This window comes from Hibiscus syriacus, unplaced genomic scaffold (genome assembly GCF_006381635.1).
Source record: "Hibiscus syriacus cultivar Baekdansim isolate YM2019G1 unplaced genomic scaffold, ASM638163v2 tig00110118_pilon, whole genome shotgun sequence".
NCBI classification, from domain to species: domain Eukaryota; kingdom Viridiplantae; phylum Streptophyta; class Magnoliopsida; order Malvales; family Malvaceae; genus Hibiscus; species Hibiscus syriacus.
In genome coordinates this window covers 215,272-287,360 of record NW_024062595.1, presented here as the reverse complement: position 1 = coordinate 287,360, position 72,089 = coordinate 215,272, and the positions used below count along the sequence as shown (strand labels likewise).

Sequence of the window (72,089 nt, the reverse complement as noted above, 5' to 3'; positions counted from 1 at the left end):
CTCCTAACTCCATCATACTTTGATTTTAAGATAAGTTAAGCTTTTCTTAAGCTTAGTTATCATCTAATAATCAAAACTCAACCTTAAAATCAACAATTAATCCATAAACAAAGAAACTCACCTTTGAGCTTGGAGATACGGGAGGAGGAAGAAGAAGAAAGAAAACTCTGGATAATTCTCCTTTTCCACGTGGTTCCTTATCTTATAAAAGGAATATAAAAAAATCTTACTTATCAATTGACCATTTTACCCTTTAATTCATTCCATAATTACTAAATAACCTTCATCATATTTCTAATAAATCATTGAACTATTCAATTATCCTACTTTAATCACCAATTTCTGAAACTTTACAATTTGGTCACTAACCCGGTATTGAGGATGTTACAGTATCACTTTTCGGTATACCCTCTATAACGATCCCCGTTCTTAATTATTCGATACATGCTCGATTAAAGATACTTGGATGAATCAATATTAGTATGGTTACTATGGTTGTAACACACTCCTACGAGTGTTTCTGGGCCCCTTTGGCCAATTACGTCCCTCATGGACTAAGTTCCACCATTACAAATCATCTTTGACTCTTACGGCCTTAACGAGATCAACTCTAACCATCCAAAGTGAGTAGTATCGATACTCTACTTGTAGTATCGATACCCTAGGGTTACGTATCGATACCCCAGGGTCAAAGTATCAATACCACTTATGAGTATCGGTATTAAAAATGACTTCTGTTGTATCGATACTGTTTAATTAATATCGATACTTGAACCTGAAAATGTATTTTTTAAGCTCGAAAAACACCCCAAAAGTACCCCAAATGTCTTAGTTTGGTTCCTAATCATGTACTTTATCTTTAAGAAGTTATTTAGGGTCATAAAGTATAATAAAAACACATTTTTACAATAATTCCGTCATTTAATCATGAAATCAAGCATAAACCCTAAAATGCTTAAATACCCAAATATCAACAAATCTTCATTATTATGAAAGCCTTAACACTACAAAGGATTAAAAATACACTAACTTGATGTTATAATCCCGAAATGAAACTCCTTACTTAGCTACACTCACTTCCCTTGAGATTTAGTTGATTCTCCACCTTTTTCTCTAGCCAACAAAGATGCAAGGATTTTCTTAACATACAAAGGGTTGTAGGAAGTGTTTAGGACAAATTAAAAGCCTAAAGGAGTAGGGAAAGATGTTCTTACCAACCACTTGGAGCTATGAAGGCTTGGAGAAGAAAAGAAGAATAAAAGAAGAAGAAAAAAGAATAAGAAGAAAAGAAAAGAATAAAATATGGGAGAACCCATGTTCAACCCACAAATAAAACCTAAGGTATCGTCCTCTATTTCTTTAATGGTCTAATTATGCTATTAGTCCTTCTTTTTTTGCCTTATATTCAAAAATCCCCTTTTATGACTAATTGGGCCCATTCCAATCAAATTAAACCAATCTTGGTCCAATGACTTTAATTTATGAATTCCACGAGATCCACATACTTATCGGGTAAACCCGAAACTACTAGCCCGTAATTTGGAGTGTTACAAACAAATATTAATAAATGAAATACATAAATGTTAAAAAAATAGATTTATGCATGAACCAAACAATCTAAGTGATTAACAATTTGTTATTATCTCTAATGGTTTCGGGTTTGAACATCGCGTATGCAGGAGCGTATGAGCATTCATAATCAAATAATTAAAAATCGTTGAACATATATTATTTTATATTTACCTCAAATTTATAAAACAAATTACACACTCATGACGTAAAGGGAAAAAAGGTATATAAAATTATATAATTTATAAATTTTTATCAATAATGATTATTAATGAAATTATTCATATATTATTTTCTAAAAAAAATCATATATAAATTTTGTTAAACATAAGTTTAGTTTTTAAAATAAATAATTAGGTGAAGTGCTAAAATGTTTACAGACAAAAGTTGTTGGTTATACTTTTTAATGTTGTAACATCCTCAATACCGGGTTAGTGACTAAATTGTAAAATTTTAGAATTTGATGACTAAAACAGAATAATTGAATAGTATTGTAATTTGGTATATGGTTAAATTGCAAAGAAGAAAGAATAGAAGGATATAATGGTATTTTGCAAGGAAAAGTAATTAAAGAAGGGATTTATATATTAGCTCCACGTGGAAGAGAAGAAAGAAAAACAAGGTTCCAGAGTTCTCTTCTTCTATTCTTTTCTCCTAAACGTGAAGAGGTCAAAACAAAGGTGAGATTTTTCATGAGTTAATTGTTTGCTGAAATTTAAGTTTTGTTTTGATCCTTAGATGCTAATTAAGCTTAAGGAAAGTTTAATTTTCTTTAAAACAACAGATGAAGGGTGTAGGAAGAATTAAAGATTAGGAGTTCTTGAATGGCATTTTGAAATAGAGTTTATATTTGAAATCGGAGGTTGAATTTGACTTGTCATTGACTTAATTAAGACATACGAAGTGTTAAAAATAGATTTAGAACATGTTGGAAATTGAGGGAGATTCTTAAAATCTATGTGGAGGATTGGATTTTTAAGTTTAAGAGGTATTGAATGGGTATTAATTAGTTTAAGTAGGTATATGCAAGTTAAGGATATAAAAATAGGGGAAATATAAAGTGTTGAGAAGATTATGAAGAGATTTTCATGCTAAAATAATATTTATGGGCTATGTGCATCAATGCACATTCAATGTGTATCGATGCATCAAGGGTAAAAACCCAGAAATTATTCAATGTGCATCGATGCACATGAAGTGTATCGATGCACTCCTTTAAAATAAAAACATCGAATGTCATCAGTGTATCGATGCACAAGTGGTGCATCGATGCACCCCCTAAAATACAAACATCGAATGGGATTTATGTACCGATGCATAGTTAGTGCATCGATGTACCCGTTAAGGGATGTATCGATACATGGTGTAGTGTATCGATGCATACCTTAATTAAAAGATAAAAAATAGCTTTCTTTTTAGCCTAAGGAGTGATAGTTTAGAATATTTTAATTAGTATACTGATTAGTACCAATGTATTACCATGTAGATATATAACGTAATTTCGTTCCGGAACAAACAAAGGAATAGGATCAAGTCAAAACAAGCAAGGCCAAGGTGAGTGCATATCCTAGATGAAATGGAATTGAGATAAGACTTGCGATAAGTCTATCTCTTATCATTGAATTTATGATTCTATATTCATGTACATACATACATATATAAATGTTAACGTTATAGTGATTCCATGCATTTTTCATTCATGATTAACATGATATTATACGAATGAATGCCATTATCAGAGAATTCTTCCAGGCATGAAAATGATCATATGAAGTGACTTATGTTTTTACATGGATAGTGATGAAAGAGATATGAAATGAGAAATGTATTTATAATTAAGCCCATGTTATTTAATATGAGAGCTATAGGTATAATTGGCATGCCAAGAGTCGAGGGATTATTAGTGGTTCTTCGGGACATAGTGGTTCTTCAGAACAATCAGTGGTCCTTCGGGACATAGTGGTCCTTCGGGACAAATATTCAGTGCCCCTTGAGGGAATTATACGAGCTGTGGTGACAGCATAGTGCACAACCTCTATGTACTCACATACCTTTATTCTCAATAATGTATATGGGCAATCTAAAGATAAATTAAAGTGAAATTAGCATAAAAACGTATGTTTTATATGTGCATGTTATCATCATATATGTTATAGTGTAATAAATATATGCAAGTCGAAATGTCATGATCAATGGTAAGAATGCATGTTCATAAATTCATTGTTATACATGTGTATACATATATTTATGTTATGCCTCACTAAGTCTGTGACTTAGCGTGTAATGATTTACACGTAGGCACCAAGAATCGAGAAGAACAAAAATAGGAGTGGCAAGAACAGCAGTGCTGCTAGAAGAACATATCAGAAGTAACTGATAAAGTAGGTATTTTGTTGTGTATGGTGTGTTGGCATGTAAGAAAAGTGTTAGTTACAAATGCTTTGATCAGTTTTGTCTTGTTTTGGTTAACTTGTGTAAAGTAACAATGTTATTTTAATGAAAGTTTTAAATTTCCTTGATTTTTCGTCAAGAGTCAAAGTTTGAAAAGTCAATGTGACACCTCAGACTCGTATCCGGGTTGGGTACGGGTTGAGGGTGTTACAAATGTCATGTGCTGAGTCTTAATAATTTTTAATATTGTAAATTATAGAAATACAACAAAATCTGTAAATAGTTGTCATATTTAATATCCATAAAAAGGGATTTCCATTATTGCCAATCGAAAAATTAGGGTTAAGGAAGCCCATACCCATAAAGATAATTAGGGTTAAGGAGGCCCATACCCATACATCAAAGAGTTTAGGTTTGGAGCCTTTCAATCTTATAAATGGGTTTAACGACAGTGTTTAGTTTGGTATCTCTTTACAATATTATTTTGATTACACTATCCAAACAAAAATAGAAAAACAATACCTTTTAAGCATGTTTGTATTAGGAATAAATTAGGGGTAGCGGGAGAGGATAGTCCCTCTTTGAAAATCTCGAATCATTATATATTTTAGATATGTTTTTTTATATTTTTCATTGACAATATGTTCTCATCTCTTAATATTCTTTAGGTTCACATTCCTTTAAAATTTTATAAGTTTAATCATGTGTATATCTTTACATATGTTATGCTCGAATCCAATATCTCTAAAGATAATAATTATACCTTTAATCACTTAGGTCAGTTGATTCATATTTAAATTTCAATTCTTAGATTCTTAAAATGGGTAACATATGAACAATTATTTTGTATATTCCTTACATTTTATTTTTATATATTTTATAACTTTCAATACATAATTAATATTTTATTTGATTTTCTATTTATCGAGAAAGATAATTACAATCAGTGAAGGAAGTAAAATTTTATGTTAATGATATAAATTTATATTAAAAGATAAAGATATAAAATTATAAATTTTAAGAGGTATAAAGATAGTTATTAATAAAATATATAAATAAAATACTTAAATTATATTAAGAATTTGAAATTTTCAAAAAATTCGTTATTAAATGAATTCAAATAGAATATTGGACAACACGTCGTCGTTGTAAACAATAAAACAAAGAACATAGATTTGATTTTGAGACCATCGGAACAAATAAAGCAATAGAAATACATAGAGGCATTTTAGAAGAGTTATGAGTCTTAACAATAAAAACAAAATATATTCTATATTGGTTAAAATTTTAGGCTTAATAGATGAAATGACCTCTAAAGTATATCATAATTTTCATATTAGTACTCAATAAGTTTTTTTATCAAATGTATTTCTTAAAATTTCCATTTTTTGTTATGAAAAAATCTAAACGAAGTAGTAAGAAAGAACATGAAGAAAAAACAATATAAGAATAAGAAGAGAAAACTATAGTATTATAGTCTCTAAACTTCATATTTATAAGTATAGGTAATAGATATCATATAAAACTTTAAACCTAATAGATATTAAAATCCTAATAATAAAATATATCAGAATCCTATCTTATATATAGAGTTAGAGATAAAGATAAAGATAAAGATAAACATGAATATAAATAAATATTCATAATAGTTTTCTCAATTATTCATAAATAAATATTCATAATAGTTTTCTCAATTTTTTTATTTTTTTATTTTTTGAGCTAATGATGTTAACAAATAAATGATAATCACAGTCAGTAATACACTATGGACATCACTAACAACCAGTTAGTTTAGTACGACAAGGCATTAGGTCTCTTAAATAAAAGTCAAGGGTTCGAATCTTGACGTTTGTGAATGAAACAAACTGGGTTGAAAGGGTCGTCATCGTCTCTACAATACCTTATCTAGATTAATTAATTAATAAATTAAAAACAGGTGGTAATACAAAAAAAAGTATTCATGGGCATTGAGCAAATCACAATTTACATTTGTAAATGGGCATTGAGCAAATCACAATTTACATTTGTAAAAGTGTAAATATAAATAAAAAATAAAAAAGATAAATAATCAACTTTAACGTTAACTATCAAAATATAAATAAAATATAATGTTAGATAAAAATATAAAATAAAAACTGATTAGTGCCTGATACCTCTCTTGGAGGTTCTGTGATTGATTATTGATTTTTGACAAATTTACATTTATTTTATTTCCATAGAATAATAACCCTACCATCCCATCACCTTATAGAATTAAAACTAAAACCAAAATAAAAATGAAATCTAACATTAATTAAAGGTTTGAAATGAAAACAAATTCTTAAATTAAATAGATTTAAATGGCTTTTAATAATTTAAAGTTTTTTTTTTGAGTTTAGTTAAGCCTAAGTAAAACTACCTAAATGGCTAAAACTATCATCTCATCTCTCTCGTCTCGTCTAAGGGAAAGTTTTACGATGCGAAATCTTTAATATACAGTTAAAAAATATTATTAATTTTGTTAGTATTTAAATAATAAAATTAATAAAAATTATTATTATTTTTATCTAAAACATCAATATTTTTTTACATTTTTAATAAAATATCAATAATAACAAAATCGATAATAAAAATAACTAAACGTCAAATAATAAAAACATCGATATAAATAATAATATTTTCGATAATTTTTACCGTTTATTATTTCCCCATCTCAAGCCCTTATCATTTTTTTTTGTTTTAAAAACAATGAATTTGAAATGTTTGAGTTTATCCTCTTTGAACTTCAGCTTCAGTTCTTCAATCCCATCAAAGACAACCCATGAAAGCACCTACAGCAACTGTCTAGCTGAGAAGGCAAAAACAAACCATTCATTCTTTCGAGAATTCCTTCGCAGAAAAAAAACCCAGAAATTTGAAGCCATGAAACAATTACATAAGCAATCGAGCGAGAACCACAGACGAGATGAGGAAATGTTAATACCCCAAGCGCCTCCTTACCCAAAACCTTGAAACACCCCAGATCTCTCCCTAGATCCATTAACTATCTCTTCAAGGAACAACGCCTTTTGTTTATCTTCATCGGCATTTTAATCGGCTCCACTTTCTTCATCCTCCAGCCGACTCTCTCTCGTTTAGTCCCATCCGAGACTCATCCTTCCATCCCCAGATCTTTATCTAAAGACGACGTCATTTCCCACACCCAAGACTTCTCCGTTTCTACCAAGCCGGTTTACGGCAAGGTGGGTCGGGTCCCCGTTGGGATCGGCCGGCGGAGGATGAGGATCGTAGACAACGGTGGGGCTGGCTTCGTTGGGAGCCATCTCGTCGATAAGCTTATTGGAAGAGGCGATGAAGTGATTGTTATCGATAATTTCTTCACCGGGAGGAAAGAAAACGTGGTTCATCTTTTCCGGAACCCAAGGTTCGAACTCATCCGACACGACGTCGTTGAACCGATTCTCTTGGAAGAGGATCAGATCTATCATTTAGCTTGCCCTGCTTCTCCGGTTCATTATAAATATAATCCGGTCAAGACCATCATATCCTTTCCTATAATTTAATGTCAATTCCTCTTTTGTATTTGGTATTTTTCTTTACGTTTCTATGTTCATCAAAACTATTTAATTTAATGGGTTTTTGTTTGTTGAATTGTGTTTATTTGAGATCCTTAAGTGAGATTACAAGACAAATGTGATGGGTACTCTTAATATGCTGGGGCTTGCAAAGAGAGTTGGGGCCAGGTTTTTGCTTACTAGTACGAGTGAGGTTTATGGCGATCCCCTTCAGCATCCACAGAAAGAAACCTATTGGGGAAATGTGAATCCAATTGGTAAGGAGGCTATACAATGCAACAACATTTTGTTTTGGCCGATTAATCTTCTTTGTTTTTTCCTCTCGAAATGTTATTGTTCCGTTAATGTGATTAGGGGAGAGGTGTTGTTACGATGAAGGAAAAAGGACTGCCAAAACCTTAACCATAGATTATCATCGAGGTGCCGGTGTTGAGTATGTTTTTTTGTATATTTTCTTGAACAATTTTGGAATGCTTGAATTATATATATAAAATATGGTATTCGGCAGCTGCGCTAGAAACTAACATCTTGTAATATTTATAGCAATATCTGCAGTAATAATCCCGTTGCATTGACTATCCTGTTATGATATAGCATGCTTCCGTTCTCTAGAATGATCTAGTCTTACTTGGAGCATTGTCACCTTTGATACTCGATGAGGGTGAAACAACTTGTGAAGGGTTAATTAGTTTATAGATCCAAAAAAATAGTCGGCAGATAAACTGGCACTTGACGAAAGGTAATATAGTATGACATTGATAATAGTTGAATTTGTAATGAATGAAGCTTTTTTTTGTCCATAAACCTGTGCTAATGGTTGGATCTGAATTTAGAACATTTTTTGGTAGAAGAGTATGTTAAATAAAACATTACGTGGAGTCTTGATTACAAATCTTTCTTGGTAACGTGCTAATGATTCAAAATGTGAATTTGGCTGTTGTAACTTAAAACTGACATCTGAATTTAGCCTAAACCTTAAACATTAATGTAGCGATTATGTGCACTATACAAGTTTTTATGCGACTATTATTAACAATGTATGTGAAAGGAAGATTAGAAAAAGGCCTATGAGAGAGAGAGAGAGACGTACCTGGGATGATCAAATGATGACACTTTCTTTGTGCAGGTGCGAATTGCTCGTATTTTCAATACTTACGGTCCTCGAATGTGCTTGGATGATGGACGTGTCGTTAGCAATTTCGTTGCTCAGGTTGAATGATCATATGAATATTTTTCTGGAATTCATTTGTAGAATTCAGTTGAGATTTGGATCATACAACATTTTCTAACATTTGTAGCTTTATGTTACAGGCCATTCGAAAGCAACCGATGACTGTTTATGGTGATGGGAAACAAACACGTAGCTTTCAATACGTTTCTGATTTGGTATGTCTGCATGTTTATCATCATAACTTCTCTTGATATGCTGCCTTTTTCTTGGTGACTTGTATTAATATTCCAATTGTGAGCACTGGAGAAGTGTGAAGTGGAAATAACTTCGATGATTTTTCTCGCTAGGAATGGAGTGAGGAAGTAAAACTAGCTGTGTATAATTTTATTTATTCAAGTAGTTAGAAGTTAGAACTTAGAAGTGAGACAATTATGAAGTTAAGAAGATCGAGTGCAATACAATTGAAGAGGATTTCATACTCTTCATAATTACAGGTGGATGGACTTGTTGCTTTAATGGAAGGTGAGCACATATGGCCTTTTAATCTGGGCAACCCAGGAGAGTTCAGTATGCTCGAATTGGCCGAGGTTTGTCCTTCTGCATCCAATTTGATTTCTGTCGAATAATCCTAGCATAGTAGCATTCATGTAGGACCTTCTGAAATTCATTATTCTCTTAACCTTTCAGGTCGTCAAAGACACAATTGATCCAAGTGCAACGATAGAATATAAACCGAATACTGCAGATGATCCACATATGAGGAAACCGGATATCAGCAAAGCAAAGGAGCTGCTGAACTGGAAGCCAAAAATCCCCGAGGGAGGGGTTGCCCCTTATGGTGAATGATTTCCGGAATCGCATTTTGAACGAAAATGATATTGATGAACAACGTTTTAAAGAATTACGTTAATTTACATTATAAAATCATTAAATGTATAACAATTTAAAAATAAACATTATTTATAAATTCGTTGTATTATATTTTTAATTATTAAGCATATTATTAAATTTTTTATCGTATGTTAAAGATCAAACTTACAAGAGCCTACTCGTAAAAGTCCAATGAATGTGTTCGGTTTGTTTTAATGGAGGTTAGGTTTTACCTAGGGATTAGAGATGTACATAGCCGGATTTAAATCTGATCCGGATCGGATAAAAATCGATCCGGTTTTTTCACTAAGCTAAAAAATCGGTTTATAAAAAAATCGGTTTGGATCATAATCGGTTTGAAGGGCCGGATGATGTAACCGGTGTAACCGGTTTCGGTTTGAAAAAAATCGGTTTTTTAAAAAAATCGATTTTTAATATGGTAAAAAATCCGGTCATCCAATTTTTTAAACCCCAGACCAGATTTTTAAAACGGTTTTTAATCCGGTAAAAAATCCGGTCGTCCAATTTTTTCTCAAATCGGTTATACTATCCGGTTTTAAAATATCCGATCCGTTTAAAAAAAATCGATTTTTCCCAAATCCGGTTTCGGATATTTTTTGCACAAAATCGGATATTCGGATTTTTTGTGCACCTCTACTAGGGATGTAAACGGGTCACATTTTTTTATTAACTCAACCCAATCCGAAAATATGCACCCTCCACTTGAACTTAACTCGACAAAAAAAATTTATATCTTACATCCGACCTAAAAAAATATATATTCTCTATCCGATTTTGACATTACACAATTTTTTAGTGTATAAATCCAATTTGACCCTGTATAAATTAATGATTCAATTAAAAATAATAATTTTTTAAGAAAATTACATTATTATCTTTAAATTGGACTATGTCGGAGTTTCTTCACCCTCCATTTGAACTTGACCCGAAATTCTTTTAAAAAAATTGGATCGGATCAGAGTCGGATGAAGAATATATATTAATTAGTTTTACCAATAAATATACTTATATAAGCAAAAACGGTTAAGTGTATGGACGACACTAGCTCGATTATTTTGTATATTTTTTAAAATTTCAAAAAAAAAAGTATAATTATGTTTTAAAATATAAATTCGTTTAAAATTTAGTAATTAGTTTGTTTTTATTAATCTTGGTAATTACAAAATAGTATATACTCAAACTCTTGGCATCTATGATGCTCGAACCCAAATCCTCATGAATAACAATAATTTATTTATCACATAGGTCACCTGATTAATTAGTTAAATGATCAAAAACATTTATATTATTTAAAAAATTAAATATATATTATAATAATAAATAATTCATAGTCAGTATCAACATTAATTTCAAATTTATTAAGGATATTAATTAAAAGGTTTAATTATAAAATAAGTGTTCAAATTATAGCGTTTTTTACGAATAGATGTCTAAACTATTTTTTAAATGATCTCGGTGTCTAATGTTACAAACGTTATCACTTTAGGTGCTCAGACCATTAACGACATTTATTTCATATGTTAAGTGGCACATGTCACAGTTTAATAATTTTAAAAACATATTCAAAATTATATTTTAAAAAACACATAAAATTTGAAATAACCCAAAACTTTGAAAAACTCTTCATTTCAACCCCTAAACCCACATCGATCGTCACCCTTTACCGTCAACGAAGCTCCAACCGACCTCACTTCCCCCTGGTGACCAAAATCCATATGAAATCGTGACCAATTGACGGCCGATCAATGATGAATCAATATTTTATACCCGCAGATCCTATGATGAAAATCATAATCTCACGCGATTTCGACGGCCAACCGGCAATAACTACAACGACGTATGACTAAAGGATGACAGAGACTTCATTAGCAACAATGGTTGTGGCTGAAAAGGGTTTAGAGATTTTAAGGCTTTTCGTAATTTAAGAGAAATTAGGGGGTTCTTATAAATAATAATATTTTTGATATTTAAAAAAAATTTGTAAATTGTGACACGTGTCATTTAAAGTAAGAAATTAACGTCGTTGACAGCCCGGACGACTAAAGTGATAAAGTTTGTAAGGTTAGATACCGGGATCATTTAAGATATAATTTTTGCACCTATTCGTAAAAGACACTATAGTTTGGATATTTATTTTATATTTAAGCCTAATTAAAAAATAAAAAATAAACATTTTTTTGAAACAACCCTATTCAAACTTGTAAAGAGAAAGTAAGGATGTTTGATCGAAAAAACATCTTAATTAATTATGTTAAAATTTATATTTGATACTATCAACAATTATTATACAACCATATAAATTTAATAATAAATAAATAAATTTACATAATTTTTGTACACATTTCAGTCGTCAGTTTTAAAACTAAGAATGAATCGTGGCCGTAGAAAACCTAAGAGACAGCGAAGTAGAGGAGGCTAAATTACATAACTGACACCGTTTGCTTTTAATTTTACCTTTTTGATACCGTTTGACCAATATTTCCAGAAGTAGCACCCTTTCTGCTGAGTTGGCAAAGGCGCGTCCCCGGGGACGCGCTTTACCCGTGTTTTCGCTGAGTTGGATGCCACGTGTGAAAGGCGAGTCCCCGGGGACGCGCCTTTGCCAACTCAGCAGACACGTATTTTGTTTTATAATAAATAGTTTATTTTAATTATTATTATAAATTAATAATATATTATGTAAAATGTTTCGATTATAATGTAAGAATTATCAAGTTTCGAAGGCGCGTCCCCGGGGACGCGCTTTACCCGTGTTTTCGCTGAGTTGGATGCCACGTGTGAAAGGCGCGTCCCCGGGGACGCGCCTTTGCCAACTCAGCAGACACGTATTTTGTTTTATAATAAATAGTTTATTTTAATTATTATTATAAATTAATAATATATTATGTAAAATGTTTCGATTATAATGTAAGAATTATCAAGTTTCGATTATTTTTTATTTTGATTATCGATCTATTAATTTTATCAGTTAATTATTTAAATGTTATCAATCTAGTCATCTCATATCAATATTTAACGAAATATTGATGCATAAGTTAATAAATTAGTATAATTACATATTTAATCTTCAAGACTTACATATTTTATAAAATTAGTCTTATTGAAAATTTAATTTAATAAATTTAATCCTCCAATCAGAACATGAAATGTGTCATCGTATACATAAATTTTTTAATAACTTTTAATTTGTTTAATTTAATATTTTTCTCTACTTAGAAGGTGGAATTATTATTATATTTTAAAAAAATTATAACTAATAATATTAATTATTATATTAAATAAATATATTAAATATATTTATGTATTTAAAAGTTAAAAAAAATTATTTAGGTTTACATACATTGAAAAATTATATAAATGCAATAACATTAAATTATTAGAAACAAAAACATTCATTTAAATACAATATTAATTACATAAGAGTTAACGGTTATATGATGATAACAGAGCTGGACATTTTTTTCTATTGTGCCCAATGTTTCTACAATGCCCACATCATTTTTGTTCTGTTGACTTCTCCCGAATATCCATATCACAATGTATTCTAGTAGATTTTGGACGACCTGAGTCCCTCAATAGCAATGGATCTGGTACAATTGTAAGCCAAGTTTGAATCTCATTTGGGTCTTTTTCGTTTCCTATGGGCGGAAACTCAAATTCATATACCTTGAATACTTGTGAAAGTTGGTATACGGGATCAACATAATTTTTGTAGTCCAAATGCGAATGTGAGCAAGCAGCAATGACATGAGAGCATGGATATTTGAGTGCTTGAAAGAAACCACAATCGCACCACCTCTCTTGCAGATTAACTCTGAAAGAGTTAGCTTCAATCCTTTGCAGCGGACGTGGCATTTCGGTTACACGAAACAATTCACGGGTGCGAGAAAAATTTGTAACTAACATCCCATTTGATGCAGCCACTTTTTTCTGTAAATCAACTACTAGTCTTGGGTGGTAAATATGTCCGTTTTGCATCCAAGTAAGAGCTTGTCCACCGAGCTTTGCAAAGAGTTGACCCAAACGAAAATAAGTCATTTTAACCAACGCCGTGATTGGTAAATGACGCGCCCCCTTTAAGGTTGAATTTATTGCTTCAGCCAAGTTTGTTGTCATATGACCATAGCGATACCCCCCGTCATATGCATTTGTCCACATTTCTTTGCTGATGTCCATAATGTACTCGCACCCCTTCTTATTTTTGCCAAACAGCTCTTGTAGCATCGACTCAAACCTTTGAGGTAAGAGTTCGTAACCTAAGCCATTAGGAATATGTAATAGTTAATATGAAGTATAAATAAGTAATAAGAAATTGATAGAAAAATTGGGAAAAAGTAACATACCCATCCGCACGACTAACTGACGTTCATCGTTCTTCTTGTATTTTCCGTAATAGTTTGCAGCAATATGACGGACACAATAACGATGTTGAACATGTGGAGGTCTATACATTGTACCCAAAGAGTCCATTGCTGCTTTTATCCCGGCTCCTCGGTCTGAAATAATGCATAGTCGTTCCCTGGTGACAACATGTAAACGTAAATTTTTAAGGAAAAAAGCCCAAGACTCGGTGTCTTCTCCTTGAACGAGGGCAAACGCAACAGGAAGAATATTGCGGTTTCCATATTGGACCACAGCCAATAATAAAACTTGCTTGTATTTCCCATACAAGAAAGTACCATCAATTTGGACAATTGGTTTACAGTACTTGACTGCATTAATACACTGAGGGTAAGTCCAAAAGACTCGGTAAAATTGGCAGCGATCGCGAACCATTCGATCATTCACGTAATGATGTTGAGTTTCGAACTCAACAATTGTCCCGGGATTAAGTCTTTGCACAACATGAAACCAACTGGGCAGCTCGTTGTAAGAGGAATCCCATTCGCCATGAAGTTTGCAAATGCCGTTCCCGGGGGCGCGCCTTCCATTATTTCGTCAGAGAATATGTTATCATTGCCCTATTATGTCACTCATGTCCCTCGGGGACACTAGATATATCAGTACCTATTATTTCACTATTCACATGAAGGCGCGTTCCCGGGGGCGCGCCTTCCATTATATCGTCAGAGAATATGTTATCATTGCCCTATTATGTCACTCATGTCCCTCGGGGACACTAGATATATCATTACCTATTATTTCTCAGGGGACATGAAGGCGCGTTCCCGGGGGCGCGCCTTCCATTATTTTGTCAGAGAATATGTTATCATTGCCCTATTATGTCACTCATGTCCCTCGGGGACACTAGATATATCAGTACCTATTATTTCACTATTCACATGAAGGCGCGTTCCCGGGGGCGCGCCTTATTTCGTCAGAGAATATGTTATCATTGCCCTATTATGTCACTCATGTCCCTCGGGGACACTAGATATATCAGTAAATCAGGTAAATTATAACCAAAATTTAACTTCTTTTGAAAGTTCGCAAGTTAAGAATAACTTAAATTAAAACGTTATGTGAAGTTTGAATAAATTAGATAAAATGTTATGGATAAATTGAATAAATGTGAAGTGATAAGTTGATTGTGACATTGAAATGTATGGAATGAGCATTGAAATGTGACATTGAATAAATTGCCAATTCACCCCCTCTTGGCTGATTCCGTCGATCGATGAACTCAACATAAGTTGATTTTAATGTATACGTTTTAATATATATGTTAATGATAAAATCATATGTATGGATAAATTTAATTTCAATTTAAGTATTGTGAACTATAATTGGAATATAACTTTTAATTTCGAATACAATTGGAATATTAAGTTGAAATTTAATGTTAAATTTCGAATACTATAATTTATATTTTAAATTTAAATTTGAATAATATTATTTTTATTTTTATTTTAAATTTCGAATAATATAATTTGTATTTTAAAAACATTTATCAAACATTTAATGTTAAATGTGAATAAAAACTAACATTAAAAAATATGTATGTAACAACCATGAAACATTTAAATAACATAACCAAATTACATAAAATTTTGAAATATAATTATTTAAATAACATTAAATATAACTGGATCACCGATGTCGTCTTCTCGAATGAGTTCCACATGGCGGTGGTTGCCTATTTCGTGGAGGATTTCTTCGTGGAACTTGTTCTTCAGTCTCCTCATCTTCACTATCATCATCAGCAGTATTTTCTTCATTTGGTGTAGATGACGCTGAAGGGGCTGAAGGGCCTGTATAAAATAACGACCCTGGAGGAGTGCTAGTAACAATCCCACCACTCCCCGAGAACTGTGGAAACTGTGGAAACATTGGCATCGATGTATGTGATCCAGATGAAGATTGAGGTGTCTGCGGAGAAGCACCACCAGCCAAATAAGATGTATATGAACCATATGCTGGATCATTAAACATAGTCGTATATGCACCTCCATATGGTATAAAACCCTGCGGGCTAGGCATGTAACCTGGCGGGCTAGGCATGTAACCTGGGGGCTAGGAATGTAACCCTGCGGGCTCGGAATGTAACCCTGCGGAGATGGCATATAAACTGGTGGGCTTGGCATATGAAGTGGAGGGTTGGCCATGTACCCCTGCGGCATCGACGAATAAGGATGTTGTGGTGGGACTGATGCAGAACCGGTAGCACCTTCTCTCCGTCCACGCGTCGGGGGACGATGATATTGAGACGGTTGACGTCTTTCTCGGCGCCTAGGAATGTTAACCCCTCGTGCTTCCGCTGAAAGTAGAAACGGCTTCCCATTTTCATTAAACCAGTCCATATAGTTATTCGTAACCATATGACCAGTTTCAGCGTAATATTGTCGAGGGGCCAACAGTGTATATCGGTTCTCCCAAAGCGCAATCCAATCTCTGTGTCTCACCACCCAATTAACATCTTTCTTTCCCCGTCTATCTATGTTATGCACGTCGTCTAAATTCCTAGGAGCTCCAGGAATATATTGCGTACAACCATACTGACGGAGCACGCGATCAACTGGATGCCACTCAATAATAGCATAACATATAAGAGGTATAACCGATATCCATACCTCTAATGACCCACTAAGGTGGGGTGGGATGCAAGCTTTCACTTCATCGCTCGCATAAGGTATCCACTGAAACTGAAATATAAATATACAATTCAAATAAATAAAATATTCTAATTATATCTAACATTTTAAATTAAAATATAATAATTAAACAAATTTAAAAACATACCTCAGACCCAGCTTTCGTATCAATAAGTAAACGAATTTCCTCTAACCCAGTAGGTATACTTTTATGGTCCTTTCTTTCATCGACCACCTATGAAATATAATATAAACTAAATATCACTCTATTTAATTGAAAATATTTAAATCAAAATTTAGTTCGAAATTACCTCAACAATAAGGGGAATACGTATGGTTCATTCACGATCGGGCATAAGAAAGGCATGCGGAACCACGCCCATGATTGTAGAAGCAGAAGACATCCACCGATAGCAGTTTCTTATAATTCGTCGCCCGACACATTTCTCTAAAGAGAAATGCCAAAACTGCAGCACCCCAACTATATCTTCCAGCTTCATCAAAATCGATCAGATGCCGCAACCACATACAATGCACCTGGTTGCGAGATTTGTCGGGCATCAATATTCCTCCAATTATTCGTAGAATATATGCCCGAGCACATGCCTTTGCTTGATCCTCTGAAGCATTTTCATTAAAACCTCAAAATTAGCTTTCAACCAAGATAAAGCTATTCTACCTCCATTAAACTCTGGCGGAGCAGCTCCAAGATAATCAATGCACATTGATTGCCAATCACCATCCGCCATACCACACATCATATTTCCGTCGACGGGAAGCCCCAGATGCATAGAGACATCCTCCAATGTAATTGTTGCCTCTCCACATGGAAGGTGAAAAGTGTGTGTCTCGGGCCTCCACCTCTCAATCAGTGCAGAAATTAGGACAGGTTCGAGTTTGCAACCGCCTATAATTGTTGCAATATACCCGAACCCAGCAGAAGCCAAATATGGCAAAATACGTTCCGGTGTCGGTATACGTGGATTTTTAATAAAAGTTTCTAAAATACGATCAACATCCTAAATAATATATATTATAAAAAATAAAAATTAATATAAATTCATAATAACTTTAAAATAAAATAAATTTAAATATTAACATTAATTATAAAAAATATTACCATATCGCTAAAATGTCTGGAGATATTATCAATATCCAATCGCAACAGCATTTCGTTTTCCATTATAACTGTAGACAAAACAATATAATTAGCAAAAAAAAATTAATAATTCTAAATAAATAATAATTATATAAATATTATTTTAATAAAAAAATAATATTTACATAAATATATAATATAAAAAATAATAACTATTTAAAAAAATACTAACATAAAAATAATTTCTTACCACTAATAACAATTTAAAACTCAAATAGATGGAGAATTTGAGTTATATAAGAGAGGAGAAGATGATTTTGGTGTGAAGAATGAGGGAGGGTTGAGGGGTTTATATAGGGAGGAGGAAGGGTAGTTAGGAAAAACGGATGGGGGCATTTATGACATTTAATGGAAGGCGCGTCCCCGGGGATGTGCTTTCCACACGGTTTGCTGATATGGCAAAGGCGCGTCCCCGGGACGCGCCTTTCACACGTGGCATCCAACTCAGCGAAAACACGGGTAAAGCGCGTCCCCGGGGACGCGCCTTTGCCAACTCAGCAGAAAGGGTGCTACTTCTGGAAATATTGATCAAACGATGTCAGAAAGGTAAAATTAAAAATAAACGGTGTCAGTTATGTAATTTAGCCAGTAAGGATGAGTGTGGGGTCGTGGGGGACGGTTTCTGTAGCTAAAAATGGGATTGCCAAGAGTGGCAAATAGCCTAGGCGCAGTGATTGTGTAGTCGCACTCCATTTCCATCTTTCCAACTCAAATCTCTTTCTTCCACAATCCCAGGGAAATAAATAAAGCACGCTTCCTATACTACACTAACTTTAACGTTATCTTACATGTATTTTCTATGACTTCTTTTATAACTCATGCATCTCAGTAAACATAAAAATTATTAACATGTAACATTCTTTACCAATAGACTATATGTGTCTTCCTATTTTATTGAGTTAGTTGCATTGACATTTCTAGGGTATAATGTTGAAAATAGACTACTGCAAAATGAGACGTTAGTATTAACTGCAAAATATTAAATAAACCTGTAAAAGGGAAGATAATCGTTTCGTGGTAATCTATTACTTTAAAACGAATTTGTCTCGATGTGTGTAATCATTACAATAGACGAATGGCGCTCAAAGTTAGCACGTCTCTCTAAATTTCGTACACCTGAAAGATATAGTAGACTTAGTGATACTACTCTTCTCTCAAAACTCAAAGCACTACAACAAGTTTGTCAATTTATGACAAAATTTCTATATGACGTTATGTATATCGTCACAAAACATATTATGATGTGACGTTTTTTTATTTTCGTCATATTTATTGATTAATGGTATATCTTTTATGACAATTTTAAAAATGGTCATTGATTTTTGTCACTATATGTTTGGCGCCAAAATCTTCCCATCAATTTTTTTGGTGGTAAACATTTTAATGACATTTAGATAAAATAATGACGTTGTAAATCGTCTCCAACGAAAAACATGTATTAGTGACGATTTATTATAATGACGATTCAATTTGAATTAGTGGCGTTACACATTTATCACTAATAAGTTTTATTCGTGACAATTTAATTTGTCATATTTTATAAGACACTAAAATTGACATTTTATTATTGTCACAAAAAATAGTTTTAGCATGATGAAATCAATTATTTGTCACTTGTTTTTATCTTTTTTATATATGACGATTTTAAAAGATGTCATAAAATTATGTCACTTAATATTAAAAAAATAAGATAATCTAACAATCTTATTAAATAATGCAATTTATATAATGTTTTTGTTTTTATTTTATTTTATTGACATTATTCTATATTAGATTATCTCACATTCAAAGTTTTTTTGAGAGTAAAACATAAAATAATAAATCGTAAAAAAGAAATGACCATATGTTTTTTTATATATTATTATACTTCTATGATTTAAGCAACACATCGAACATGTTTATAAAACCCAAGGAGAGTGTTTCCAAAACAAACAATTTGCCTAAGGATGATTTCTCTTAAAGTGCATATGAAATGGAAAGTAAAGCCTCCATTTAAAGGCTCAATATAGGGGTAAAATGGTTAAATATCCAATAGCAGTTACAAAATAATTAATTGTCATAAACATTATTCTAATGACCATAAAATATATTAAATATTTTATAACGAATATAAACAGTAAAATAAAATCTTATAAATAATATTTTACTGGGATGATATTGTTTAAAAAGAAACATATATGAACTGAATCAGACAACGACAAACAATTCATACCCAATGTGAAATTCTTTGTATTACCAACATTCCCCCACTATACAAAAGAATTATTTTGTAAAAACAAGAAATTTGGATTCAAAACATTAGAAGAGCAATAGCCAGATTAATTGCTTAAGCATTAATGAACGTATCTAGAACTATTACATAGTGATGACGAGTAATTCTTCTCATAGATAAGAGAACGAATCTTGAACTTTCTAAGATTAGGGTGAACTCATAACACAAAACTAACCCCTTCATCCATCGAAGTCCTCGATGTGTTTACAAAGTATATATACGAATGTGTATATATATAGCCATCTTCCCTTAGGATTTTAGTAAGTGTCCTAGAAAAATGACCCAACATTTTTCATAGAAGGTAGTTAATCCTTCTCACTTTCGTAGGTTATTTCATTAAGTTTATCTCAACATAAACTACCCAAAATCGGGCTATGAAAAAATTAAAAGCTTTTACAATAGTTCAACCTCACAATAGGGAAGATGATTTCTTTCAAGTTCATTTATAAATGAACCACCCAAACTGTGGGATAAGAAATCATTAAGAATAAGTATTCAACCTCATTAATCGATGAATTCAATATGTCTTCCTCACTAGGAACTCTCAAACTTTTGGGTTTGAATTCATTAAAAGTTTTAATAAAACTCATCCTTTCTAGCGATAAGTTCATCTAGTCCTTTTCAATAGGAATATCCACTCAACACTGGGTTATGAAGTTATTAAAAATGTATATTCAACCAAACAATTGGTAAATTCATCAAGTCTTTCTCGCTAAGACCACTTAAAGCTTGGGTTATGAATTTATTAAGAGCAGTTAAGTTCATCCTGTGGATGTACATTATTCTTCATAGGGATAGGAAAATAGAAATGTACACTATGAGTCTTTCCATGGCTTCATTTGACCGCATTGAACTCATATAACTAATTTGGGTATCCACCATGAATTCTTCAACCAATGGAATTTAGACTCATCCCCTCAACAAATCAAGAACCACTTTCTGATTTTAGCCTTTAGTAAGTGGATCAATTAGGTTCCTCTTTGACTTTAATCATCATTTTAGGACACCCTCACATTTCTAACATTTTAAGATAGAAATAAATCCATAAGTGTCTTGGATAACGTGTAAACAAATTCTTTTGCACATTTACTCATTCATACTTGAGTAATGTTTGTTATTAGTTTTAACCATAAAATTATAATTTAACAAACTCAAATTTTTTTACACATGATTAGATTCTCAAACAATTACGAAATTCTTTATATCTCATTTTATTCCTCTACGACTTTTTCTCATTCAAAAGGAATTTCAATTTTTTTCTAATTCTTCATAAGAAGTGTTTAGGAAATTATGAATATTATAAAAAAAAATTATTAGGGGTTTTCAACTTTTCCTAACAACAGGAAAATTATCTCAAATTTTCACAAAGAGATTTCAACACAACTCCTTAAGATAGATAACTTCTTTTATTTTCTCTGTTTAAGAGTATACTCAATGTCTACAAATAAATCTTTTAGTAGCACTAATGTTTATCACTTTTTCATTCATAATATTCAACATGTTAGTCCTAAAGAGACCGTAATATATTTATTTACTATGACTAAATTTGGTATTCTACTCTGCCAATTTAATATCTACTTTTTTAAATTCTACACTAAATTTAAAGAGAGTTTAACTTGACATAATATTTTATAAAATTGGAATAGTAAGCATAATAATGAAAAGTGCACCAGGTATGTTTCTAAGAAGAGAGGTGGTGCACTAGGCACGCTTTAAATACCAGGTCTTTCATAGAATCAATCCTAGACATACACTTCCATACTATCACATTATTTTTCAATAAATCATTTATGAATTTTCTCTTTCTTAAGGCTTCTTAAAGAATTATGCTTTATACTTTTACTCACAATAATATCCTATTAAGCATACACATTTTGGGTTCACTACTACCTTAGTCTTTATGGTTTTTCACCACCTTAGTCTTTACTAGTGGTTTATCACATTCCATAATATATCCATTAAGTTTTAAAGACTAACTTAAAGATACATATATACTAATTCATGCATCATTCTGAAAGCATAAATTAATAAGCAACAAGTTTAAAGAGTCCAACCTCACAAGTTGAATCAAAATATTAGTCTAAAAAATGATTTACTAGCACTAATAGATAATTAATAGTAAATTCTTATCTTCAATATCTCGTGTCATTGATTCCACATATCTTCTCCAAGTTAATCATCTTCTATTTTGACAAAATTATTTATTCAAAAACAAATAACTTTTACAATAACACTATCAAACACTCAATAATATATGATAATCATAGATTTTCATATAATAAAATTTCTATTCACCAATGAGTGTGGTATTTAGACTAATGACTAACTTTCTAAAATTAATAGTGTCATCAGTAGTCATTAGGCTAATAATAAATAGTGTGTTTGTTACGTAAGAACCAACAATATCTTGCATCTAAGATTTTTTTATTAGTCTATCATACATGCTTCAACACTATGGTCAAATAAACATTTTGTAGATGTTAGTAATTCAAAGCCAAACGTACTAACCTCAATAAACGTTTAAAAACTGCATAACTTCATTTCTAATCCATGCATTATTCTACATTTTTTTTATACACCAAAGTTTAGGTCAGGGGTGGCTCCCCAGTCCAGGGCCAGAGCATTATTCTACATTAATCCCGCATTATCATCATAGTAATAATATTTTTTAATACTTTAAAACTGCATATAAACTCCTTATTTAATAGTGTTTAATGCCTCTAATTAATTCCATTATTTATAACCGCAAATAACCATTCAAAGTTATTTTCAATGAAATTTTATGGAGCATAAATAATATAATAACCTTTGAGTATTAAGAACGAGAACCAATGTTATTATACCACAACAAATGAAAAATGGAACATCAATTACCCTAGTTATACTTCAATTTCTATAAAGATATATAATACCTTTCTCTTTCATCATATTTTAGTGCAATATTCAATATCAACTCATTACACTCAAATATAGAAACGTGGCATACTTCTATTGATAATATGCTAGATTTAGAAGATTTTTAATGTTTTCTCATCAAAGTGCAAACACAAAGAAATAATTTCTTTAACCACATGCTAATTAAAGTAAAACGGTACCAAAAACATTGTAAGAAAGATGACGATACCAACACCATTCCAATTCGACATGTGGTTTCATCGTTCCTTTTATACATATCATCAACAATACTTTAAGAATTCACTTCTAAATCGTTAGAAAATAAACTACTGCAAAATGAGGTGTTAACACTTACTAGAAAATATTAAATAAAACATTCAAAAGGGATGATAACCATGTCGTGACAATCCACTGCTTTAGAAGCGAATTCACTCTGATGTCTGTAATTGCTACAATGGACGAATGCCCCTCCCCCCGAGGATAGCACGACTCTGCAAATTCTGTACACCCAAAAGATGGAGTGGACTTGGTGGTACTACTCTTCTCTTAAAACTCAAAGCGACACTCCGAAAATATTTATAAAATCCAAGGAGAGTGTTTCTAAAACAAACAATTTTCTTAAGGATGATTTCTCTTGAAGTGCATATGAAATGGAAAATAAAACATCCATTTATAGACTCAACATAGGGGTAAAATAGTAAAAGATCCAATAGCAATTACAAAATAATTAATTGTCATAAACATTATTCTAATGATCATAAACTATATTAAATATTTTTTAATAGTTATAAATGGTAAAATAAGTTCTTATAAATAATATTTTACGTGGAGAATCTTGTTTAAAAAGAAATACATATTAACTGAATCAGACAACGGCAAACTGTTCATAGCAAATGTGAAATTCTATGTATTACCCACATATAGTTCAAAGTTATCCTCAAAATGTTTTGATTCAATTATTAAAAAAAATAGTAACATGTGTTGAAAAAATAGACTAATGCAAAACGAGGCGTTAGCACTTACTGGAAAATATTAAATAAAATAATCAATCAGAATGATAACCGTGTCATGGTAATCCACTGCCTTAGAAGCGAATTCGCCCCGATGTGTGTAATCGCTACAATGGACGAACAACCCCCTAAGTTAACACGAATCTCCAAGAATTCGTACACCCGAAAACTGGAGTGAACTTGGTGGTATTCCTCTTCTCTCAACTCAAACAACACTCAAAAGAGAGGAGTGTTTCAAAGCAAATGTTTGCTTGTGATATCTTAAAATGAATGAAATTGCCCACTATTGATAGGCTAAATAGTGAGGGCAAAATCGCCATTTCCAAAGCACATTTTAATTATATTAAACATAGAATTAAATGTCATTTAAAAATAGGTTACAAATTTGAGCATTAACCAACAACATGCATAAACCAAACTATCTCAGTGATTAAATAGATTATTGATATTCCTAATGATCCACATTCAAACACTAGCATATGCAGACAATAGCAAATGTATGTACTGTCTAGGGTGAGCACAAATTCGAGCACCAGCATCTGCAGATACGGGTAGATGTAAATTTTGTCAAGGGTGGACACATGCCCACCCTAAAATCTGAATTTTTTTATCTTGTTCACTTTACTGAAGGTGTCCACCCTGAAATTTTATTTGTGTTCATCTCATACAAATTTTTTTATTATTAATACATATGTGCCCACATAAAAAATATTTTTAGATCTATCATTAACTACAGATGTGTTGAACGTTAATTATTAAATCATTTAAAATTTTTAAAATAAATATTAGCTTATAATTATTTCAATTCAAAAAATCAGTAACATATCTATCCAAATTTTATGTCAATTTATTGGCGTTTTGAATGCAAAATGCATATTTATGCATGCTTTTTTAACAATAAATCAGTAATTAATCATGTTTCCAAAATTAAAATTTGCATATTTAATCATTTTTAACACTATGAGTTATAGATAATTAACTTCAATATTTTAATTTAATTATTTTTTAAATCTTTGACAATTTTAAATTGAGCAAGTTAATCACGCAAAAAATATATATCTTGAATCTGATTGGGGTGATGTTGATAGCACCTGGAAGCGAAGTTGGACCATCAAGCTTCCCCAACGTCTTCGCTTCTTCCTATGGCTTATTCTTAAGGAAAAAGTGATGACCAATTTGGAGCGAAGCAAACGCATGCTCACTGATAATCCTTCTTGCCCGACTTGTAACTGCCATTCCGAAACAATTTTACACGTGCTAAGAGATTGTCCATATGCTCGTATGGTATGGGACTGTTTCATTCCATCCTCGGTTCACAACATTTTTTTAATGGAGATCATCGCCACTGGATACTCACCAATCTCTATGAAGCCAACCTTGCGAATGCCGGTGGGATCTCTTGGTCTTCTTTATTTGCAGCTGCTATTTGGCAAATATGGAAACAGCGAAATGAGCATACCTTTCATGGTACTCCACACTCATCAGGTACGACCCTTCATCGAAGCATTAGTTGGGCAAAGTATTATGATAATTTTGCGGCAGGTATAGCACGAAGGCAGAAGCCGATTATTGAAGACAAGGGCTGGACTGAACCTCCCTCGGGTTGGTATTGTTTAAATACGGATGGTGCAGTGACAACGGTTAATGGAGCCGGGAAAATTGGTGGGGTTATCCGTAATCACGACGGTGGCTGGGAAATTGGCTTCAGAAAAAATATTAGGTCAAGTACTGTGCTCCAAGCTGAGCTTTGGGGCATTTATGAGGGTCTCCTCCTTGCCAAGTCTATTGGATGTGCTAAACTAAATATCCAGTCTGACATTTCTCAGGCTATCGCTCTAGTAACCGAAGTAAATCCAAGACGCAACCAACTCTCCCTTGTTCGCACGATTGCAAAGCTTTGCTCCTCCAACTGGGAAGTTTCCTTTGAATGGATTCCACGTGGTGGCTGATAAGATTGCAAAGCTAGCCCCGGTGGAACATTTTGATTTGATACAATATGCCCTCCCTCCAATGGAAATCGCTGACATCGTCATTCTGGAAGCAAATGCTGCCACTCATGATTCTGGCAGCTGATTTTAGTTTGTTGTCCTAGTGTTTTAGGCTATTTTCAACTAATATATAGGCGAATTTCTCAAAAAAATCACTCTTACCTTTTTTTTTTATTTCTTTTTCAGACACCCTATCAGATATATTTCTCGATCTAACATTCTTTGTAGAAAGACGCGGCCTATGCACCGCGCCTTACGCACCGCGCCTTACGCTGATGTGACACCACGTGCTGTAAGGCGCTGCCCATGTATTGCGCCTTATGCTGACATGGCGTCACACTGGATAAGGCGTGGTGCACAGACCGCTCCTTATGTTACATAGGGTAAGGCGCGGTACATGGTCGCGCCTTACTGTCGTCTGACACACGCATCATATAGGCGCGATGCATGGGTTGTGCTTTGCATAATTATATCTGTATTTCATGGCTTTAAAGATTTTCCTCTCAGCTATAAATAAAACGCTCTCACCCCGTAAACATTCACACAACAATCCTCTCAACCGAAAACATCACACAACAATCCTCTCAACCTGTAAATATCACCCGACAATCCTTTTATCTTTGATTCAGAAGTTCGTTCGATCTTTCGTTGTAAGGTGATTTTTTATAATATTTTTTATAATTATATATGATTATTTGAAAAACAATATTGCACTAATTATTTTCAATTAATTTTTGTGGTTGTAAAATTAGAAAGCGGGAGTATACGTCGAAATATTTTTGCTGATACGGTAATAATATAAAATTATATTATTTAAATTATTTATGTTTTTGTGTAAAAAATTTATTGTGTTATATTTTAATTCATATATTATTTATTTAATTAGGCTTGTTTCAGTTTTTTTTTTTGCAGATATAAGACCGTCTCACTTTCAAACTCTAAGAATGACGCGAATTTCAACCATTGTTTATTATGATGGAGAAATTCGAGAAGATGAAACCGACATTGTTTTCATATCAAATCATTATGTTAAAATATCCTTCAAGAGAAACATAACTCTTGAGGAGCTGATAACGAAGATTTCAAGGAAAGTTCATGCTAGAAGTACTAGAAGAATGTTGTCGCTTCAGTACAGATTTCCAACATCATTGTTTCCGTTAACTTATATAGCGTTTGAACTATCGAACAATGATGGTGTTGAAATGATGGTTGATTCTCCAAATCATTATTCAGACGTCGATACGGAGATGTATGCAAAGTTTGTTGAAGTATGTACTGTTCGGGGTTTATCATTAAACTCCCACTATGGGCTTGCTGATTTTAATGCCCAAATACAATAGTTGACAGCCCAACTACAATAATGTGTAATGATTTTAATGTCGTAATGGGAAATTCACATCATGTTGCCATCCTATCAACTTCAATGGGGAGACATTCATCAGCAACTCCTTACGATCTGTACCGAGGTGGGTTCACGAACAATCTGTATGGCAACATCGCGTCCAGTTCAAGGGGAAGACATTCATCTTCCAATTTCTTTGACCTAAATATGGAGATGCCCTCGACGCAACAATCTGTGCAGTTTCCTTTTGACACGATGGCTTCAAGCTCCAATGGGGAGGCATTCTACTACGAGCTTTTTCGATCTCAATATCAATATGCCTTCTAGTTCAAGGGGAAGACATGCAAGTACTAGGTTCTTTGACCTAAATGTGGAGAGCATGGAGGAACCATCATCTCCACCAGAAGAACCGCTTTGTGAGCCAGGTGCGGATGGTGTTGAGACTGGACTATTCATTCACCCAGAATCACCGCAGTTCAACTCCGATGATGATGATGATGTAGATGAAGTTCCCACAAATGTGGCACTAACTGAACCTTCAGCACACATGTATGAAGCTTACTGTGGTGCAATGTACGGGCCAGAATTTGCGGATATGCCTAATCTTGGTGACTATGGATTTTACTCATCAATAATTAATGGTGAGTTATATTTAGGTATGGAGTTTTCAAGCAAATAAGAAGGGATGATGGATATAAAAAATTACAATATTTGTAATTCTGTTCAGTCTAGAGTCGACCGCTCTACGACATAAAAGTATGTCTGCCACTATGTCCGACTATGGGCCAGTTGCTTTTGCCCATGTTGAAGGAGAAGATACAAATTCTTGGGCTTTTTCCTCTGAAACTTATGTCCATATATTATCACGAGGGGAAAAATCTATGTCATTTCAAATCGCGGAGATGGGATCAAAGCAGCAATGGAGTATTTGGGTCCAATGTGGCAACCATCCTTTGTCCAACATAGGTACTGTATTTGACACATTGCTGCAAACTACCATGGAAGGTTCAAGAAGAATGATGAGCGCCAATTACTTATACGCATGGGTAAGTGAAACTGTTGTAGTTTTTTTCTTTCTATCATTTTCATTTTTTTAAAGAAACAAAGTTAGTAAGTTCTACATTTTATGCTCAGGTTACAGACTGCAACCTCAAACTTTTGAATCCATGCTTCAAGATTTAAGGGCGAAGAACGAGGAATGATACAATTACATCAATCTCATCAATAAAGAAATGTGGACAAATGCATATGATGATGGATATCGATATGGACACATGACGACCAACTTGGCTGAGGCAATTAATTCGACCTTAAAGGGGGCATGCCACTTACCTGTAGCGGCTTTGGTAAAAACTACATATTTTTGTTTAGGGGTACTTTTTGCGATGCTCGGGGGACAATCTCAAACATGGATGCAAGACGGTCATTTCTATCACCCTAGAGTAGTTACAGATCTATAACAAATTGTTACATCAAATGGAATGACTGTAACAAGCTTTTCTAGAACGTATGAATTGTTTCGTGTCATAGAGATGTCGCGACCTCTTCAAGGGATTGAAACTAACTCATTAAGAGTAAATCTACAGGACAAATGGTACGACTGTGGGTTTTTTCAAGCTCTGAAGTATCTATGCTCTCATGTGATAGCAGCTTGCTCGCATACCCGTTAATACTATAACCATTTTATGGATCTCGTATACCTACTATCAGAAGTGTTTAAGGTATACGAATTTGAGTTCCCCCCATAGGTAATGAGAAATACCCTAATGAGGTTCAGAATTGGGTTCCGATTGTACCAGATCCGACTTTATTGAGGGACCATGGTCGGTCAAAATCTACTCGAATTCATTGTGATATGGTTATTCGAGAAACATCTAGACACGACAAAAGATGTGGCCATTGTAGAAATCCAGGACACACTAGAAAAACATGTCCACTTCTTTTTTTATCAAGTAACTATTAATGAGGAACTGATGTAGTTGTTGTTTATCAAATAATAGTTATTGTAATTTAATTCACATTTACTTAAAGTTAGTGTCATTTGATAATCACTGGTTAATTAAAAAAACAATACAATAAAATGGGATTCGACGTTGGCGTTATATGTGAGGCGTTATATGTGATTCAAATAAAAGAGATAATAAGTGTCAAACTTAAGAAAGTTATCGAACACAATTATTAAATTTTATCAAACTAATAATAATTTGGTATTTGAATATAATTTTAAATACAACAAACTTTTAAAAGACAAATGTTGTTGATACATAAATTTACTATTATTAAAAAAATAATTAAAAAACACTAAATGATCATCACAATTCGCTTGAATTAAGTAACAAACAAAATTAAGGAAATAAATTAAGTATTAAATGATAAATAATAAAAAATTACAATAAAGAAAGTCCAGCAAACAAGTAAATACAAATATAATAAAATATAAAAAACTATTGATGTTTGCGGTGCGAATGTGTTCCGCAGGGTGGTGACTGTCTATCTCGAGGAGGATTTCTTCGTATAACTGATTCTGACTCCTCACTTTAATCATTATCATCATCATCACCATCATCGTCGTCGTCGTCGTCATCGTCAGGAGCATATACATTTTGTTGATGGCGAACTGATGACAATGTAGCACCTCCATAGAATAAGGACACTGGAGGTGTATGACTGACTATCCCACCGCTCATAAAAAATTGGGAAAACTCAGAAAACATAGATATCGATGAGTGAGAAAACTGTACAGGAGGTGTCTGTGCGGCGGCCATAGGTGCTGAGGTTGTACCCGCCAAATAACCAACATAATATCCTCCAAAAGGGGTCATATAACTCTGTGATGGTGGCGACGACGACATCTGGTAAGGAAAAGGCGATGGTGGCATCTGATATGGCTGCGGGGTGTACGTCGTTATAAACGTTGGTTGTTGTGAAGGTTTTGGTGGTGTAGCTGACGACGAACAGGGAGCACCTGCTCTCCGTCCATGAGTCGGGAAACGATGGGGTTATGACGGTGCATGTCTCTGTCGACGTTGATGAATGCTCCGTCCTCGTGCATCCTTGAAAAATAGAAACGGTTTCCCATTACTGTTGAACCACTCATAATAACCATCTGCAATCGTCAAATGGTCAACATAAATGTGTTCTTTATGGGGAATGCGCCGATGACGATCCTCCCATATCATGACCCACTCATAATACTTCACCAATCAATCTATATATGTCTTACTGCGTCGATTTGTGTTATACAACTGGTCCATAATTTGAGGTACTTCCGAAATTGGTTGTACAAAACTAAATTGTTAGAGCACGCGATCAATGGGGTGCCACTCGACAATCGCATAATAGATCAGAGGGACCACAACCATCCAAACATCTAACGAGCCCTTTAACTCAGGTGGGATGAACATCCTCATATCATCATTACAATAAGAAGCCCATTCAAACTAAAACAAATATATATAATTCTTATCAAAATAATAATATAATTATATAACTATAATAAAAAAATAGATTTTCAAACATTAAAATACATATCTCTGTGTCAGCCTTCTGATCAATTAGTAACTTGATTATTTCTAATTCATCATGTAGATCTCGATGATTTTTCCTGTCAATAGACCACCTATTCAAGGATTTTTTTTTATTATACACTAGATAAAATGATTAACATACGGAATTAGTTTTATAATTACCTCAATAGTAGCGGGAATACGAACGAATTCTTCACAACAGGACATAAAAAGAGCAAGCGATACCATACCAAAGACTGCAGCAGAAGGAGACATCTGCCGATTGAATCTTTCCTGTAGTCAGTAGCTCTACACATCTCCCTATACAGGAATGTCAAAACTGTTGAGCCTCAACTCAGTGATCCAGCCAGATAAAAATTGCCAAGATGCCGCAACCACATACAGTGAACTTGGTTGCGCGATTTGTCCGGCATCAGGAACCCTCCTATCAGCTGTAATATGCATGCCTGTGCGTACTTTTAAATTTGATCCTCTGAGGCGTCCTCACTCAAATTCTGGAAATTTGCATCTAACCAATTTAACGGAATCTGACCACCATTAAAATTTCACGGGACACCTCCTAGATATTCCTGGCACAAAGAATTCCAATTTTCGTGCGCCATTCCTGAAAGCACATCTCCATCTACCGGAAGGCCCAAATGCATGGAAACATCCTCCAGCGTAATTGTGTACTCTCCGCACGGAAGATGAAATGTGTGTGTCTCCAGTCTCCACTGCTCCACTAATGCAGAAATCAGGTTTGGTCATATCTTACAATGGCCTTCATATCTAGCTATGTAACTAAATCCAACCTCGACTAAATACGACCAAACACAGGTTGGTATCGCTAACTTAAGGTTGCGGATAAGAGGATCTAATATAAGGTCGCTCTCCTAAAAATATTAATAATTACAAAAAATTAATTTATAAACTAATAATAAAAATTAAATAAATAAATTATTACTAATAATTTAAATTAAATTAAAATATAAAAATGTTACCGTATCAGCAAAATGTCTAGATATATAATTTCCATCCAAACGAAGAAAACCGCCTTTCATTTTATAACTGTAAAAAAATTAATTAAATAAAATACTAAATATTTTAAATAATTAAATAAAATACTAACAAAATATTAAATAGAATAAAATATACCTTATAAATAAAACTTAACTAGTTGTGAGAGAATTTAAGAGTCTATGAGAGAATTTGAGAGGATTTGGTGTGGTTAAAATGGTTGAGAATTGATGTATTTATAGGGTGGGATGGGGGTGAAGGGTCGAGTGGGGGCCGAATTAAAAGCGAAGGCGCGACCCATGCATCGCGTCATTCTGATGCATGTCAGGTATTAGGAAGGCACGACCCATGAACCGTGCCTTACCCTACGTGGCATAAGGCGCGGCCCATGAACAGCGCCTTAACTTGCATGGCGCCATGTCAACGTAAGGTGTGGTGCATGAGCCGCGCCTTACCCCACATGGCGCCACATCAGCGTAAAGCGCGGTGCATGGGCCGTGCCTTTCTGTAAAAGGTGTTAGAAAATGGGTGTATGACAGGGAAATTAAAAAGGTAAGGGTGATTTTTTGGGTAATTCGCCAATATATATTGGAAATGAATGTATAAAAATAATTTATGATAATTTTTATTTTTATAGGACATGCATAAGACATATCAAACATTAATTGTATAATGTTTAAAACAAGATAAAAACAAAGAAATTATTTAATATTTTTTCATATTTTTATTTTTTAGAAATAGTAAAATTTTAGATATTTTCTCATGATTTATATATCATCATTTTCAATAAATCCCTACTATTAATCTAAACCCAAAACTTTTAAGAAAATTTAATCTATATATTTTAGTTGAACATTTTAGTATTTTTCGTTTATAATTGTAATATCATATTATGTGAAAATAATAGAATTTGAAGTTAGAATAAAAATTAATTTTACATATGATTTTATAAATATTTAAAACATTTATATAAAACGTCACAAAAAATATTTTAAGAGAAATTAATTTATTCAACTTTAAAATTAAAATAAATAAATAAAAGTATTTATATTAATTAATAATAATTTCAATATTTCAAATCAAAATATTTACTCTTTTTTTTTGAATTGGAGTGGGAGAGAAAACAAACTAGTTCAAGCTAGCCCAGGCTTATCTGTCTGAATTTTGCAAAGGCATCTGAAACACCACTGAAGCTGCGAATCCACAAACCAGGGCCATCTCGGAGGAGGCCTCCAACCGTGGCATGCCCAGTCGTAAACAAAATCATCCACATTAAGGGCGACCCATCTTGGAGGAGGGAGCGACCATTGAATATGAACGGGGGACCGAGGAGCAGTAATGTATGGGCTGGTTAAGAGTCTCATTCTCGAAGAGCTTAGCCCAGGAAAGGCTATGGTGAACCACATTTAAAAGGGAGCAGTGAGAATTGCCAAAGATTCTCTCATTAAGGGCTTTCCAAATGTGCTAACAGAGGGCGAAAAAAATGACATTCCATGCCAAACAAGAAGAGGTGCAAGCAGAAAAGACAACGAGATTTTACATGATCTAATCGGATCTAGCCAGGGTGAAGAAATTAGGAGGAGCCGAACCTGTAGAGATGAGATTTCAAACATCTTAGGTGAAAGAGTATTTACGTAGTATGTGAAGGACTGATTCATTGACGTCGCCACAAAGAGAGTAGGAGGTCATGCTTGAGAGCGTACGGCGATGGCGTTCGGAGTTAGTCATGAGCTTCTCCTTATAATCAAGCCAAATGAAGAAACAAATGCGCTGCCGAACCAAAAGGTGCCAAATAATTTTCTAATGATTGGAGTGTCGATCCCAATTATCTTGCATAAGGCAATCATAAGCATTTGCAGCAATCCGAAATATCATTAGCATCTGGACATCAGATGCTGGCAATATGGGAAACATTACCACGAAAAAGTCAAAAAAGTAAAGACTTATTCTAAGTACTATTTGGAGACATTAAATCCCTGAAGTGAGGATAGAGACAAGGAGCAAGGCGATTGGAGGTAAGACTTCGAAGGGGACCAATAGAAGGAACCCAGACATCATCCCACACAGAGATGAAAGAGCCATCACCAATTGACCATGCTATGTTGGGACGAAGATCATCCTCAATGTTCTAAAGAGAGCGCTAAAGGAATGAGCATAAGGCTCGCTTGATAATATGGGGTAGCATATCAACAATTTTGTACTTTTACCGAAGAAGCTGAACCCATAAAGAGTGTGTCGTGGTTACAAGATGAAAGTCGATCTTCATGAGGAAAGCCTTATTATATTAATGGGTTTATCGAAGCCTGATACCGCCACGGTCATATGGCTGGCAAAGGGGTTCCCAATTAATAAGGGAAACCTTTGGGGTCTAAGGAGAGGAGCCCCAAATGAAGTTTCGAATAAGCTTCTCAATTTCATTGCAAACCTTTTTAGGGAGAATCGCTGTTTGCATGAAGTAAACTGGAATGACTTCCAAAATCTATTTTGCTAGGGTAACACGACCAACAAGGGAAAGAGTATGGGCGGCCCATCCAAAGAGTTTTGCATGCATCTTATCCAAGATGAAATCATAGTCTAAACATCTAACCGTTGGTGAATTATCGAGACCCCAAGATACTTTCCAAGGGCGTCGACTACTTTGAAACTCAGGAAGTTCCCTATTTCATGGGTATTTGGTAAGAAATAAAGCTGAATTTTTTGTTTACTCACCTGATGTCCCGAATAGGCTCCAAAAACTGAGAGGATAGATTCTACTTTAATAGCATTTTCCATATATGCATGAGTGTATAATATGAGGTCATCGGTAAAAAATAGGTAGAATAGAGGGATGCATGCTTTCTGAAGCGAAAGGGGGTCCAGTTACCATCGGCTACCAACTTGGTGAGGGAGTAGCCAATGCATTCTATAGAGAGGACAACACGATAAGACGAGAGTGGGTCGCCCTGAAAGATCCATCGATCAGGAGTAAAAAGCTCAGAATAGCTCCCATTCCATTGAAGTTGAAACGAGGAGCCAATGATGCACTTCATGAAATTGTTGATAAACTTGGGAGGAAGGCCCACAACATAAAGAGTGTCCTGAATGAAGTCTCATCGGATTCAATCGAAGGCTTTTTCTAAGTCTACCTTGATCGCCATCCATCCCAGCCTAGATTTAGTAACCCACATAGTATGAATAACCGACTGGTTTATGATGATGTTATCGGTAATATTCCTGTCCAAGATAAATCTCGTCTGGTTTGGAGAGATAAGCAGGGACATAAGGTGCTGAAGCCTTTTGACGATCACCTTAGTAAGGAGCTTATAGGCAACGAAGCAAAGGCTTATCAGTAATATTACAACTAAATTATTTTTATATATAAAAATTAAAATAATTTTAAATATAAAACATAAACTAAAATATTTCCTTTTATAATAAAAGATAAGAATAAATTGAAGTATAATATAATTTCTTTTAATGAAGTTTAACATATAGATTGAATGAAAATAAATCCTTAATCGAAAAGAAGTTTTGATTTTTTTTGTAATATAATTTAGGAAAAATAAAAAAAATGGCAAAACAGGCAGCTATTTTTCCATAATACTCCCATCGTTCCCTTTTGAGGGCCCCTTCACTCTTTTTTTCTTTTTCTTTTTCTTTTTTGTTGCTCCATCTATCGCCTTCACAATCACAAACATCTGAAGAAACAGCCTCAATGAATACTCTCTAGCTTTCCTCTCACATCCCCTTCCCTTTCTTCTTCTTCTAGCTTCATATTTTTCTATATCTGAAGCCTTGGAAACTTGTTTATATTCCCATTGCACTTTTTCAGCTTTAGTTATGGTGCTGGATCTTAACTTGAGTGTTATTTCCGATGGTGGTGATAATTCAGTACAGATAATGGAGATGGAGGTGGCAGGAGATAATGGTCTTCTTGGGTTCGACGGTTATATTAGTAATAATAATTATACTAATTACAAAATGGATAGTTCTGGGAGCTTCGGTTCCTCCGTCGTCAACGCCGACACCTCAACCACCGGAGGTGACGATGACTCCTCCTCCAACGCGGCTGCCTCCGATACTTTGGCTTTCTCCTTCGGCATCCTCAGAGCGGCCCAACAAGAACCAGAGAATCACAACCTGGAAACCATTTCGCTTTTCCCGGTCGACGTCGAGGGAAATGACGGGAAGTCAACGGAACCGTCGCTGAAGAAATGGTTGGATCTCGGCGGTTCCCGAGAGTCTCCGGTGTACCACATGGACGGGAAAGTAGGCGTGGAGCAGAGGATCCTAGCCCATCAGCAGCAGCAGCAACAACAACAACAGCAAGTTCAGCTAAGGCAACAAGTGAAGAAGAGTCGACGTGGTCCCCGTTCGAGAAGTTCTCAATATCGTGGTGTCACGTTTTATCGTAGAACCGGACGTTGGGAATCTCATATTTGGTTAGTGTTACATACATGTGCAGTATTACAGATTCCTTTTTTCTTAACTTTTTAAACTTGTTTCCTTTTAATATTCTCTCATTTGGTATATTTTTATCCTTCTAAAATGCAGGGATTGTGGGAAACAAGTGTACTTGGGTGAGAAAGTAAACCATTATCTTTTTGTTGAAGCTTAAAAATGGTGGGTTTTAAATTTTAATGTGTAAAAATAATCTCTGTGTTCCTTTTTTTCAACAGGGGGATTTGACACAGAACATGCTGCAGCAAGGTGAGATTTCTTCTCATATCGGTCAAGGAATTTTTGGGATAACTGTTAAAAATTAAAATTATGGGGTTTAAAGTTTTTTTGTTTTGAGGATGTTAACAGAGCATATGATCGAGCTGCAATCAAGTTTCGAGGAACTGATGCGGATATTAATTTTATTGTTGGTGATTATGATGATGACATTAAGCAGGTTGTGAAATTTTGGGTCTGATTTAGTAAATTTAATATATGCATTTGAGAATGACACTATAAGTTAAATCAATTATTCCCTTTGTTTTGTAGATGAGTAACTTTACAAAGGAAGAATTTGTGCATATCCTTCGTAGGCAGAGCACTGGTTTTTCAAGAGGAAGTTCCAAATACAGGGGAGTTACATTGCACAAGTGCGGCCGTTGGGAAGCTAGAATGGGGCAACTTCTTGGCAAGAAGTAAGAATCCTTTTGCAAATTTGTAACTTCAATTTTATTTGGATTTTCCGAGGGCCGCCGACTGGAATTTTTAAATTTTCATATGATTTAGTTATTTTTTATATTTTCTATTGATGATATAATTTTTCCTTCAGACATATGTTACTATAATTTTACTAAATATAAAGTTCACCCGCTAACACAAAATTTTGTGTTTGTCCTTGGTATGATTCTCCAAATATATGTTGAAAGCTTGAAGAAAAAATTGGAGCAAATCCATCTTGGATGTATACCTATATCCAACACTAACTCTCAGAATCCGTTAATAGACATTCTAAAAGTGGTATTAGTATATTGGGTGATATGTTTTAAGTAGTGACATCAAACTAAGAAGTTGAAGCATCAATGAATTGATTCATGTTAACTATTTTATTGGGTTATTATACATTCCTTTCTTTCAGGTACATATATCTGGGGCTATTCGATAGTGAGATAGAAGCTGCAAGGTCCTTACCTTATGAATTCAATTTTCCCTCATAATTCTAATGATCAATTGATTTCTCAACCAACACTACTTATCCATGTTATTTGAAAATCAGGGCTTATGACAAGGCTGCTATAAAATGTAATGGAAGAGAAGCGGTCACCAACTTTGAGCCAAGCACATATGAGGGGGAGCTAATCCTGGAATCCGAAAATGGTGGTATTCTTTCTGTTTCTAGAATTGTCATCCCTCATCTCCTGATCTCCATATATTTATAAGCTATTATGTTTTGCTTTGGTTTACCAGGAATTGTTGATCCTCTTGTTACAGGCCAGGATCAAGTTCTTGATCTGAACTTGGGCATTGCGCCCCCCTGTACATTTGATCAGCAAAATGATAACGAAAATCGTAGCAACTTCGCTTACCAGCATGGCTATGATGGCCTGCCTGTTGCGAGTGGTGCAAGGGTAATGTTGATTACATTCTTATAAGTTTATTTCAGTTCACTGATTCAAGGATTCCATTGCTTAAGCACCTTATATTCACCTTTTTCAGTTTGAGAACTCTGCTCCGGTAACAATGAGTGTTCAATCTAGTCTTGGCCAAGCAATGGCATTCAAACACGTTCCAAACCGGAGTGTTGCAAATCCGACTTTCTTTCCAGTTTATAGGGTAAGTTCAACATCACTTTGGTTGTCCCCTAACTCCTCTGGCAATGAAAACATAATAGAAGTGAAAGTGACAAGTTTGAAGGAAAACTATTTCTTACCGCAAAATCCGAAACAACAGTGTCTGCAATAAATCAGTTATTATATGATGATTTACAATTTAATTTTGTTTGTTTATTTACAGGAAAGAGCAATAGAGAAGAGGATAGAAGTAGATTCCCACCATGGCAAATCCAAGGCCCTTATGGAGGGACATACGAAATGCCACTCTTCCCTAGTGCAGCATCATCAGGATTCTCATCTTCCATAATTACTTCCCCGTCAGCTGCTACTGGCCAACTTCAAATACCCGACACAATGTTCACCCACCGCCATTATCCTATGGTGATCACAAATCTGAACCCGAACATCTCCCATTTCTGCTGCAGAACTGAAAGGTAGAATATTGACATTGCCGCCCTTACCTCATCTACCAAAGAAAGAGAGTTCAGTAGGCAGATCGATGAAAATAGAATCCAGGGTGCAGCCGAGATGCGGGTATGTAAGAGGCTAGGCTACTTGATTGATCAATGTTTAATATTTCTTGTTAAGCTCATCAAACTAATAGCTAATGCGTGATGATGTTGTGGTTGAAATGAGCAAATGTTGGTCAATCAAATTGAGACATAATTGGGAAGTGGGTGTTTTATCGTTTTCTAATCTTTGTTTTATCTATCTGTAACCAGCACATATGTTTAGCTTTGCGAGAGTTGAACGCAAGGACGAACGAGAATTTTCTGTTAGGAGGTCGCTAACTTAGGACATTATATTATAAAATATAATGTAACAAAAAAATACAAACATAATTTCTTTGGAGATAAAGGGTACATACTTCCATGAGTCAAGCCGGTAAATCCCGGGGGGTGGGGGAAAGGAGAAAACTCTGACTGAAACTATTCACTGGTACTTCATTTTAAGTGAAAAAGTAAAGTAAAAGAAAGAGAAAAATGTGCAGTACTTGGCTTTAAGGACACCTGCAAATTCAAGGGTAAAAGGAAAGAAAAGTCTGAATTACAAGCACAGAGAGCATCCATGAAAAGCATGGTGTATCTTTCATTGTAAAAAACAGTGTGTTAAGAGGGTTTGATTATTCCACAAAGTGCCATTCAAAGTCGTAAAAAAACGTAGTATTGTTGTAAGTAATTGTATTCGCCACCTGCTTCTCAAACTTCAAGGCTATGTCTCCCATTCATTAATCCATGCATGAATGCTGCTTCCCAGCGACAGAGTCCCCTGACAACTATTTCATCGTCTTTTTTTTTGTTCATGGTTGTATGTCAGTATTTTTAGGGTTTACTTACGTGTATTGTCCAGTTTCAACGATTCCAAGCTATGGCATCTCTCTATTACCCATTGGTTTCTCTTAAGATATCAAGCTTGTCTGAGCATTTCCACCCTGGTTCTTAGACGCAACCACTGTATTTCTTTATGTTATTATTTTTCAAATTTTTGATGAAATTAAGGTCTCATTATTATATTATCATTTTTTTGTTTCTTTATATAAAAAATCTTGAGTTTATATTTATTGTATTTTCTCCGAAATTTTTCTCTGTTACGTCTTGACAACATTCTTTTGTCTATCAAAGTTTTTGAAAGAATTCATTCATTAATCATAATTTTCAAATACCCATATCCTTAAATCAATTATAATTTTTGACATCCTCGGGTACTTATATAATGTATCATAATCAAATTTATTATTAGCAAAACTAAGAGTGTTTATATAAATTAGGGGTGTTCAAAATTTGGTTTTAACCGAATTAATCGATCGAACCGAATCAGTTCGGTTAATTCGGTCGACCACCAAATTAGTTCGGTCGAGAAACGGTTAAATTTTTTTTTTAAATTTCAGTTAACGGTTAATTCGGTTTGAAATCGGTTAATTAATCGAATTAACCATTAAATATAATTATATTAAGTGATTTAATAGGCCCAATCCATTTAAAACTCATTTAAAACCCAAATCAATATTAATTAATTAAAATAATCTCAAAACTAAATAGAAAATGTTTGAATCAAATTAATTAGATATTATTTATAATTAGATACTATTTAAATTAATTTTAAATTGTTTTTTAAATTAAAAAATATTAAATTCTAAAAATCTAAAAAAAAATCGATTAATTCGAAAATTAACCGAATTAACCGAAATTTATTCGGTTCGGTTAATACTTAAAAAAAGTTTGATTCCATTAACGGTTAAAAAAAATTCGATTAATTTGGTTAAAAATATTTCTGTTCGATCGGCCACCGTTTTAACCGAATGAACAACCCTAATATAAATCCCTCATAAACTAAGAGGAGAATCTCTCTCTGAGCAAGAAACTTCTTACAACTCTCATGATATCATTTTTCTTAAAATTATTAATTGAACTCTCCGTTTAAATTAGAAATAATAATATGTCTCTTGCGATTATAACTCAAACCTTACCATTAACAATACTATAGCTTTTGATATTCTTTATCGACACTAATGAGTAATCAATAATATGAACAAAGAAAAATACTCATTCATATCCTTTTTTGTTACATGACAGTTGCTTTATAGTAGTAGTACGTCATTCTAGAAAGGTCTCTTAACAATCTAAATATGTTCCCTAATTATAAGGGATGACGTCACTTACGTAGCTGACTTACCATGCAGTTGGCCTTACATTCTAGAACATTCTTATGTAGCTTGACCATATCTACAACATTCTTCCATCTTTTCTGTACTTTTACCATCGTCAACATGAATTTTCTCTTGGAAAGAAACAAAGGTAGATTTTGATAAGGGTTTGACAAAACCATCAGCGATTTGATGAAAGGCAGGAACATAATTCACATTAAGCTCGTTATTTGTCACATTTTGCGCACGAATCGCATGTCAAGTTCAACAAGTTTTGACTTGGCATAGAAAATAAGGTTTGCGTTCATGGTTATAGCGCTTTTGTTGTCACTCCATACAACTGGGGTTTCCACCTGCTTTTCTTCCATATCTTGTAACAAAGTTTGTAACCACACGACCTTAGAGACGGTGTCTGCAATGCTTCTGAGTACGACTTCAGTGGTGGATCGAGCCACTATTTTTTGCTTCCCTGAACTCCATGATACAAGGTTGACACCGAGAAAAACACACTGTCCTGAAATGGACATCAGAGCTGCTTGCCCAATCGACATCAGCAAAAGCAACTAGTTGGGATGCCGAGCTATCTGCATTGAAAACAAGACCGTAGTGAATAGTGCCCACGAGATAATGTAGAATTATTTCAACAGCCACCCAATGTCCTTCACAAGGGTTGTTCATATATTGGGCAATCCTATGAACACTGAATGTTACATCTGGTCAAGTGTGGCTAAGGTATAATAGCATCCCCACAATACTGCAAAATAACTGCCGATCAACGAGAGGTTTGTCTGAATCTTTTGTGAGTTTGGAAGATAAAACCTTAGGAGTGTGAACTAGGTTTTCTTGACTCACCTTGGTTCCTTCAAGCAGACCGTGAACAAACTTTTATTGCTTAAGAACAAGTTTGTTGTCACCTCTCGTAACCTCGAGATCGAGAAAGAAACTCAAGGGCCTGAGATCATTCAAAGAGAATTGTTGACCTAATTGTTGAACAACTGTCTCAATTGCTTCTGATGAGTCTCTTGTGATGACAATGTCATCAACATAGACTACCATGAATACATGAGTGTCATCCTTGCTTCGTAGAGAGGCATCTACTATAGTTTTTTGAAAACCGACACTGATCAAGAACTGTCTCAACTTAGCGTTCCACATTCTCGTAGCTTGCTTAAGACCGTAGATGACCTTTTTCAATTTACAAACTAACACAGTACTATTAGAATCCCGTTGCTCAAAACCTGGGGGGTTGAGTCATGAAGACTTTCTCGTCAAGCTCTCCGTTTAAGAAGGCGTTATTGACATCTACTTGGCGCATTGGCCAACCATGAGAAACGACCGAAATAACAACATTGACATTGGCCATTTTACACTAAAAAAATGTGTACTTGTTGATGGAATTTCTGATAGAATTTGTGACAGAATTTGATTTTATTAATGAAATTTATGAGGGAAGAGAGTGGTCAGTAAAATGCAGGTCAAAATCAATATCTCTGAAGGAATAAAGTAACCCATCAGAAGTTTATTGACGGAAATCCGTCAGTATATTACTGGTGGAAAATTTAAAATCCCTCGGAATGTTATATATAAATAAAATACTATATTTATGTTTCCGACGAACATATCTTTTCCGTCGGGATATTTAAAAATATAAAAAGAAAATATGAATTTTTAGTTTCCAATGGATTACATGTTTTCCGTCGAAAATTTAAATCTTAATTTTTTTAGAAATGAGGGAAAATTTATAGGGATTATACCCGATTTTTTTCATTTCCACCAAAATATTATGAATCCAAATTTTTATTCCCTCCAAAATTTATGAATCCAAATTTTATTTAATTAGTTAATGTACCAAAAATTAATAATAATACAATTAAAATAATTACATTAATTTTAAAAAAATAGATAATAATAATAATAATAATAATAATAATAATAATAAGTCCTTATTAAGAAAATAATAATATATGATGAAAAATTAAATTCACCATATTAACTAACATTAAATAGGGATTTACAACATATATTTCACAATTTAATATTTATAATAAATATAAATATATGATTGTAAACTATACATAAAAAATACAATATTCAATAAAAAAAAGTAAAATTCAGAGTTTGCATAATAAAGAATTGTTATCATTTAAAAATTTTCAAGCAACCTACAAAATATAATCACTACAACAAATTTGTCAATTTATGACAATTTCTATATGACGTTACGTATATTGTCACAAAACATACTATAGCGTGACCTTTTTTTAATTTTGTCATATTTATTGATTAAGGGTATATCTTTTATGACAATTTTAAAAATGGTCATTGATTTTTGTCACTATATGTTTGGCGCCAAAATCTTTCCACCAAAGTTTTGGTGGGAAACCTTTTAATGACATATAGATAAAATAATGACATTGTAAAATCGTCTCCAATGAAAAACAGGTATTAGGGACAATTTATTATAGTGACGATTCAATCTGAATTAGTGGCGTTGCACATTCGTCACTAATAAGTTTTATTCGTGACGATTTAATTTGTCATATTTTATAAGACACTAAAAGCGACATTTTATTATTGTCACAAAAAATAGTTTTTGGACGACGAAATCAATATTGATAATAATGATAGTAAAAGAGGATGAAATTAAGAGAATAACTTTTGGGGAGAAAAATGAGTTAATAAGAAGAGATGAAATGTGAGAAAAATGAGTGTAGAAATGTTTAAATAGGAAAAAATTAGGTAAAAAAGAGAATAAATTTAAAATTTTATGGTGTAATGGAGGGAAATTGAAGGAAGTGGAAGCGGGTGAAAAAAAACTCCAAAAAATTGTGACGAACATGTAGACTCGTCACAAATTTGTGACGGAATAGATGGATATATCAAAAATTTATGACGGGTCCACAAATTTCGTCACAAATTTAAAATAATTTTTTTCTAAAAAAATATTTTTTTTTGTGACGGAACATACATCACAAATTTGTGACGGAATAGGTGGATCTGTCAAAAATTTGTGACGGGTCCACAAATTTAAAATAATATTTGCTAAAAATGATTTTTTGTGACGTAACATGTGGACCCATCACAAATTTGTGACATAATAGGTGGATCTATCAGAAATTTATGACAGGTCCACAAATTCCGTCACGAATTTAAAATAAATTTCTCTAAAAATTATTTGTTTTAAATTATCATATAAAAAAAATCATCAAACCCCTTACCAAGTGCACCAAAAAAAAATTATTATAGATTTTATTTATATGCAAAAAATATTATTAAACTATACTACATTTAAAAATATTTTCTTTACTTTTTGACATATTTTGTACCTTTTTAATTAAAAGGATAATACTAATAAACTGATAGCATTATGTTTTAAAAATAAATTCAAACTTACCTCAGCTCACAAATTTCGTAGAAAATTTCAGAGATTTGAAAAAAAAACTCCAAAAAAAATTTAAAATATTATTTTTCTTATAAATGTAAAAAAATGATAACTATGTTATCAATATCATTAAAAATAAGTTTATTAATTAATTAAAAAAAACTTACATTAACTATATAAAAAGAAGAAGCAATTTGCACTATATATATTATCATTAAGTATATGCAAAGTAATAACCTTTGTAGAGGAAATTTCTTTATAAGAAGATGATTGAGTATATTATATATAAGTCATGAAAATAGATAGCTAAATCATTAAGACAAACAACATTTTACATTCTAAAATTACAATAAAAAAAAGATAAATGCATATAAATAAATAAATAAGCAAAGGATAAATGCATATAAATGGTAATTGTTTACGGGTGGTGATAATATTTTTTATTTTTTTATTTCCGACAGAATGATTATTCCATCACAAATTAAATTACGGAATCATTGTTCCGTCATAAATTAAATTGATATTTTTTTATTGAAATGAACAAACTTTCTGACGGAAAAATAATTTTGTCAAAAACTACAATCATGTCACAACTTTGGGTCGGAATAATTTATTTTCATCGGTAAATTGTGACAGATTTTAAATTCGTCGAATTTTTTGGTCGGTAATTTGAAATATTTTTGTAGTGTTAACCACGACTAAATGTGTCCCCAAAATCACAATCAGATGTTATGAAAAACCTTTGACAACCAACCTTGCTTTGAAAATACATTTGCAACCTGTCGTAACCGGTTTTCGCCCGGGTACGAATTTTTACTTGGCGGGAAAAGTAAAATGAATAAATAAATGATTTTGATTTAAAAAAATATTTTGGGAGTCGCCATTGGCATTTTTGGGTTAGGTAGGTCAAATACCTAAAAACAATCTTTTAAAATAGTTTTTAAGAAAACATAATTTAAAAGATAAACTGATCTGCGCATAACCAAAAAATTTTAATAAAAAGGAATTCGTGGTCGATTACGTTTAGGGAAGGATTAGCACCCCTATAACGCCCAAAATTGGTACTCATTAATTATAAATTGTCTCTATTATTGGAAATTTAAAAATTCAAAAAATATATTTAATTAATAATCATGTTATTTCAAATTTATTAATATAATTTTAAGAAAATATATTAATATATATATATATATATATATATATATTTATTTATTTTTATAAATAAGATATTTATTTACTTAGAAATATAAGAAAATGACTTCTATGTGCTTTAAGACAACTCATTTCTTAATATTAAAAAATAAATAAATATTAATAAAACATTTCTCTAAAAATAATTAAAATAAATTAATATATAATTTATAAAAACAGGATATTTATTTATTTAAGAATATAAGAAAATGACTTCTAGGTGCTTTAAGACAACCCATTTCTTAATATTAAAAAATAAATAAATATTAAAATATGATTATTTTTCTTAAAAGTAATTTATATAAAATTAAATTTATAAATAGGATTTTTATTTAATATATAAAAAATAAGTAAATAAATATTATTTATTATATATGTTTATATGACTACATAATAATAATAAAAATAATAATTAAATATAAATATATAAAATTAAAATATAAATATAAATAAACAATAAATAAAATTAAAACTATAGTAAAAAAAGAACTTGTATTTAATAATAAATGAAAGTATTAAACTTAGTGATTAATTTATAACATATTAAAATTAAATACCTAATTCGTAATTAATTATTTAAAATTATAGTGGCTAAACATGCTATTTTACCAATTTATTAATTTAGTGACAAAAATGAACTTATATCAAATTCGAATATCAAATTAAAATAAATTAAAACATGCTTTCGGGATTAAAATATTAATTAATAAAATTATGATGGCTAAAATGGTTATTTACCCTAAATATTATATAATTACTGCTAGTGACTAAAATAAAAATAAGATAAAATTAAAAGACTGAATTAAAATGATTGTAAATTGATTTAAGTGACCAAAATGGAAATTTACAAAGTCAGAGTGACTGCACGTGTGGTTTGACCATGTGGGAATTTACACAAATACCCCTCCCCAAAATGATGCCGTTCGAGGAGGGTATTTAAACCCTTTTAAACTGACCCTAAGGGCCATTGTTTCATTTATCTGGTTTTGCTTCTCTCTTTTTAGAGAGAGAAGCTCTCGTTTGATGAAGATAAACTACCGGCCGACAGCCGTCTGCCGTTGCCGACCACCACGGTGGCTGGAATTCCCAAATTACCCTAGAACATAGGTTTTGACCTCCTAAGGCCGAATACGACCTCTGTTTTCCTTAAATCCCCTTAGATCGAAGTAGATCTAAGGTTATTTACCTTTGATATTTTGGTTTTTCAGCGTTGAATGGAGGCTCTGGTGACTGTGTAGTGTCCTCGGTGGTAAGTCTCTTTCTCTCTTCTCCTTTATTTGGTTGATGTGAGTTTATTTTTCCATTGTTGTTGGTGTTGTTTGGCTTGCTGGGTTTCTGTCGTGGTTGTTTCTCCTCGGGTTCTTGTTTGTTTTCTCCGTTCTTTTTTCTGCTGATGGTTGTTGTCTTGCTCTCGGGTTCTTCTTCCTTTCTCTATTTTTTTTGCAGTTGTGATGGCTTTATAGCAATCCCGGTTACTTGCTCGGACCGGTCCCATGGGTAAAGTTCAGTGAGTCACCGAACAATGTGGTGACTCACCATAGGGCAACAACGTGGACGGCTGGGTTAGCGTTGGAGAGCTTCTGGAGTCTTTTGGAGAGGGCGGCAGCAGCTGGAACGTCGATGTGGAGACAGTAGAGGCTACAACGTGGCAGTGAGGTGTCAACGTGGGGCGGCTGACCGTCGGCAGTGGCCGGTTGGAGCCCTTGGCAGCAGAGGCAGCGATTGTAGTCCCTAGGGTATCATAACCCTAGGGTTTCATCTGGAGGCTTCTGGACCGTTGGATCTTGCCAGATCCAACGGCTGAGATTGAGGCGGTTGGTTGCTGAGATGATGAAAACCCTAATTTGGTTTTAGGGTTTAGTTAGGCCATCTGGTTGGGCCTGGCAGGGTTGGGCTACTAGATCCATTTGTAATTGGGCTCTGGGTTTTGGGTCTACGATGTATTTGTAATTATTTATTAATAATAATATAATAATATTTATAATAATAATAATAAATAATAATAATAATAATGTATAATAATAATAATAATAAAAGCAAACTGAAAAATTAGTGTCTACAGCTACCCCTCCTTGTTCATTCTTGTGTTAACAAGAATAGAGCAAAGACGAAAAAGACAATAATTTTTTATTTGGCTTCTTTTGAGTATGATGAAAATATCAAAATCATCATGCACTGAAGGGCTTACAGATGACCTGAAGGTTTTTGAAAACATCATGCTCTGAAGGGCTTACAGATGACCCGAAGGTTTTAAAAACATCATGCACTGAAGGGCTTACAGATGACCTGAAGGTTTTGAAAATATCATGCACTGAAGGGCTTACAGATGGCCCGAAGGTTTTGAAAACATCATGCACTGAAGGGCTTACAGATGACCCGAAGGTTTTGAAAACATCATGCACTGAAGGGCTTACAGACGACCCGAAGGTTTTGAAAACATCATGCACTGAAGGGCTTACAGATGACCCGAAGGTTTTGAAAACATCATGTACTGAAGGGCTTATAGATGACCCGAATGTTTTGAAAACATCATGCACTGAAGGGCTTACAGATGTGGGAAATAGTTTACTAAGTAAGAAACTATGGAAATCATTTTCTTATTATTCAACAATTTCATTTTCAGAAAAGATTAAATGAGAAACTTTGGAAATCGTTTTCTCATTGAAATAATTTGTTGATTGGGTAACATTCCCCAAAATAATACTTTTTATATGGATTACGTCCATTTATTCTTCAGATGTTTGCGTGATTCTTGCATTTGAGGTTTTGAATTCTACCTTTTTTTTGTAAGGTATTTTTCATCATAAATCTTCTTTTTCATACGAAAACCTGTAAAAATTCATGTTTGAATGCAATGAAATGTAACAATGTAATGCATCGTCTATTGTGCAAATGATGTTCTTATGAATACATGTATGTTAATGCAATCTTCATTTGAGTTCAAAATGGGGAACTCGGTCTTCCTTCACTTGATCATTTATTGCCATGGTTACCTTCGGATATCAGTGTAGCAACTTATGCTATATTTCTGAAGAACCATTTGATCAACTGGTATCTTTGTGTCTTCTTTGCTTCATTTAAGTCTCAGAAGAAATGTTTCATTTAGGGAACTCTTGCCGTAGTCAGAACTATGACCTTGATGCCCCATTTTGTCTTTGATAACATCGGCTTTCTTAGTCTGGACTTGTGTAGAAATCCAATAAAGCTTTCATCTTTGAAAAGAGAATCTATCATCTTTGAAGATAGAATCTATCATCTTTGAAGAATGTAGATATGCTAAACTCAGCAGAGATTAATTAAGAGTGTAGAGTCTGTTCTGATTTGACTTTTGAAACATATCACAAGGAGGATTTTATCCTACTTCTTTTCATGTCTCCACATCTAATCAAATCTCGAACAAGGCAACTTGGACCATATCATGTCGAGATGTTTAACAACAACCTGTCGTTCAACATTAGTTGGGTCCACTAGTTTCTTATTGTTAAAATTTCTGTTTCTCTTCTGTGGAAAGAAATCTTCATCATATCTCACTTCTGACCTTGGGGTTGAAGAAGTCAAACTTTATTTCAGATCAATAAATGAAAACACCATATGATAGCAACATTGGTTCAGCACCATAATCACTGGTTCGTAAAACATGTGACAATATATTAATCCTTTCTCGTGGCTTCTGCCCGGATTTTCGTAAAGCTTTTGATAACACATTCATCATTTCTTGTGGCTTCTGGCCAGATGTTTGTAAAGCATTTGACAACACATTCATCCTTTTCTGTGATTTCTGCACATATTTCTGATCAATGAAGCTCTTTGCACAATATTCAAAGCTTTTGTATGATGTCACAAGACCACTTGAGAACAAAACTCAGTGGGAATAGAAGTGAGATGTTGGTGTGTTTCATACCAAAACTAGATCAAATTCATTAAATATGCTAGTGACAAATTGAATAAGAGATACCAACTAATCTTGATATCATCTTGAGCAAAGGAAAGTGTGATATCGATCACGTTTCTTCCATAATGAATATTTTAGGAAGTAGAAACACATCAACTATAGGAGCCATGTACAAAAAGAGGTCCATGGAATTCTTGTTGCTATAGATGAAACGCACATGATAAAACTCAGTTCATCCTGACTGGAAATGATAACCCCAATAACAACGGGAATAAAATAACATAAGTTGAGCCTCTTTATTCAATGTCATCAAGTAAGCGAAAATTGTTGTGAAAAACATCTTCGTAGCCCCAATAGTATGATTGAAACTAACTGCAATGAATCTTAAAGAAATATGTCCAATCATCACCGAAACACAGAATACAAAATTCAAAGCTGAGATTTTGAGGAACTGAACCGTGGATCGAATAGTCTGCCTGGGGACCATTTTTATCCATGCAACCATGGTGTATCTTAACAAAGAACATGCTGTCATGTGGCACATGGTTAAGAATATTGGGTATTTGAAACCATATTTACTGAGTAAATATTTGTTCAACACCAGGACCCTGATGTAACTGCTTGATGAACGAAGCAATTATGTATAGTCAGTTCCACTATCACTGTTTCACCATTTTCATTCTTCATTCCTTTCTTTCTTATTGGAAATATTTGCTCAAAACAATGATATTTAACACATAATGACGTGGGCCTTCAGCATGCCCCAGCATTTACTGATATGAACGTTCTTAATACGTCAACATTCCTGATTCTGATTGAAATGAGGTTTCAGTATGTCCTACCATTTGCTTATTGTTGATGTGAGCTTTTAAAATGCCTCAACATTTTTTCATACTGATGTGAACCTTCAAAATGCCCACATGGATCTGTCTGAAATAACTATTAAAATTCCCCAACATTTGTTGATATAGATTTTAAAAATGTGTTCAACATTACTAGCTGAGCCTCTTTATTCAATGTCATCAAGTAAGCGAAAACTGTTGTGAAAAACATTTTTGTAGCCCTAACAGTATGATTGAAACTAACTACAATGAATCTTAAAGAAATATGTCCAATCATCACCGAAACATAGAATACAAAATTCAAAGCCGAGATTTTGAGGAACTGAACCGTGGATCAAATAGTCTGCCTGGGGACCATCTTTATCCATGCAACCGTGATGTATCTTAACAAAGAACATGTTGTCATGTGACACATGGTTAAGAATATTGGGTATTTGAAACCATATTTGCTGAGTAAATATTTGTTCAACACCAGGACCCTGATGTAACTGCTTGATGAACGAAACAATTATTTATAATCAGTTCCACTGTCATTGTTTCACCATTTTCATTCTTCATTCCTTTCTGTCTTATTGGAAATATTTGCTCAAAGCAATGATCTTTAACACATAATTATGTGGGCCTTCAGCATGCCCCAACATTTACTGATATGAATGTTCTTAATGCGTCAACATTTATGATTCTGATTGAAATGAGCTTTTAGTATGTCCCAGCATTTGCTTCTTGTTGATGTGAGCTTTTAAAATTCCTCAACGTTTTTCATACTGATGTGAACCTTCAAAATGCCCCACATGGATCTGTCTGAAATAACTATTAAAATTCCTCAACATTTGTTGATACAGATTTTAAAAATGTGTTCAACATTACTTCTTGCTGAGATGAGCCTCCAAAAATGCCCAAATATTCATATTGCTGTGAGCCTTCAAAATGCCCACATGGATCATTTCTGTTTGAAATAGGCTTTCGAGATGCCCCGATATTCTATTTTTGGTTCACTCTCAATGTCAGTTTGACTTGAATCTCATGATCCCCACAAGTCCAATTTTGCTAACGCCTCATTGAGAGTACTCGTGGCTCTATTCGTGCCCCAAATCTGTTAATCTTGAATGCTCTCATTCTAGTGTTACAAAACAGTAGTGTTGCCAAGTAATTTGAGGAATTTTCATGTTGTCATAAACTTAAGAAGTACTCAATCATTTTGACGGAAATGTCTGAGATATGTGCCTCTTTTGAATGAGGTGATGATATTCTGGATATGGAGGGATCTAGTCGGACAAAGTGGTATAAATCTCTTGGTAATTCATTCCAGGCCGACATAATGAACCTTGTTTTCAATGAAGGTTATTTCTGGAATATACTTTTATGTGGGAGAGAAACCAATTTATGTGAACAATAATCTTATTTTGATGCAATAGAAAGACTACATATATAGTGGTATAGGCTCTTGAAAAGTCTGCACCCATGCAACATGTTGATTCTGGTAACTACTCATCTGATTATGAAGCGATCTTTTCAGAATGATTTCACATATATTGATAGTTCTTCTGATACCGAGCAAATCCTGAATTTTGATTCTGATGAGGAGAATAAAATGTTATACTTGACGAAAATGGGGTACTCAGAGGATGAGGCTTCAATAGCCATGGAGAGATATGGTCCAGATTCATTAATTGCAGAGTTGACAGATTTTATATGTGCTGCTCAAATGGCTAAGGCTGATGACGCACTTCTTCCGGTAGAAGATAAGAAGCCATTATGCAATGACCCCAATTACAAGAAAAGCGAAACTCAGGCTATGATTTTTGAAAAAGGAAGAAGCAGGGGAAGCTTGAAAAGAAGCTTCTTAATGAAGATGATCATGTAGTTCATCTTCTAAATCCAATGATTGGTTTTGGGGTTCCTACTGAACCAGATCAGATAACTCAAAGAACACTTCCATAAGATGCTATTGGGCCTCCTTATTTCTACTACGAGAACGTGGTACTTGCTCCAATTGGTGTTTGGACCAAAATGTCACGGTACTTATACGATGTAGAGCCAGAATTTGTAGATTCGAAGAATTTTTGTGCTGCTGCATGGAAAAGGGGCTATGTTCATAATCTGCCAATTTAGAACATATTTCCTCTTATTCTGCTTCTTCCACGCACCATACATGATGCTTTTCCATTGAAAAAAAAATGGTGGCCTTCTTGGGATCCAAGAAACAAAGTTGAATTGTTTACAAACATGTACAGAAAGTGCCAAATTGACAGAAAGGATCCTTAAGGCTCTTGAAGCTTATGACGATGAGCCACCTTCGAGTACCCAGAAGTATGTTATTGATGAGTGCCGAAAATGGAATCTGGTATGGGTTGGAAGGAATAAAGTTGTTCCACTTGAACCTGATGAGGTAGAAATGCTTATAGGTTTCCCTAAAAACCATACACGAAGAGGAGGATCTGCTAAAGACATGTTCCATGGTGGTATCAATATCCTGTCTCTTTTCTTTGGGATCAGTGATGCAGAGGTTATCTTCTACTGTCTTGGCATACCTTTGAAAATAGATGCACAAAAGCTGAATGGTGATCGGTTGGAGTAATTAATGAGTAGATTTGGCGAATTTGACCTTGTTGTTGGTGACATCCAGTGTAACAACCTTACTGGAAAAAATAAACATCATCGGGATGAACTAGAAGATTTTTGTTGGTGTATTTTCTTGCAATGACTACCTCTTATGTTGCTTCAAGATACACACCTACATATCCTATTCTTCCCGAACCATGAAAAGGCTTAGTTAATAGTAAAACTGGTTATCTTTACTTTTGGCATCCTGTAACCAATGTTACCTAATATGAAAGATCTATAAGTGTAGAATCTATTCCAATGTCTTATTCCATGCCATAAGTTCTCAAATTCAAGTTCAACAATCTTCTGAAGGAAATAATGGATATAATCCTGACAAAGAAAATGATCGACATGGAAGAGGCAACAATGATGCATCAAGATCTGAACTAGTATCACGATATAACCAATGTGCAAGTGGTGACTTGTTCATTCCTATAATACACCTTAATGGGACTTATGATTCCGTGATTGGAGAATCTGCTAGAGACATGGATTGATGGCTGGGGAAAATAATTTGTCTGGTAATGCTTATCGCCCTCAGCATGAGATAAGTGATAATATTTCTTGATGGATTGCTAATGATGTCACAGGAGAGCGTTACAAGTTCAATTCTCCAGACTTTCTGGCTTCTTGGACCACTTACTTTCAAGAAAGTGAAATGCTTCATCGTTCTGGCCTCGTTCATTCTTTTTCTTTAATAGAGGTAGAATAGGCAACAACTTGCTTCAAAGACCTTCCTCATTTGAGACTGTCCTGTTTGAAAATGTTTTTTCTCCTTTCTTTATCGAAGAATGAAAGAATTTTGTAAAATATTGCCTATCACAGGTTCACAATAGAATCAAATCATAAACATGAGTTTAATGAATATCAAATAAATCAACTATACTTTTAAATAAAAAAAACATAGTCCTATGGCAAGTGTTAAAATTATTGACTGATTTAAGGCTTAGGTTGATTCTGGTAAAGTAAGGTCTGTCAGGTTGATCCAGCATATATGTCTTCTTTGAGCTTCCACTATCTTGAAGGAAGACTTGTTATGCTCATCTCATAGAGATACTTCTTAGTTCCAGAATCTCAGGAATGTCTTTGGGATGTGCGATGCTTCATCAAGAGCTTAAGATCGTCTCTTATTTCGTTGTTGCACCATTCAATATTCAAGCCGCCTTTTTAGGTTTTCAACTCGAATCCTCATTTGGTTTCAAGGTGTTATTTAAAAATTTACATCTTGAACCCCCCTTTTATCATTTTTCATATCATTCATTAAAGATTTACAAAAATAGTTTTTTTGCAAATAAAAATCAATCCTGAGAGGTTGAATGAAATCTGAAGATATTCTCTTTCACATAGAAATCCATGTATGATTAGAATGAACTTTTCAGGTACGTAACGTAGGCCAAGGCTTATGGTTACGAAAGAAAGGGATAAAAAGGCCCAAACAAGTGTTTAAGGGTAATTGAACCAAGGATCAATTCATTCTGATGCCTTCAATCTTGCATTGCTTGACTTGGATCTGCTTTGATGGGATTTTTCCATAAGATTCATTCATCTCCAGCATTTCTTGTGCTTCTTGTTGAATATAAATCTTTGAACTTTATTGCACTTGATCAACCTTGTAACTTGAGGCTTTAATGAGTCACCCATCTTGATTCAATTTTTCCTTTTTACTTTTTTTTTTGTGAATGAGTATAGGACTTCAATTGCTTTGAGAACCTCATTTTCCTCTTGTATTTCAAAAAAATTTCTGTTATTCTTGAATGGATTGATCTCCAAGCACTTTGTATTTGACCTACCTTGTAGTCCAAAGCTCTCTTTATTTCATGAAGATTTGCCTTCGTAATTGACAATCTTTATTCCTATGAGCATATATCCTTCTTCTTGCCCCCCAATATGGAGGGTGGTCATTGGTTAGGGTTGAATCAGAAGAAAAATATTATAGGCTCAAAAGGGGACAACAAGGGATATATATATATACATATATTTGAAAGGATAAATAAAACAATGCCGTTCGTCATCTCATACACAGAAGCCTTTGTAAAAAGAGGTATCCCCAGGGGGATGAATATTCAAGATTAATCTTTATTTACATGAAAACAATATAATTAATGATGATATATTTATCTAAATCAATCTTTTTTCTTCTTCTTTGAGTATGCCCCAATCATTCTCCGATAAGTGGATCCATGATGCCTCATTTCATCTCTTCTTGCAGGAAGATTCATGGATAATTTGAAAGTTTGGTTCTTTTGAGGTCTTTTGGTTTATGATGGTTTTGTATCTGGAATGACAAATGTGTAACTTTTGGAGTCATGTATATAGTGAAAGGTAATAAATCAATCAACTCTTCCCAAGAAAGTAAACATTTGGATTTGGTGTCTCAAAAACAGGTAGAGATATGATTTCAGAGTCTCAGATATTTGTATGGTCAAGATTTGGTTTTAGTAAGGGTCAAGTAATTGGCATTGGATATGATATGGAATGTATAATTTTACCACTTGCCAAAGATCTATAATTTTTGAAAAAGGATATTTAATCTACTTGATACTCAAAAATTTCAAGATTAAAATTTGATTCCTTGCCCATAACCATAAAAGCAACAAAACTTTATTTATCACAATAAGACACAGAAATGAATAAAAACATGTTCAAACAAGATACTGAAAATAGAAAGTACTACAGTGGTAGATAACTCTTCCACTTGTTTATGTATCATTACTCCTCTAATGTTGGGTGTGTAATATGATCAGGGTCATTGTCCTCAGTTGCTCCCCCATTTCTTGATCATTTCTCTTATCTGGGCTCGTTTGGATGATTCCTCAGACGTACCAACCTCTACTTCTTTCTTAGCAGTTTTGTGATTAGATCTCATCTTCTCGTTTATCAATTGGAAATTGGGCTCAAAACAATTCTTATTGGTGACAATAGCTTTGTCCCGGTTCTGGACACATATTGCAGCTGTGATTGGCGTAGTATTTTTCATGTTCTCTAAACTGCCCAAAGTTTCATCTGTCTTCAGAAAGTCTGATATGGGTGTTTGAGATGTTTTCATGGTTGCATCTTCCCAGTTTATTTTTAGACCTATGGGCCAATCTCAGATTACATTCATGGAAGCCCTTTTGCTTTGATTTTCTTTCCCATTTTCTTGTGTCTGATATTCTTCACAGGATTTGATCACATTAGTCTCAGTTGAGGCAATAATTTCTGAGCATTGAACTTTAGCCCCTTCTTCTACCTTGCATTTTTGAATTGCTTGCTCTAAAGGATCTTGAAAATTTCTCTCAAGGTTACTAGGAACCTTAACTGAACAATTTGGAATTCCGGTATGGTTTATCCAAGGAACCTCCTTATAGGTCCAATTTTCATTTGGAGGCCACTGTGACTGAACAAGTTGTGGAGTAGTTAATCTGGCTGAGAGCATTTTTGAATGCATTTTTTCACCTGAAAAGTGTAAAGGAGGAAATTGAAAACCCTGCACATTTTTCTTCTTCTTGATCATCCTTTGACCCTTTTCTATGCCCCTTTTCTTTGGGTAAAGCATATTTCTTACAACGGAACTTTTTTCTTTCATTGATTCTTCTTTCACCATTAATTCACCAATGCCTTTCGGGACCAAATCTTGAACCAGTCTTGAATTACCATACTTACTAATAGGTTCTTGATCATCAGACACTATCACATCGAACTCATCATTATTATTCAAAACCTCATTCATAGCCTTTATAGTGGGATCCTCTAAGGGTTTCTCTCCATGGATCATATCATTCATCATGCCCATTAACGTAGTCATTTGTTCTGTTGAATCAATCTGGAACTCTTTTGCATGATCAGTCATTTCTTGTTGAGTCTTGATAAGTTGCTCTTGCAGTTTCTCGATTCTACCAACCCTTGCTAAAATCTCATTCATGGCTCTTATCATTCTTTAGGAAGACCAAGTTAGCCCCAATTTGATTTCAGAAATTCTGTTATGGAATCCTCCACGAATTATTCCCATATTATAATGATTGTATGTAAAATAATTTGAAACAAAATGTAATTATGCAAAGATGCAAATGCAAAAATGAAAATATAAATACAAACGTAAAAATGCAAAGATGCAAATGCAAATACAAATGCAAATACAAATGTAAATAAGTGAATGTAACAATAAGAATGCAAATTCTACAATACAAAAGCTAACATAAAAGTATAAATGCAAAATAAAATTGCAAAGATAAAAAATGCAAATGCATGTATGAAAAGGTGTTACTCAAGAGTGATAATCTTAGAACAGATTTCATTGAACACAAAAGTTTCCGTGCATCAAACAAAACTTTTATATGTAGGGGATAACTTTCCCATTTTCTTCTCTAAAGCCAAGTTAGTCTATCAGCTTATGAGCCATATTGCTTGTCTGGACTACAGCTTCTTCCATGACATTCTCTTTTTCCTTCATCTTCTTGTGTCAATTCTCGGAGCTGCTCTTTTTCCTTTGTAAGAGAACCTTTGTGTTTTATAAGTTCTTGGACAAGATCTTCATATATGTTGCAGTTCTTTTTCAGTTTGGTGACCCCTATTATCCACTCTTCTGGGGTGTTTCCTATGCCAGCATTTTGAAAGGCTTGACTGACCTTCTGGAAATCTTCATGCATGGTTTCTATTTTGGTGCTCAATTTATCATTTTCAATCTTTAAATAACGTATTTGAGCCTCGGACCTCAGCAAATATTTTTCCTTATGGACGCCCCTACTGATGCTCTTACCTTTGAATACTTTTGGTATTAATCTAGCAGGATCTTCAGTTACCAAACTAGGTCGATCATTTCTCATAAATTGTAAGGTTCCATGATCCAAAAGACTTTGGACTCGACGTTTGAAGGCAAGACAATTCTCAATGGTATGTCCTTGAGCGTCGGTATGATATTCACAATAAACGTTGATGTCATACCAATTCGGATACGGAGGTTGGAACGGTTTTATGTAGTATGGATCCACTTCTTGCGCTTCAAGTAGCTTCTCATATAACTCTTTATATGATATAGGGATAGCATCAAAATGAGAACCGCCTTTTGTCTTGGATCGAACCTGAGTTTTAAACGTTGGGAGCAAATTAAATTTTGATGATTTCAGATTGCATGATTTCATCTCATCTTTAGGATCTTTTACAGTTGTCACTGTTTCCTTGGTATCTCCAGATAACTTATGAATACGAATGATGACTATCTGTACTTTCTCAAATTGGTTAGGATCATAAGTCCATTGCATATCTGAGATTGCAGATTTATCTTCATTGAGCTCTCTCTCTATTTGTGCAAGAATCTTTTTTCCTTTGGCCAAAACAGATATTCTACCCATCATCTTGGACATCTGTTCTCTTATATCTCGTATCTCCTTTTGTTCTTCAACAAGCATACGATCTTTGGATGCATAGCTCTCCTTTATCCTCAGATTTTCCTTAGGATGCCATTCCATGGTTGTGTCATATTTTGTTTGATCATAAAACTTTTTGTTCATTTATGAATTCTTTTCAATTTGATGAACAGTCTTTCAAGTCAACACCTTCGACGTTCGAGTTCTCCTCCGTCGACGAGTAAAGGCTCCGATGGTTGCGTCATATTTTGTTTGATCATAAAACTTTTTGTCCATTTATGAATTCTTTCCAATTTGATGAACAATCTTTTAAGTCAACACCTTTTGGTTATGCCATGATCATGCAATGCAAACAAAAGAAATAAATATAAACAAGTTAGAGCAAAATAACATGTATGGAAAAAATAAGAAACAAATAAAATGGGTAGTACCAACTAATGGAAAGAAAAATTCTATCTATCAAGTTATAAATCCTAACCTCATGCTTTCTAGTTCCATGCTTTGTTTGGAAAAATTAACCTAACTGCATGATTTCTAGTTCGCATGCATTTATTCATGAAAAAAGAAAATAAAATATTAAAAAGCTAGAGCTTATTTCTCCTTTGTGTATACCTACGGACAGGGTTTTAGTATTGTCTTAGATCAGGAGAATTTCTAGGTTTTATTATATGCAGGGTTTCAGTTCTAGAAGTAAAGGTACTCGAACTGTCCTTGTTGGTGCCCACTTAGGCTATCAAACCCTCAATCCTAGTCCATTACAGACTTAAGCGGATCGAGTTCAATTCGAGGGGATACATTTCTCTATGCTTGACACGGAGAATAAATTCTCATGAAGACATAGAGCATATGGACCTCGAAAGCTACTTGCTAAGTCTGACATGGAGAATAAATTCTCACGAAGACGTCGCTTTCACTCCCACTTAAAAGGGACAAGCTTGATTATAAAGCTTATGTTATGCAATGTACGTGTTATGTGTGAGGAGAAATATTCAAACCTTTGACAAACAAATAAATAATGAAATTTAACATATGAAAATAAAAAAGTATATAATAAATATTATGAAAATCATAAGTAATAGAAATTTTGAAAGAATATAATTATAAATTAAATAAATATGAATTTTTAATTTCTAATTAATAGAGACAATTTATAATTTATTTTAAAGTTTGATCGGTCCCCAGTGGAGTTGCCAAACTGTTGTAACCGATTTTCGCCCGGGTACGATTTTTTACTTGGTGGGAAAAGTAAAATGAATAAATAAATGATTTTGATTTAAAAAAATATTTTGGGAGTCGCCATTGACCTTTTTGGGTTAGGTAGGTCAAATACTTAAATAAAATATTTTAAAATAGTAATTTAAGAAAACATAATAAAAAGGGATTCGTGGTCGATTACGTTTAGGGAAAGATTAGCACCCCTATAACGCCCAAAATTGGTACTCATTAATTATAAATTGTCTCTATTATTGAAAACTTAAAAATTAAAAAATATATTTAATTCATAATCCTGTTATTTCAAATTTATTAATATAATTTTAAGAAAATATATTAATATATATATATATATTTATTTTTATAAATAAGATATTTATTTACTTAGAAATATCAGAAAAGAACTTCTAGGTTCTTTAAGACAACTCATTTCTTAGTATTAAAAAATAAATAAATATTAATAAAAAAATTCTCTAAAAATAATTAAAATAAATTAATATATAATTTATAAAAATAGGATATTTATTTATTTAAGAATATAAGAAAAGGACTTCTAGGTGCTTTAAGACAACCAATTTCTTTATATTAAAAAATAAATAAATATTAAAATATGATTATTTTTCTTAAAAGTAATTTATATAAAATTAAATTTATAAATAGGATTTTTATTTAATATATATAAAAAAATAAGTAAATAAATATTATTTATTATATATGTTTATATGACTACATAATAATAATAACAATAATAATTAAATATATAAACATATAAAATTAAAATATAAATAAACAATAAATAAAATTAAAACTATAGTAAAAAAATAATAAAACTTGTATTTAACAATAAATGAAAGTATTAAACTTAGTGATTAATTTAAACATATTAAAATTAAATACCTAATTTGTAATTAATTATTTAAAATTATAGTGGCTAAACATGCTATTTTACCAATTTATTAATTTAGTGACAAAAATGAACTTATATCAAATTCGAATATCAAATTAAAATAAATTAAAACATGCTTTCGGGATTAAAATATTAATTAATAAAATTATGATGGCTAAAATGGGTATTTACCCTAAATATTATATAATTACTGTTAGTGACTAAAATAAAAATAAGATAAAATTAAAAGACTGAATTAAAATGATTATAAATTGATTTAAGTGACCAAAATGGAAATTTACAAAGTCAGAGTGATTGTGCGTGTGGTTTGACCATGCGGGAATTTACACAAATACCCTTCCCCAAAACGACGCCGCTCGGGGAGGGTATTTAAACCCTTTTAAACCGGCCCTAAGGGCCATTGTTTCATTTCTCTGGTTTTGCTTCTCTCTCTTTAGAGAGAGAAGCTCTCGTTTGATGGAGATAAACTACCAACCGACAGTCATATGCCGTCGCCGACCACCACGGTGGCCGAAATTCCCAAATTACCCTAGAACATAGGTTTTGACCTCTTAAGGCCGAATACGACCTCTGTTTTCCTTAAATCCCCTTAGATCGAAGTAGATATAAGGTTATTTACCTTCGATATTTTGGTTTTTCAGCGTTGAATGGAGGCTCTGGTGACTGTGTAGTGTCCTCGGTGGTAAGTCTCCTTCTCTCTTCTCCTTTATTTGGTTGCTGTGAGTTTATTTTTCCGTTGTTGTTGGTGTTGTTTGGCTTGCTGGGTTTCTGCCGTGGTTGTTTCTCCTCGGGTTCTTGCTTGTTTTCTCTATTCTTTTTCTCTGTTTACTGCTGATGGTTGTTGTCTTGCTCTCGAGTTCTTCTTCCTTTCTCTTTTTTTTGCAGGTGTGATTGCTTTATAGCCATCCCGATTGCTTGCTCGGACCAGTACCATGGGTAAAGTTCAGTGAGTCCCCGAACTACGTGGTGACTCACCATAGGGCAGCAACGTGGACGACTGGCCTAGCGTTGGAGAGCTTCTGGCGAGGGCGGCAACAGCTGGAACGTCGGTGTGGAGACAGTAGAGGCTGCGACGTGGCAGTGAGGTGTCAATGTGGGGCGGTTGGCCATCGGCAGTGGCCGGTTGGAGCACTTGGGCAGCAGAGACGGCGACTGTAGTCCCTAGGGTATCATAACCCTAGGGTTTCATCTGGAGGCTTCTGGACTGTTGGATCTTGCCAGATCCAACGACTGAGATTGAGGCGGCTGGTTGTTGAGATGATGAAAACCCTAATTTGATTTTAGGGTTTGGCTACGCCATTTGGTTGGGCCTGGCAGGGTTGGGCTTCTAGATCTATTTGTAATTGGGCTATGTGTTTTGGGCCTCCGATGTATTTGTAATTATTTATTAATAATAATATAATAATATTTATAATAATAATAAATAATAATAATAATAATAATAATAATGTATAATAATAGTAAATAAATAAATAAATAATAATAATAAAAGCAAATTGAAAAATTAGTGTCTACACAACCCACAACCAAAATACCAGCATGTAATTGTTCGAGGGTCCAGGTTTCATTTTGAATTATGGCATTGTACTCGTCGAAGATGACTTGCTTCTAATTGGGTGATTCAAAAGCTTGAAACATTGTTTCTGGCTAACCAAGTTCAACTTGGAATGCTGATCCAACATTAAAAGTTTCGGGTTTTAAGAGCCCCTGTTTTACTCCTTGTAACCAGTGTTTCAAATCACGGGCCAAAACGTGATAACGCCCGCGAAATAGTGGTTTCGCCGCCGTCTGAGTTACATGTTACACCCGCAATAGTGCCCGCGACAGCCACAATCAAGGTAAACCCGAAATGACTGAAAACGTTCCCGCAATTTGAAATCCTAGTTGTAACCATTGGGTGAAGTTTATGAGTAGTGCCATGATTATGACTTTCTATCTCATGAACCGTACCTGTTACAGGGACCAAATTACTATTGAGTTGTCCAACTTCAACGGGTTGAGTGCCTATATCATCATTGGAAGCAGTCGGTATAGCAACAGTACCTCACCAAATGTAGTAGCATGAGTCAAATGATCATCAACAAGAGGAGAAAAGTGAACTACTTCAGTATTAGGAGTGTTCTCAGAAGTGCTGACAGTCTCTACAAAATCACGAAGATTCTATTGTATCCGACCTAACTAAGTAGCACCTGGAATGGATAATAGCTAACTGTTGGACTAACTTGTTAAGGGTTGAGGTGTAACACTAGCAACAGCCTTACCAGCGTAGAGGAGAACTCTCTCGTAAAAAACGTGGCCAGAGATGTACACTCTGTCACTCTTGCCCAAACAGTGATAACTGTGATGTTGATCCCAAAAATCACATGGTTCAGACCTGAAATTGAGATTATGTGTCTGAAACAGAAGAGTGTAGGGAAAACAAAAACACCCTAAGACGTGCATGTGACCATACAAGGGCTTCTTCACAAACAAACACTTAAAAAGGGACAAACCATCGAACACCAATGAGAGTAAACGATTTATTAGGTGAACTATAGTAACAATTGCATATGACCAGAATTTGAAAGGTGAAGAATCCCAAGCTAGCAAAGTTGGGGCCATTTCGATAATTCGCTGGTGCTTCCTCTCGACGAAGGCATTCTGCTGAGAAATGCGGGGACACGTAACTCGATTTTGTAATCTAGCCTTAAAAAGAAGAGAAGTGAACAGAAGAAACTTACCCCCTCTATCACTTTGCAAAGCAAGGATGGTAGTCTCAAACCGTGTTTGAACCATCTGTTTGAAGACTTGAAAACACTACAAAGCCTGACTTTTTTCCCTTACACGATATAGTCACATATGATGGGAATATGCATCAACAAATGAAATGTAGTACTTGAAACCATTCGACAAAGTATGTGCAGGACCTCATAAATCAATAAAGGCTAACTAAAAAGGCTGAGTGTTCACAGTCATGGATTTACTAAATGGTAGAGCATGGCTTTTGCCCGTTTGATAAGAAACACATCAGGAATGAGGCGTTCTATTCAAACCAGTAAAGGAAACATCATTACAACTATTTTTTAACTAAATTAAAACACTGTGGGAAGGATGATCAAGACGGTCATGCCAAACACTGTAATCAACCCTCGTCCCGGTCGAAACATAAGTTATAGGAGTAGAACTGCTTGGCATCACACCTGAAGACACTAGTTTTTTTACATTTGGTTTTTTATTATTTATTATTATTATTTATTATTATTATTATTTATTATTAATTTTATTACAGGCCCAAATTACATAAACCGGAGCCCAATTACAAATGGATCTAGATGACCCAAACTGGCCTAAACCTATCAGGAAACCCTAAACCTAATTTAGGGTTTGTATCATCTAACCCTAGCCGCCTCAGCATCACAGCCGTTGGATCTGAGAGATCCAACGGTGCACACGCATCCAGAACAAACCCTAGGGTGATGATACCCTAGGGACCACGCGACCGCCGTTCGCCAACCTCTGCTACCACGCTGCCACGACGCCAACCGAATGATCCAGAAGGCCTAGCCATAGCCGCACACGTCGCCCTCAACGGTGAGTCACCACTGGAAGTTCGGTGACTCACCAAGCTTCAATCTTTTACCCAGTCCGAAGAAGATACCGGCGAGGCTTATAAAAACCGACCACCTGCAAACAAGAGAAAGAACAGAGAGAAAGAATAGAGAAAAAAAATAGAGACCAACTCAAAACAACCAACAATCAAACCGAGAAGAGAGAAGGAATAGCTTACCTTACCGGAGAACCCCAAGCGGCGCCTGAGAAACAGAAATACTGAAGGTATTTTCCTTAGATCTAGGAAGATCCATAGCTTTTTAGGACGAAAGAAGGGTGAAATCGGGTTTAGGGTACTCGGATTTAGAGTTTGGGGAAATTTTGGTATTCTTCGGCCACCAGTGACAGTGGCCGGCGGTGAGGTTGGCGGTGGTGCAAGGCTGCCGGCCGATTACCGGCTCCCCTCCGATGAGGGAAGCTAGAGAGAGGCGAGAGAGAGTTTTATAACTCTCTCTGTGAGAGAGAAGAAGAAGAGAAGAATGAGGATGCTGGCCCTTCGGGCCAGTTATGAAGGGAAATATATATCCCTTCTCGAACGACGTCGTTTTGGGAAGGGGTATATGCGTAATTTACACGTATGGATAAACCTTTTCCGCAACCATCTCAGTTTTGTAACATTCAATTTTAGTCACTAAATCAATTTATAATCCTTTTAATCCGGTTTAATAACTTTAATTTTATTTATTTTAGTCCTTTGCATAAAATATATGTTTTAATTAAAATAACCGATTTAGTCCTTGTAACTTATTAGTTAATATTTTAAACCCCGAATAACATGTTTTAATTTCTTTTAATTTGATATATGAATTTATTTTTTTAATCTAGTCACTAAATTAATAAAAGGTAGAATAACATATTTAGCCACTAAAAAATTAATAATTATGATTTAGGTATTTAATTCTATTAAGTTATAATTTAGTCACTAATTTCAATTTTTATAAGTTTTATTTATTTTAAATATATAGTTTTAATTTTTAATTTTATATGTTTACTTTTAATTATTATTACTATTATTATTATTATTTAGCCATAAATATATATATTTATAATATTTATTTTATTTATTAAAATCTTATTTAATTACTTTTAACTTATTTTAATCATGTTTTAATATTTTTCAATATTAAGAAAGGGCAGTCTTAAAACAACTGGATGTCCATTTTCTAATATTTTTAAATAAATAAATATCATATTTTATAAATTATATATTAATTGTTTTAATTATTTATTTATTTTTTTAATATCAAGGAAAAGAGCCGTCTTAAGGCACTTAGAAGTTCTTTTCTGATATTTCTAAATAAATAAATATTTTATTTATAAATATATATAAATTAATATATATTTTTCATAATTATAATTTTGAAATAATAGTATTATAAATTAAATATATTTTGAATTTTTAAATTTCTAATAATAAAGACAATTTATAATTAAAAAGTACCAATTTTGGGCGTTGTAGGGGTGCTAATCCTTCCCTAAACGTAACCGACCACGAATCCCTTTTTATTATTAAAAAGAACGAATTTTTGGTTAAAACGCAGATCAGTTTATCTTTTAATCGATGTATTCTTAAAAACTCTTTTAAAGGATGATTTTTAGGTATTCGACCTACCTGACCCAAAAGGCCGATGGCGACTCCCAAATTATTTTAAAAACCATTTATTCACATCACTTTTCCCGCCAAATAAATATTTCGTGCCCGGACGAAAACCGGTTACGACAGCTTGGCGACTCCGCTGGGGATGGTCAAACTTTTAAAATCAATTATAAATTGTCTCTATTAATTATAAATTATAAATTCATATATTTAATTTATAATTCTTTCTTTTCAAATTTTTTATATACTTATTATTTTTATAGTATTTATATTAATATTTCATTTTACTTGCAAGTATTTTATTTCATTATTTATTTTTCTGTCAGAGGTTTGAACATTTCTCCTTACACACAACACTTGCATTGCATAACATAAAGCTCTATAATTGAGTTTGTCCCTTTTAAGTGGGAGTCAAAGTGACGTCTTTATGAGAATTTATTCTCCGTGTCAGACCTAGCAAGTAACTTTCGGGGTTCATATGCTCTAAGTCTTCGTGAGAATTTATTCTCCGTGTCAGGCATAGAGAAGTGTATCCCCTCGAATTGAACTCGATCCAGTTTAGTCAGTGATGGACTAGGATTGAGGGTTAACAGCCCAAGGGGGCACTAACAAGAACAATTCGGGTACCTTTATTCTTAGATCTGAAACCCTGCATATAATAAACCCTAGAAACTCTTCCGATCTGAAGCCATGCCAAAATTTTGTCCAAAATAGGTGTACACACAGGAGAAATGAATTCTAACTTTTCTTTTAATTTATTTATTTTCTTACTGAATAAATTGCATGTGAATTTAAATTATTTAAAGTATGAAGAAAGCATGTTTAAATAAAGATATTTAGGTAGACATTATTATTAAATTATTTTTCCTTTATTATGTAAACTAATTCATTTTTTGTGTTCTTTATTTCTTCTGTTCGCATAGCATCATACAGGATAAAAGGCATTGATCCTCGTGTTAATTGTCTCATTGGAAAACCTTCATCCATGGATAAAAAGTGTTCAAATCAAATAGTTCTAAACTCAGAAGTAAGACAGTGGGCTGAGGATTTACAAAGACAAGGGGGAGACAGTCTGCAGGATGACTATGTATCTGAGTTAGCCAATTATGCTACAGTTTCGCTAAAAAGAAATGATATGCAAGATTTGCGAAGCATTTGGGAGAGTTGGGACTCAAACAAAAAGTTGCAGTTTTATCATACTTACGGAGACATCCCATATTTGCTCTATGTCGAAGTTGATGATAACTTACTTCGAGCCCTAATTCAATTCTGGAATCCAGGGTACAATTGCTTCACTCTCAATAAGGAGGACTTGGTTCCTACTATTGAAGAGTACACAACTTTGCTACATATAGAAGGGGCTTTGGAGAATCGAATTTATTCAAGGTCAATTAAAACTCAACCTTTTCGAGTTAAATTAGCAAAGATTGCAGGAGTACGAGAGGAATGGGTGGTATCCCGTACAAAACAAAAGGGCGAAAGCAAAGGCATTGCTTGGACCAACATTGAAGAACTTATTCAGAGTCATCCAGACACTAAAGTACGATTCGATCTCTTTGCTCTGGGTATGTATGGTATGGTCATCTTCCCAAAAGTATTGGGATATATTGAAGCTGCAGTAGTAAATTTGTTTGAGCAGCTACCAAAAAGGATTAATCCTGCTTCTGCAATTCTAGCAGAGATTTTCAGGTCGTTAAATGCTTGTAGAAAGCTAGGAGGTGGACGATTCTCAGGGTGTACCCAATTGTTATATGTCTGGATCCGTAGCCATTTCTGGAGGACAAAAAAGGTTTAATACCGGCGCTTTAATACGGACTACTCACCATTGAAAGAATTTCTGGAGCAAGAATGGCCAAAAGAAATTACGAAAGATATGTGGATTAATGCCTTTCGAAATCTGCAAAGCGATGACATTGTTTGGCGAGCCCCGTGGCAAATCCAAAGGGAATTCTTTTACAAATGTGGTGATTACAACTGGATAATGCTGCTTGGGTTGTGGGGAGGAATTGGATATGCACCACTTCTGGTCATAAGACAGTATGAAGGTCGTCAATTTGTACCTGTCACTGCTGGATTACATTCGTCTGAGTTCGCATTCCACAGCAAAAATTATAAAAGAAATATCATGGAGGCCTTTACAGCTTGGAAAACAACTTTTTGTATCCGAGCTAAAGCAGCAAAAGAAATGTTAACTCCTGATTATGAGGAATGGAGATCTGTCAGGAAAAATGAAAATATCCCTCTACCATACCAAAATGAGGATATCTCTATGGAAGATCGCATTAAGGTGGTTCCATCAGAGATTGAAATCCTGAGAGCTGAGTTTGAAGTAGAAAGAGAAGGTTGGTCGAGAGAATTAGAGCAAATGAGACGAGATAAAGCTATGTTGGGTGTTGAAATTGACTTTCATTCATCACAATGTGCAATGTTGAGAGAAAACAAAGAAAAAATTGATGGTGAATTCAGAACGTTAAAGAAGAATTACCATGAGCTATATAAATTATAGGAAAACATCAGGACCGAGCCGATCAACAGTACATATGACCAGAGAATTGAACATCAAGAAAAGTCGAGTTGAAGATCTGAAAGGAAAGAATAGCCGTCTACTCAAAAGCCTTGAGAAAGGAAAGCAGAAAATGGAAGATTTTGAAGCTGATAGAAGAGAGCGAATTATAAAACACAAAGCTGAACACCGTGAGATCATGAATGAAATGCAAAGAGAAAGGGATCGAGTCAAAGATTTAGAAGATATGAAGAATGACATCCTTGATAAATTTGAAGGTGAAAAAAATATCATGTTCAAGGGATTTGAATCTGAAATGAACCATCTGATTGCTGAACTTGAAGTCAGGGGCCAAAGGATTGAAGAGTTCAATGTTAAAAAAGAAAAATGGGAGCTGGAAAGAAAAATTTCAACACCAAACTTGAGGTACAACAAGAAGTGCTAGCAATTGGATGCAAAGATGCAGAAACAAGAATGTTCAAATCCAGAAGCTTAATCAAAGGACGCAAGAAGCACGAACAAAACTTGAAGAAGATCTCGAACAGTCTAGAAAAAAAACTCAGAGTTTAATGCTTACATTTTGCAACTTGAAGAGTCATTATTTCAAGAAAAGGTTCGTCAAGGACCTAGTGATCTTAAAGAAAGTAATGAGGAAAGTGCTTCACTGCGAAGACGCATTAGAGATCTTGAAAAAACTCTGCATAATTGTCAAGTCAGAATCACTGAGTTAGAGCAAACTCTCGAAGGAACTAATGAACAATGGCAAAAATCAACTGATTTTTATGTAGAAAGAAGTGAAGAAAGAAGCAATATGGTATTCGAGGCCATGGTACAAATGAGCGAAGTTGCTAGATATGTTGGGGAACTAGCTGTTGAAGCAAAAATAATTGAGCATCACGTTGATCCAGTTTCTAAGTTCGGAAAGAAGATGTCATGGTTAATGAAAGAAATTATAGAGCTTAATAGGAAAGCTACGCCTTATATGTAGTTATGAACTATTATAAAGAAACTTTTGTATGCCGATGAAAGTTGTTCTATGACAGCTAACTTTTTGGGATCAATACGTTTTGCATACATGCATTTTGCATACATTCATTATTCATTGCATTATTTTCTTTATGTATAATTTTTATTATTAAGATAACATTCATTAATTAAAATTTGAAAAAATAATATCAAAAGATTTTTCAATCGCAGTTATTCTGGCCAAAAGAGAAATACAACATCACTACGGTACTAGACAAGCTAATAAGAAAATTATGGAGGATAAAATACAACGTATTGAGGAACAACATAATAAAGAACAAGCAGAGATGAGAATGAAGCTAGAGAAAATTGAAGCCAGTATTGCAAACTCACAAGACAGCATGATGCAGAAAATAGAAGAAATGTTTAAAAAACAGGCTATCATTGGAAAAATGCATGAAAATCCTGTATCTTTCGACCCAGAACCTATGTATCCTCTAGGTTTCCCACCAGAACCAATTTATCATTCTGGTACTACACCTATACAAATCAATGCCCGCACATTAGTATTTCAAGAAGCCAAACCACATGAAAATCGACAAGTGGATCCTGCATCTTCAAGCAAAAATCCACTTATATCAGATGTGAAAATAGGGGATTTTAATGTTGAGCATCTAATCCCAGATTTGAATGAGCTGAATGAGAAAGAAAAAGTAAATGAAGAATTGACCAGACAGATCAGGAGCTTAGAAGAATGAATGAAATCCGTGGAAATAACTGAATCATTCTATGGGTTTGATGCTAGTGAGTTGAGTTTGGTTCCAGACCTAATCCTCCCCATCAAGTTCAAAGTTCCCGAATTTGATATATATGGCGGTACCACATGCCCTTCATCCCACATTACTATATTTTGTCGTAGAATGGCAGGATATGTGAAATATGAGAAATTGTTAATTCACTGCTTTCAAGATAGTTTGACAGGACCAGCCTTAAAATGGTATACTCAATTGACCAAAGCCAACATTAGATCCTGGAAAGATCTGGCTAAGGCATTCCTAAAGCAGTACCGCCATGTAACAGACATGGTCTCTGATAGATGGACTCTCCAAAATTTGGAGAAAAAGAATAACGAAACATTCAGACTGTATGCTCAGAGATGGCGTGACACAGCAGCCCAAGTTCAACCACCTCTATCAGAAAAAGAGGCCACAATAATATTTGTCCATACGTTAAAAGCTCCTTATTTAAATCATCTAATGGGGAATGCAACCAGAAATTTTGCAGATTTGGTCATTTCTGGAGAACTCATTGAAAATGTCTTGAAAAGTGGAAAAATTGAATCAAATGAGGGGTCTAGTTCCAAAAGACCTATGTACCGAAAAAAGGAGAATGAAGTCAACAATGCAAACTCTTACAACAAGGATTCATCGAAAAGTGTTACAATAACCCAGCCAAGGGTTAAGAAAGAAGAAACAAACACTAATCGAGTAGAGTCTAGAGGATCTCGAAAGGAAAATAAAAGGTTGTCTTTTACACCTTTACCAGTACCCTATGCTGAGATCTATGATTCGCTGTTAAAAGCAGATGTCATACGGCCCTATCCTTTGGTTCCCATGCAACCACCATTCCCTCCATGGTATGATGTAAAAGCACACTGTGTTTACCATGAAGGAATTACGGGTCATTCTATTGAAAACTGTTTGGCATTCAAAAGGGTGGTTCAAAATTTGATCAACACTGAAAAGTTGGAATTCAATTCACCATCTACATCAAATCATCCGCTGCCAAATCATGGAGATAAAAACGTGAATGCAATTAAGGAAGAGAACAGAAAGAAAGCAAAAACTGACGTTTCTAAAATTAAATCTCCTTTTGTTTGGATATTTCAACAACTCTCCTTATCCGGTATAATTCCATAAGAATTCAAAGCCAAAGCATAATGAAGGCAAGAATTATTGTGAATATCATCAAGAGAAGGGGCATGAAATTCAACTATGTCCTGAATTTAGGGATTTGGTACAAAAATTGATGAATAACAGAGAGATATAATTCTTTGAAGAAGAACCATGGAAAAGAGAAGATGACGTTTGCTCATCAGAAGATTCTAAACCTAATCAGAGAACAAGTGATCCCGTGATTATTAATGTGAAATCATCTACAGTGATTCCTGCACCAACAAAGCCGAAAGTAGTTATCACAACTCCTTTACCATTTCCATATAAGGATACCCGCAGGGTACCTTGGAATTATACTACCAATGTTTCAATGGTAGGAGGATCTGTTTCTCTGGAAAAAATAGAAGAGAAATTACAGAGTCTGGATTCGACGTCTGAAGCAGTGAGTGAAGTCGGATTCTTTACAAGAAGTGGGAGATGTTACTCTCCCGAAACATCCAATGCATCAGAACAGGTGAAAGCAAAAGGAAAAGCCATGGTAATACCCCAAAAAGTATTTGATGATGAATCCCCTCCAGCATTCAATGAGCCTGTAATAGAAAAACAAGCGCAAGAATTTTTGAAATTCCTGAAACATAGTGAATATAGTGTGGTTGAACATCTACATAAACAACAAGAATTTCTATTCTTGATCTATTGATGAATTCAGAAGCACACAGAAATGCTTTGATGAGAATGCTTAATCAAACCTTTATCCCTGAAGATATATCCCTCAATAAACTTGACAGAATTGTGGGACATATAGCCGCTGACAATTACATAACGTTCACGGATGATGAAATACCTGAAGGCGGAATGGGGTCAGTAAAAGCTTTGAATATTACCACACATTGTCATGGTCATGTTTTTCCAGGAGTATTGATTGACAATGGATCCGCTCTTAACTTGATGCCTCTAGTCACACTTCAAAGAATGCCTATGGATAAATCACACATGAAAAGTTATCAGAATGTAGTGCGAGCTTTTGATGGCACTCAAAAAGAGGTGCTTGGGAAAATGGAAATACCGTTGTTAATCGGACCAGTCGTGTACAATATTGACTTTGTAGTGATGGACATCCACCCTACATATAATTGTTTATTAGGGAGGCCATGGATTCATTCTGCAGGAGCTGTTCCTTCTTCATTACATCAAAAATTGAAATTTGTTGTTGATGGACAACTAATATGCGTAAGAGCTGAAGAAGAAATCATTGCGTCTATAACAAGTGATGTTCCATATATTGAAACCAATGATGATGCTCTCGAATGCTCTTTCCGAGCTCTTGAATTTGTCAATGCAACCTTTATTGCAGAGGGAAGCAAAATTCCATATCCCAGATTGTCTGATTGCACCAAGATGACTGTACGACAGACTTTAGGCATCGGAGCTAAATCTGGGAAAGGTTTAGGAAAGAATCTTCAAGGGAGTTCAGTTCCTG

The 72,089-nt window shown here is 33.9% G+C and overlaps 2 pseudogenes; both read left to right on the top strand.

Annotated features, from left to right (window-relative positions):
* Window positions 1-6,667: 6,667 nt before the first annotated feature.
* LOC120215426 lies at window positions 6,668-9,610 on the top strand (annotated as a pseudogene).
* Window positions 9,611-35,541: 25,931 nt separating this feature from the next.
* On the top strand, window positions 35,542-38,720 carry LOC120215421 (annotated as a pseudogene).
* Window positions 38,721-72,089: the final 33,369 nt, after the last annotated feature.